Genomic DNA, 72,089 nt, shown 5'->3' with positions numbered 1-72,089 from the left:
CACCGGTGTTGTGTGCGCTCACCGACAAGCTCACACAAGCCGACTGTCTAATTTCCGCAGACGCATGGGAACAGCTGCACGACTCGGGCAAGACGGACAGTGAGGGTCTCGTGCAGGCGGTGGGAACTTAGTCGCCGCCGGCTGAAGACAGACCAGATAGATCAGGGCCAGACGGGGGCACCGAGCCCGTCCTGGCGTTCGCAGACGAAACCCTGCCCCAGCAGACAGTTGACAGTAATGAGGTCGAGCCATCACAGGCGGGCGGCACGGCTGAGCTTAGCGGGGCACAGAAGTTTCGCGCGGAGCCGCATGAGGATGAGACTCTGCGTCAGGCCTGGCAGAACACCAAGCAAGGAAAGGCGGGCATGTCTATCGTAGACGGAGTTTTGTATCATAAAGACCAGGTGCTAGGCCAAGGAGTACAGCAGTTAGTACTGCCAAGATTACGGCGCGAGGCCGCACTCAGGCTAGCACACGAGTCCTAAGGCGGGGGGGGGGGGGGGGCGGGGACACCTGGGATTTCGCAAGAATAAAGCTCGCTTAAAGTACAGTTTCTACTGGCCGGGCATGGAGTCGGATATTCGCAAACACTGTGACAGCTGCCATAGCTGTCAAGTGCGTTCAGACCACCGGCGAACCGATAGGATACCGATAACGCCTCTCACTCGCCCCAAGTTTCCCTTTCAGAAAGTGAACGTGGATATCATAGGTCCGATTGAGCCATCGTCTGGCAGAGGACATCGGTACGCACTTTGCATAATAGATCTGTGCACGCGTTGGCCAGAAGTAGTCTGCCTAAGGTCTTTGTCCGCCAGGGCAACCTGCGACGCGCTGCTTTCGGTGTTTAGCCGGAGTGGGGTTCCCGAGGTGGTGGGCTCAGACTGCGGCACCAATTTCACAGCCGCACTTACGAAGGAGTTCCTCGAAAGACTCGGCTGTACCCCGCGCTTTTCCGCTGCCAATCATCCGGAGAGCAATGGGGCGGTGGAGATGTGGAACAGAGTCTTTAAGACCATGCTCTCACACGTAATCGAAAATGAACCGAAAGACTGGGACAAGTTCATTCTCTTTCTTCTTTGGGCCTATCGGGAGGTGCCACACGACACCACTGGCGTGTCACCCTTCCGAATGCTTTACGGCCGAGGCCCAGTAGGACCACTCGGTATCCTGAAGCAAAGCTGGGCAGGAGACATTGAGGTACCCGGGGAGGTAGCGAGTGCTCCCGCTGAGTATTTGAAAAATCTGAAAGCACAGCTCGAGATCGCGGCCGACATTGCGGAACTAACGACTAGAAAACAGCCAGAGGCGTACTCGTCGCACTACAACAAGCACGCAATGGTAAAAACCTTTCGCGAAAGTGAGGTGGTCCTCGTCTTTGATGACAAGAGGCCAGGGAAAATGTACCCGAAGTGGCTAGGGCCGGCGGTTGTGAAAAAAAAGGTACCGCGAGCACTCGTACTATGTGCAGATGAGTGACGGTCGCCGCATGCTAGTACATGCAAATAAGCTACGCCCTTACGTCGGGAAGGTAGGTTCGGTGAGCGTCATATTTGATGACGACTGCGATTTCGGAGAAATCGAATATACCCCGCGCGCAAGCAACGTCCCGAAGGACCGGGTAATGCCTACGCCGGATAAAACAAGCCACTTAGACAGGGATGCAGCGGAGCTGGTGCACGCCACGTTCGAGCAGCACCAGGCATTATTTGCGAACGAATCGTCGATAGCACGCGTGGGCGAGCACAGCATAAAGCTCGCGGGGGGGGGTGGGGGCAGCTCCAAGGCGAGGCCACCCTTATAGGATCCCAGAGGCTTTAAAAGACGAAGTAACGAGGCAAATTGATGAGCTTCTTGCGCAAGGCCTCATCTACCCATGTAAAATCCCTTTTGCACACCCGATCGTGTCCGTTCCCAAAAAAAGCCGGGTCGGTACGCCTTTGCATAGACTACCGAGCGCTGAACGCGGTGACCGAGACGGGCGCATTTCCTATGGTTTGCCCCCAGGAGCTGATCATGCGAGTCGGAGCCGCGAGGTTCACAACACTTCTGGACCTCAGGCGCGGCTATTGGCAGGTGCCGCTCGCTCAGGATTCTCAGCTTCCGACAGCATTCATCTCGCACCTAGGTCAATTTGCCTGGCGGGTGATGCCTTTCGGTCTTATGAACGCAGCGCCAACCTTCCAAAGGAACATGAACCAGTTGCTAGCCGGGCAGGAAGAATACGCTTGCGCCTATCTAGACGATATTGCTGTATTCAGCCAATCTCTAGAAGCGCATATCCATCGTTTAAAGCGGGATTTTTGCACTCTGGAGGAGGTGGGCCTTCAGAGAAATCATTAGAGCGGTGATCGGCCTGGTAAAACAAAACCACCTTGTGATTGTAGGAGATTTCAATGCTCCGCACAAAGAGTGGGGCTACAAGATGAATACAAAGAAAGGAAAAACCATCCTAGATGGAGTGGACACGCACGGGCTGGAAATCGTTACCGATAGCAGATACCCTACTAGGGTCGGAAACAGCGTTTCAAGAGACACTAGCCCTGATTTGACCATCATAGGAAATATCCTAGACTACGAATGGTCTAACACCGGGGAGCAGTTCGGAAGCGACCACTACGTAATTCAAACGCAAATTAAACTTACAAGGTTCAGCACAATCCAGAGGAAGACAAAAATCACAGATTGGAAAAAATTCCGACAACAGTTGGAGAATGAAGGCGGAAGAAATGCGATAACGGACATCGAAAAGTGGACCAAACGACTACGGGAGGTCCACAGAGACAATACTTTGACGCTAGAGGTTACCGATGAATTTCCACGTGCGGATAAACGATTGCTACATCTTTGGGAGGCTCGTAGGGGGCTGACGAAAAGATGGAAGAAACAAAAACATAACAGAAAATTGAGACTCAGAATAGCTCAAATCAATAAGGAGATAGAAGACCACACCGCAAACTTACTTAGAGATAATTGGCACCAAATTTGCGATGAACTAAACGGCAACTTGGGTAGCGCTAAAACATGGGCGCTGCTCAGGCACCTCATAGACCCGACAAAATCGAAGAGAGAAAACAGCAAAACGATAGAACGTATCACGCACAATTTTCAGGGCACGGACGCCCAGATTCCGTTACTCACTAAATCGCTTCACCTGCAAGTCATATCATCGAGAAGCCTTCAAGCAGTGCATCCAGTTTCTGGAGATCACCGGACCAACACCACCGGCAAACTTTTACTCAGGTGCTCTAGTGTTTCCACCGCACTATGACACATTGTAAAGCCATTTTCTGAACGTGACATTAAGCACAAAATGTCATTTCATCATCAATTCTAACTTCACAAAAAAAACATCGCTGAATTCTCAATAAATTTAAGATAATTCTTAAAAATGTCATGTTCCAAAATGCTCAGCATGCTTCCACTCTTTCGAGGGTTGTGTGTTTGAGTGGTTTTTAAAGGGAGGTAGGTGAAGGAAAGTGTGTGAATGCGTGTTCGTGCTTTATGGTGCATTCTGTTTTTCTTTTTTTTTGTAGCTGAATGCGTCGTCAAGGGCAGGTGTTTTCGTCGTGGAGAGAACCTGTACATTTTGTTTATTTACAACATAACTTTAGGTGCTCTGCTTCCCCCTTTTCTAAAAAAAGGGGGGCAGAGTGGGTTACAATTGGAACAAAAAATAACTATTACGTGACACGTTACGTTACCGAAAAATTTAACGTAAGTACATTACCCGTTACAATTCCGAAATGGTAACGAGTATGTTACAAAGTTACCAAACTAAGTAACGTGTTACCGGTAACGCCGTAATTTGTAACGTGTTGCCGCCAACACTGGCTGAGTGCGACACAACACTATGCTTGCACAGATAAGTGTACCGGGTCTTTTATGGAGATATGAAATATGATCGGCGGTGTAGCCCTGTGCTGTTTACTATGCGCAAATGCTCGCTGAAGCAGCCAGTGGCTGGCTGGTTTGAAAATGCGCCAATGGAGAGCTGCCTGGCAAAGCGCACACTCCGCTGGGCGTCGGTGGTATACATTCTACTTCCGGCCATCGAGTGTGACGGACGCAGGATCATGAGACCCGGCGGAGCGGCGACAGCGGCCCTTGCTGGCCGCGGAAACAGGATCGAGGTAAACGAAGATACGGATTATCTGGTGATCTTGCCACAGCTGCCTACCGTACGTGTGGTTTCAAACACTTTTTCTGCACGGTGATGTTCGTGTTAGGCCCTTTCGGGTCGAGGATTTTCGTGATGCGCTGGCTCAGGCTGGTACGCTCCCTGACGTTTTGGCTTTGGGGGCGTGCCAAATCAACCACGTTTGGGCTGTAACTTTCAAGACAGCTGAAGGAGCCAAGAGGCTTCTCGCCTTCAAGGAACTGAAAGTGAAAGGACGGCGATGTCTTATCATCGATCCTGAAGACAAACAAGTCAAGCTACGGCTCCACTGGATGCTGGAACGCGTGGCCGACGACGACATCCGGACGGCTTTTACTGCGTTCGGGAAGGTAACCGAAGTTACCCGGGAACGGTGGCGCGTCCAAGGCGTCCACGACAAGGGATCTACAACACGAACTGTGCTCCTAAAACTGAAACCTGGTTTGAAGGTCGACGATCTGCCTCACCAGGTACGTGTCGGCGGGGAGTTTGTCCTTGTTGTGGCGCCTGGGCGACCGATGCAGTGCTTACGCTGTCATGGCACGGGCCACGTTCGGCGAGTATGTGAAGTGCCCTGGTGTTCGAAATGCAGGCGTTACGGCCACGCCGACAGCGACTGCGTCCGCACATACGCAGTGGCTACCGGGCTGGCGATGGGAGTCGACATGACGGAGCACATCATGGACGTCGCTGAGACAGAAGAAGTGGCAAAGGGAACCGACGTGACGACGAAACCGGCGGTGACGACGGAGTCTTCTGGGCACTCGAGCGGCGACGGAAACACGGCCAGCGGCGGTGTGAAGGAACCGGGGACGGTAATTCCTGCTGGGACGAATGAAGGGTCGTCCAGCGACGGGACCAGACATCCGGCTAAAAATGTCGACCAGCCACCGACCAGCGAGGAACAGATGGACCAGAGCAGCGACCGTGTGACGACCGTTGCCGCCCCAGCCAAGTGACCTCACGACCTGACCGACAACTAAGGGGACAAGCCCGCAGCTGGCGGCGTTGAGGATCCGCCAGAAAAAATAGCCCAGTCCAGGTGATCAACACTCAGGCCAACGCCCAACCTTTCGGCAGGCAAGCGGGTCGCCGAGAAGGCGCCTCCACTGCCTCCGCAGCAAAACCACGCATCCACTCCTGACGGCTCCTGTGGTGGCAACGGCGTCTAGCTTCGTGCTAGACGGGAAAGGTGAGCACGATGCTCTCGGCATCTTCACACGTTTTAAATATGGCTTCTGCAACCTACTTGACTTTTGCAGCGCTCAATGTCAGAGGTTTAGCCGCTAAGAGGAAGCACAGCCAAGTGCACCGCATTTTAACAGATCATAATATCGATCTGCTTGCCATTCAGGAAACGAAAGTGGAAGGGGAACAAGACACCGAGAGCATCGTGCAACGTTTTACGTCAAGATTCTATGCGGTCGTGAGCCATGCCGTCGGCACATCTGCCGGATGCATTGTGTTTATAAAAAAGCTGCCTTGCCTCGAGGTGCAGGCGTACACATCGTGCCCTTCGGGTCGTTGTGTAGTACTGGATTTTGCTTTTGTCTGCTCTGAATGGCGACTAATTTGCGTCTACGCACCTAACGTGGGCGAGGATAGGGTAGCTTTATTGAGAGCATTCAGCGTTTCTTAAGCACAGAAAAACACCTGATATTGTTGGGAGATTTTAATTGTGTCTTGGAGCGCGGCTGAAAAAACCAGCACGCGGTCCCACCGTGGTGTAAGCACCGAACTTCTCCGTCGCTTGATCGATAAGTATACATTGAAGGACGTGACTGAATGCGTAGTATACAAGCGTGACATGATGTTTACGCACTTCCAACGAAGCAGCCATGCCCGCCTTGATAAAATATATGTATCGGTCTACCTGTCGCCAAAGTGTCACAGCTACGATGTTGTTTCTGCAACTTTCTCAGACCACTGCTTGGTGAAATGTAGTATAGGCGCGGTAAAACGTAAAAACTCCAGTGGGACCTCTGGAAATTCAACAATAAGCTTCTGAAAGACGAAATTTTCACTGGGTTTGCAGCACAGGAAATTAATAAATAACCGTTATTGGCAATCGGCAGCTGGAGAAGAATAGGAAAGTTGCAAGCAGCAGACAACAGTGTATGCAATAGAAAGGGCCAGCTGCATACGTTTTCAAGAAAGATTATGCGAGGCACATTTGAAGTACTTAGTGGACAAGTTGTTAGCTCAGGAATGCAAGGCGCCGGGTGTCTTCAGTGAAGACGTCAGAAAAACCAAACAAAAGCTAGGAACGATGGAGGAAGAGCAATATCGCGGTGCACTTGTGCGCGCGAGAGCTGAGCAATTCGCCGCGAGCGAAACACCCACAAAACGGGCGTTAGGAATGGAAAGGGCGCACGCTCGGCGAAACCATGTCGAGGAAATTCAATGGGGCGGCTCCACTGCATCTGACGATGAGAGTATAGCAAAGGCTTTTTTTGATTACTATCAAGCACCTTTCGCTTCGAGGCATGGTGATATGGGAAGATTTAAGGATATATTTTTAGGGGCCATGCAACATATTGATGACGCAGACAGAATAAGGTTAGAGCAGCCAATTAGCGAACAAGAAGTGGAACAGGCTATTGATAAATTAATCTCAGGAATGTCGCCGGGGCCTGGCGGCCTGAGCACGGCTTTTTATAAAGCTTTCAAGAAGGAACTAGCACCGCTCCTCTCTGTGGTATTTAATGAAGCGTATGAGTTTCATGCTCTGCCTACATCATATGCATCCTCGCATACTGTGCTCATACCAAAAACCGATCAAACAGAAAAACTCAGACAGGTAACATCGTACAGGCCCATAGCCCTCGCAAATGTAGACTACAAAATTTATATGAAGGTTCTTGCAGGCAGGCTACAGACCGTAATGCATAAAATAGTCGGACCTCATCAAATGTGTGGGATTAAGGGGCTTTCCTTTGTTGAGAATATTCACAAGGCTAGGTGCGTGCTTGAGTGTTGTAACGCAATATATGCTCGGGTCGCTGTTCTTCAGATTGACCTTGAGAAGGCGTTTGACTGTGTGGCGCACGAATTGCTGCTTTGCATTCTACATTACATTAACGTTGATTCTGTTATCCAAGAGGGTGTGATCATGGCTTACCATAACTGCCCTACGAGGTTAATAGTAAACAAGACCTTGGGTTCCCATTAGTGTGCATAGATCGGTACGCCAGGGCTGTCCCCTCAGCCCCCTGCTGTTTTGTATTTATATAGAAACCCTCTGCCTAAACAATATAGGAAATGAGGGTATTCATGGTTTTCGTGTACAAGCATCAGAAGTGAATCTCTTGGCATACGCAGATGACGTTGCTGTTTTCAGCGTTAACCAAGATAGCATAAGCAAGACAATCGTAGCAGTAAAGGGTTTCAGTGAGGTCACCGGAAGTTTGGTTAATTGGGGCAAGTGCCTGGGAATCTGGCACAGAGAATGGCCGTCAACTCCAGCTGTTTTCTCCAGCGTTTCTTGGGTGACAACACCCGTGAAATACCTAGGTGTTTCACTCGAATTTTACAGTGACACTGAGCCTTTTTGGAAAACACAGGTTGAAGAAACGCGTGAGAAAGCCGAAAAATGGAAAAGTGCTCAATTGTCTGTATTTGCAATAGCAATTGTGTGCAATTTGTTTTTGATAAGCAAGCTCTGGTACGTGATGCAAGTACTCCACTGCTCACGGTTAATTGTGCAAAAGCTTGACCGTATTTTCACTATCTTTATATGGGCCTCAAAATGGGAGAGGTGCAGCCGGACAAATTTGTTCAGCAGCATCAACGTAGGGGGACTTGGTCTGGGGCACTTGTTCATACGGCAGATAGTAAAAAAAATTTGTTTCTCCGAGACGTTAAAGATTTCTTTCTACGTACCGTATGCCAAGTCAGGTTCGGGCGTGCTGTGAGAGATTTCATTGTTGGAACGGAGAATATGACTGGAGGTATTTTTGGTTTTCTTAAAGAGGTAGTGTTGAGCGTCAGGTTTTTGACGGCGATATTTTCAAAAAATTATTTAAGTGGCGTTCAGCGGAGAACATTGTACGAGGATGTATATGACGTTTTATTTCCGGAACCAATGTACAGGGCAATATGCTCCGGAGGCCCAGGCAGTGATGTCCTGAAACGGGTGAAAAAAATGCAGGTACCACCGGGAACAAAAAAATTTCCTCTTCAAGCTTCACACCGGGACTCTGTCTGTAAAATCTTTTCCAAGAAAAAAAGGTGTTTTACCTACCTTGGGGATCCCACTGCCTTACATGTAAACAACCAGAAACAATCGACCTCGTTTTCTTGCATTGTTGGGAAGGGGTATATTTTTGGGACGTCCTTCAAAGGACCATCCAAAAAGAATTACCATTGGATCCGTATGGAATACGATTCCTGCCTACAGCAAAAGAAGATGGCATGCCGTTTGATTTAGTAATGCTCGTGGGCCTCCATTACATATGGCGCTCCCGAATGGCAGGCTTTCATTGTGACCCGGATGCGCGGCCTGCGCGATTGTATTTCCGTGAGACAATGAACAAGTTCATCGAGGTGCTGAAAGCAAGCATCTCCCCCTCAGTGGCTTTCAACGCTCGAAACGGTGACAGAACTCAGGGAATTTTGAACTAACAAGCTCTGCCCCTCTGGGGGCTGTAGGTTACCTTTTAGGAGTTTCGGTGTCTACCCGTGTATGTTTTTGTTGTATTCTGTCGAAGCCCGGCAATAAATAAAAAAGGGGTCATCGGTGGTATAGTGGTTAGCATAGCTGCCTTCCAAGCAGTTGACCCGGGTTCAATTCCCGGCCGACGCATTGGTTTTACTTTTTTTTCTACCCCGCAGGGGGGCGCCTGCAGCTTGCAGGCGTCGCGACGGTGAGTGGCGACACCGCGGGTTCCCGAGCATCCGCAGGGACATCCCCGCAAGGGGATGATGGTGAACTGTGCATCACCACGGACCCGAGCACCCTCGCTTCGCCGTGCGTGGCATCGCCGTGTCCGGGGAAAAGGGGATCCTGGTGGTTGAGCCGATGCCGAGCGTTTGGACCCTTAAGGCCCCTTGGCGGAGGCAACACACCACTTTGGCCCCAGCTTCCTGCAGACGGCACCTCCGGCCTGACCCGACCGGGGGGAATCGGCAGTCGCCTTTTCCTATCCTCCCCTCCATCTTTTACTTTCCTATCTTCTTTCTCACAACTCTCCTATCCCCTACTCACTTCTTGGTTTCTCCTTTTTCCTGGCGGCGAGGGTTAACCTTGTGTGACGAACTACCCTGAGTTGCGTCATATTCGGTTATAGTTGCGGTGTACAGCTGACGCGGGCAGGCCTTGCTTGCAACCGTCTGTCCCGTCCCCATGTTGGGCTCCGTGGTGGGTGGCTGCCACCGCAGCCGAAAAACAACTTTTTTTTATGGATCCCTTTCCTTCAACAAATGATCGCCCTCATAAACGAGGGCGGACCGATGCCACTACGCAGTTCCTGCAAAAAACAAAAGAAGTTTTCCCTAGGTACCATGTCGTACATAGTGAAAATCTAGATCAACCAGCTAGGAAAATGTCCCCATTCATTGTTTCTAAATCTCTTACCGACGCCCTGGGCCTTGGCTACAAGGTGACGAAGCTACCCAGTGGCGACCTACTGCTCCAAATCCGAGACAAAGTGCAATTTTCCAAACTCCCATCCATAGTGTCCTTTGGAGACATTCCTGTATCCATTACTGCACATCGATCACTAAACACAGTGAAAGGAGTAATATCTGAACACGATTTCCTGAACCTTTCTGAAGAAGAGATGTTGGAGGGTCTGAAAGACCAGAGCGTCACCGAAGTACATCGTATTAAAATCCGAAAAGATGACAAGGAAATAGCAACAAAACACATAGTCCTGACCTTTGCCTCCAGCCAACTTCCCGAAACCATAGAAGTAGGATATCTCAAAATAAATGTAAGACCGTACATCGCAAACCCCAGACGCTGCTTCAAATGTCAAAGATTTGGCCATGGCTCACAGAGCTGTCGTGGCCGCCAAACATGCGCCAAATGTTCGTCAAAAAATCATGAATCTGTGGACTGCAGTGCTTCACCACTGTGCGCGAACTGCGAAGGGGATCACCCCGCGTACTCGAGGTCATGTCCTACCTGGAAGAGAGAGAAGGAAATAATAACAATAAAGACAAAGGAAAACATAACATACCAAGAAGCTCGGAAAAGACTCCCATCAGCTTTCCAGTTCACGGCAAAAACAAATTTCGCCGATGTGGTGCGCAGGGGCGGCACACCACACCAGGCTTCGGCCACTGCCCAGGAAATGCCTGAGGCAGGGCCACCCCCGCCCCCGGCAGATGCAGCGAAGGCTGCCCTGCCACCTCTGAGCAAGGGCCCGCCGGCCCCTCAGTCGGCCGCCCGAAAGGCTTCCCCCAGTCGGGAGAAGCCCACAAACCGTACACCTGCGGGTTCACCGCGGAAGTCCAGAGCCTCTAATGAGGCGATGGATACAACTCAGAATTCGCCTTTGCTGCAGCAGAGGCACAGCTCCCTGGAGCGAAAAAGAAAAAAGACCCCGGTATTGGCACCCCCAAAACCGGTACCCTAAGTTTTAACTACACTAGTGAAATATGGCGTTCCTTATACAGTGGAACTGCCGAGGACTAATAAATAACTACTCTGACATAAAAGAGCTTTTAAACACAATGTCCCCGGTGGCTTTGTGCTTACAGGAAACCAACTTAGGTCAAAAAAAAAAATATTTTAAACAAGTACAATATCTTTCGGTGTGACCGAGAGCAAGCAAGCAAACTGTCTGGAGGTGTTGCCATTGTCATCCAGAATGGTGTGGCAACCCGCGAGATTAAACTTAAAACCAAATACGAAGCCGTCGCAGTCACCATTCTTCATTTTAAAACACTCACAATATGCACCATATATCTTGAACCACACCTAACAGTAACACTTCATAATTTAGAATCCCTTTTAGAACAGCTACCGGAGCCATATCTGCTAGTTGGTGATTTTAATGCCCACTCCGGTTTTTGGGGCAGTGCACACACTGATGCAAGAGGTCGTATTTTAGAAGATTTTATTCTAAGTAATAATGTTTGCCTTCTTAACACCGGCAAAGATACATACTGCTCTCCGAGCACGGGAAAAATGAGTTGCATAGATTTGTCTTTTACTTCACCTTCTATCTTTTGTGATTTTAAATGGGATGTCATTGATAACCCATACGGCAGCGATCACCTCCCTGTATCAATAAGCCTAACATCCCCACCACTAGTCACCCCAACGAAACCACGACGGTGGAAGGTACAATTAGCCGACTGGGAACTTTTTAGAGAAAGGGCCAGCTTAGATAAAATATTTTCAGATGATCTCAGCATAGACCAACTGAATGAAGCTATCACGAACTGCATTTTAACAGCTGCACGCCTAGCAATTCCTCGGTCATCTGGAGTAGTAAAGCAGAATCACAAAATTTGGTTTACACAGGAATGCAGAGATGCAAAAAAGAAACAAAACAAAGCTTGGGGAATTTTTCGTAGGTACCCAACGCACGAGAACTTAATAAGCTTTAAAAAGGCAAGAGCAAAAGCTCGATATATTCGCCGTAATGCAGAAAAAACTTCATGGCAAGGTTACGTGTCCTCAATAAACAGCTCAATTACGTCAAAACAAATGTGGGAGATGCTAAAAAAGATGAATGGCAGCTACTCCCCATTCACAGTTCCGTTTCTATCAACCCCTGGCATACAGACAAATTTAGAAGAGCAGGCAGATATTTTGGGTGAATATTTTTCTGAAGTTTCCAGTTCATCTCACTACAGAGAATCATTCCTGAAATACAAAAACGCAGCTGAAAAACAAAGACTGCCGACAAGTGGCAGTTCAAATGAGCCCTATAATAACGTACTTACAATCCAAGAAATTAATAGAGTACTGTCCGCTGGTAAGCAAACTGCACCTGGCCCAGATGAAATACATTATCAAATGCTGGCTCATCTCTCTGAACCGGCTGTGGAGGCGCTTTTAAATTTTTTTAACAAAGTTTGGGTATCGGGGAAACTTCCTGAAGCCTGGAAGATGGCCGTTATTATTCCTCTATTAAAACCCGGAAAGCCCTCTACCCTTCCTAGCAGCTATAGGCCCATAGCTCTGACTAGCTGCCTAGCGAAATCTTTTGAAAGTGTATTGAACATCAGACTATCATTCGTGTTAGAAGACCGGGAGCTTCTGGATGTCCATCAATGCGGTTTTAAAAAGGCTTGCTCCACCACCGACCACCTGGTTCGTCTTGAAAACACTGTTCGTGAGGCTTTTGTACACAGACAGCATTGTCTCGCTGTCTTCTTCGATTTAGAGAAGGCGTATGACACAACGTGGAGATTTGGGATTATTCAGGACCTGGCTGAACTGGGCATCCGCGGCAGGATGTTGAACTGCCTTAAAGACTTTTTGTCTAACCGTACATTTCACGTCCGCCTAGGCTCAACCCTTTCAAAGAAGTTTATACAAGAAAACGGAGTACCTCAAGGATGTATTTTGAGCACAACACTCTTTATTGTAAAAATGAATTCTATCAGGAAAATAATCCCGAGGTCCGTAATGTATTCTGTCTATGTAGATGATCTCCAGATAGCCTACACATCCTCGAATACATCAACATGTGAACGACAGATACAGCTAACAATAAATAAACTGGCAATATGGGCAGACCAAAATGGCTTCCGTTTTTCTCCACAGAAATCGGTGGCCATTCTTTTTTCACTCAGACGAGGCATGCAGATAGATCCCACCCTACACCTGAACGAAATAGACTTAGCCGTGAAAAAAGAACATAAATTTCTAGGTGTAACATTCGACAGAAAGCTCACCTTTATGCCTCACATAAATGCGCTGAAAAAGAAGGCTTCTCGATCCCTGAACATACTCAAAGTACTGTCGAGAAAACACTGGGGAGCCGATAGGACATGTCTGTTACAAATATACCGCTCTGTAGTACGCTCTACCCTGGATTACGGATGTGTAGTGTATGGATCAGCGAGACCATCGTACCTCAAACGGCTAGATCCGGTACATAATTTAGGTTTACGTCTCTCCACTGGTGCATATAGGACATCACCCATAAACAGTCTCCATGTAGAGACCAATGAACCATCGCTTACAGATAGAAGAGCCATACTCACATGCTCATACATTCTAAAAATCCGTTCACTGCATAAACATCTATGTTACCCTATCGCCACAAAGTGCCTTTCTAGAACACTCTTCAACAGCAAGCCGCAAGCTACTCGGCCTCTCCTCTTGCGATTTGAAGACATGTGCCGGAACCTTAGCATATTAGACGTATTGCCAAACATTGCCCGAAGGCGAGGTCCACTGCCGCCATGGCACAATTTCCCTGAAATCTGTGATTTCACTCTAACACAGTTCCCTAAGAAACAAATTCCGCAACAACATATAATACAAGAATTCCTCACACTCGAGGAAAAGTATACTACTTTCACAGCATTTTATACCGACGGTTCCAAAACAGATGCATACGTTGGAAGTGCAGTTGTACAGGGAAATTGGAATAAAATATTAAGACTTCCACAGTGCGCTTCCATCTTCACTGCGGAATGTTACGCCATTTGTGTAGCCATAGAAAAAATACTAAACGAGAACCTACCCAACAGTATTATTTACACAGACTCACTAAGTGTGCTCACAGCCCTTCATCCTAGAAATGCAATAACCCCGCTGCTTGGCGACCTCATACACAACATTACAACAGCCATAGCCCAAGGACAAAACATAAGACTCTGCTGGGTACCAAGTCATGTTGGCATAAAGGGCAATGAAAGAGCAGATTTGTGCGCTGCTCAAGCTTGTGAAAAGCAAATTAAAAACATAAATGTGCCCTATAGAGATTGCATGAACTTAATACATATTAATGCAAGGAAAAAATGGCAGTCCACCTGGAACAACGAACTAAATAACAAACTACGGTTAATAAAACCAGTCCTAGGTGAATGGAAGTCATGTGTGCACCAGAAACGTTTCAAAGATGTCATTATCTGCCGACTCCGGATAGGTCACACACACTTCACACACAACTTTCTGCTAAGGAAAGAAGACATACCAGTTTGTACATGCGGAGAAGAACTTACAGTGACTCACATTTTAATTTCATGCTCTAAACTGGAAAGGCTACGGAAAATGTGTTTTTCTCCGTTTTATAACCAGTGCATCCCTTTTCATCCAGCACTGCTCTTGAGTGATAACGCAATTGTGGACATGTCCTGTGTTTTTAGATTTTTAACAGAAGCTGGTTTTCTTAAAAATATTTAAATCATGACCCAGTACTTCGCCTGACACACCTCGGCCATTCCTCATTCCTGAGAAAAAGGGTGAGGTCTGTATTTGATTGGTTGGAAGCCTCGAGATCCTTACCCTGGTAAGGATGGCTGCTGAGGTGACCCGACCCCCTTTAAACGTTTTTAATAGTACCAATTTCTAGCATCTTTTTCCTTCATCATCATGAGGTAATTTTAACTATTTAAGCACTCTGCACCAGCGACGATTTTCACATTTCCATAAAATCATCCAGAGATTTCTCCTATACCTCCAGCTTGGCGCATGATGGCCTTAGTTGCCTATGCGCCATAAAACCCAACACAACACAACACTTTTTTTTCTATGGGTATGTTGACTGCGACACAACACTCTGCTTACACAGAGAAGTGTAGCGTTTCTTTTATGGGCAGATCAAATATGACCGGCGCAGTAGCGCTGTGCTGTTTTCTGTTCGCAAATGCTCGCTGAAGCAGGCAATGGCTCGCTGGCTTGAAAATGCGCCAATGGAGAGATGCCATGCAAAGTGCACACTCCGCTCGGCGTCGGTGGTATAGTGGTCACCATAGCTGCCTTCCAAGCAGTTGACCCGCGATCGATTCGCGGGCGACGCATTGGTTTTACTTTTTTTCTATAGGCATGTTGAGTGGGAAATACGATCAGCGTAGTAGACCTGTGCTGCTTTCTGTGCGCAAATTCACGCTGCAGCTGCCGATGGACGGCTGGTTCGAAAGTGCGAGACTAGAGTGCTGCCAGGCAAAGTGCGCTCTCCGCTGGGCGTCAGTCGTATAGTGGGTAATGCGGTTGAAGGGGTAAGGCAGTTCAGTAATGTGACGGGCAGCAGGGTTAACTGGAGAAAATGTGTGGGGTTCTAGCATGAGGAGTGGCCAGAGACCCCTCATACATTCGCTAATGTGACATGGTATACGACCCCTCTGAAATACTGTTGTATATTTGAGTGCCGCTGCAATATTACAGAGAAAGCGAACCTTTTTGTAATGGACTGCCAAAATAAACACGAGACAAAGCAGAATAGTAGAAAGGGTTATAGATCGATATTTACTGCAGCCACTGTGTGTAATGTTTTTTCTTCAGTAAGCTTTAGTACATGATGCAAGTGATGCATTGCTCGCGACTTAATGTACAAACGTTGCACTGCCCTTTCGCCGTGCTTGTGTAGGCCTCTCCTTGGGACACGTGCATGCGTACCAACTTGTGCAGACGAGTGAAGAATGGAGGTTTGGGATGGGACATTTATTTGTGAGGCCACTTGTCAGTAGATTCTTGTTTTTCCATGACGTACAAGATCCCTTTCTGCGCAGAGTGTAAGAGTAGGGGTTTGGCGGGCCTTGCCAGACTTTGTGATTTCCACAGAGTGCATACCCGGTGGCATGTTCGGGTTTTTGAAGAAGATAGTCTCCAGCGTCAGGTTTTTAAATGCTAAATTTTCAAAAGAATATTTCAGTGCTGTGACTAGAAGCAGTTTATACAAGAACCTGTGTGACAACACTTTTCCTGCGCCTATGTACAGGGCTTTGTAATGTGGAGGCCCGGGTCGCAACGTTTTAAAAAAGTTGAAGAAAATGATGGTGCCGCCGGGAGTCAAGATTTTCTTTAATCTACGCAAGGGACTTTATCTGTGAAAATGTTTGTGGAGACAAATCAGCTGTTTCTTCCTTGTGGGTCAGATTGTCTCATTTGCAAACAATCGGAGACCATAGACCACGTCTTGTTCCACTGTTGGGAAGGAGTGTACATTTGGGACGTGTTCCAGGGGACAATAAAAAAAAATCAATTTCCCCAAGACACGTACGGAATTCGGTTTTTGCCAACAGAAAATGTGCATTGGGTGCCATTTGACCTAATCACATGGTGGGCCTCCACAGTATTTTTGCGCTCCCGTATGGCTGGATTTTGTGAACCCGACGCACGAACAGCGCGCATATAATTTCGAGAATATGTACACAAGTTTGTGGAAATGGAAAAGCTAAAGGGTGACAATAAGAAAGAATAGCGCAGCACGGTGAACACGTCCGTCCGGTGACATTTTTGCACTCCTGGAATCTATTTGACTGCTTAATGCAGTGACTGGTGGTTCAACCTTACTAAATATTTTTTTCACACCACTGCGCATGTCGGCGAGCCTATATAGCTGTTATCTTCTTTATTGTTCTATTTGATGAAAACTTTGAACAGCTTGCCACCGTCCAGGAAGAGGAATGTGCATCGCCTTCGCGGATATTATCCCCGAGCATTTTTGATGTTATCTGATTTGCGGCACTTCCTGCGCCATCGGTAGTCTGAAGTTGGCGCATTTTGGCGGTTATTACCTTCGGTTACGCGTCGCTGCCGATCGACAGGCTTATTGTTTTAAAGCGAAAAGCTTCACCACGCCTGCTTTTCGGCCGTCAGCGGGGTCGAAACTTTCACCTTGAATGTACCTAGAGGTCAAACCATGAGTATAACTGGTGGTAGTCAGGTTCGACACATGATCGAAATCACCTGCTGCAGCGACACCAGTGGCTGTTACGCCAAATATTTCGAATTTGACCTTTGGTCTTGCCACTTTGACGACCTTCGGTCAAGCGCAAAAGCGTATGCCGGCATCGCGTGCCCAGGTCTTGAAAGTGGGTTCTCCATACAACGCGTTCTGCATAAAACGCCGGACCCGCCGCGGTGGCTCAGTGGATAGGGCACTCGGCTACTGGTCCCGAGATCCCGAGTTCGAACCCGACCGCATCGGCTGCCTTTAGAAAGAGGCGAAACGCTAAGGCGCCCGTGTGCTGTGTGTTGTCAGTACACGTTAAAGATCCCCAGGGCATCGAAATTCTTCCGCAGCCCTCCAATACGGCACCTCATTCTTCCTTTCTTCTATCACTCCTACCTTTATTCCTTGCCTTACGCCGAGATTCAGGGGTTCGCCGATGTATGTGAGACAGATACTGCGCCATTTCATTTCCCCAAAAACGAATTTTAATTTCATTTTCTTCGAAACGCCGGTGCACTTTGACGCTTTCTGCGGAACGCTAGGTGTGATCAATTCGGCGCCTGCAGGCTGTTCGGAGATTGGCCCTCCAATCCCCACCCTTCCCTATCCTTCATCTCCTACCCTTCTAGGGAGTCCTGAGGGGCGGTGCTGCACAGCTGCCATACCCTACTCGTCGCCAGGGCGCGAGCGGCGCCAGACGCCATTGGCTCTCCGGAATAGGAGCTCCACCTAGATTTGTGAAAACCTGGGCCATAGGGCCTGGGCCCAAACACTTCCGTGTACATAATAAATGTTTACCACCACCACCTGCCGTGGAGAGCGGCAGGTATGCGCTCCATCACAGCGTTGCGGAGGGCAGGAAAATAGGCATCCCATGTGTGCGGCCTACTCCCTCAGTGACGTCACACACCTTGTCCGAGCGGAGAGAGAAAGCGTCTGCTGAAATCGCATGCGTAGGGCATCAAAGTAAGTTCTGCAGAAAACGCCGGCGCACTTTGATGCGTACAGCGTAAAGCTATGTGTGTTCGATGCGACGACTGCCGTGGAGAGCGCCAGTCGCTAGACCACAAACGTAGGCAGGGAGGTGCAGCTTTTCGCATTCGACCAGGGTTAACGAGAGCTAAACCACCAGCAATATTTTTTTTCTTTTGGCGTTGTGTGCTGGTAGTCTTGTCCGAGTTGGAGGCCCACCATTAGAACTCATTTTGCTTTTTCGCAGTGTACTTGAGGGAACCAAAGTGACACAGAGCACTGCAAAAAACTTGCGAAGCTCGAGCTCGAGAGCAAGCACACACATGTGAAACACGTCGGCGGTATCTCGTAGCTTGCGTGCCGCTTCGATCGAATAGTGTGAGGCAGTATAAGAAAAAATTTCTGGTACGCACATAGAATTTAGCATTGACAATAATACGTCGCGAATGTGCGTAGAGAAAAAAAATTTTACGCCAGTATATCGACATTACCCGTGGACAGTGCAATGACATTAATTTTTGTTTTGGTTGTTCAGTTTCACGATTGGATTGCACAACATTTATTTCGTGAGAAAATGCAAATGCAGATTATCCGTGCTAGGTGGCTATCAGCCCATGGCTGACCGACCTAAGTAGCCCGTCCAATGGCTCGGATATGAACGCCCAGCTCTGAGCTGGCCAACACGACCTATCAATTTGCTCGAAAGTAGGAACTTGTTTTAGAGATTCCGGTGGCGCTCCTCCTTACAGTTCTACAATAAGTGATCTTGTATAAGTGGATATTTCACCAGGTAATGTATATTCCGGGTCGTAATCACCGGGATGAAATTTTGTTATCAAGTAAGGAGCGATGAAGGATCGCGTCTGCAGTCGCCTTCGGGTGGTCTCCTGCTCCTTATCTAAGGTTTTTTTCTGAAGGGCAGAAGATCGTCCTTCCTAGTTTAAAATTATTCGTAATGTCGTGAAATGACGCTAGCCGTGCATTCCAGAAACTCCCGTAAACACCCCGGCTCCTGCTCGGCTGACGAATACTCGAGCTCCGTTGTGAGCCGCATCGTTACCAGCTTTCTCCGAGTGAGCCGGGGACCATATCAACTGAATATTTCTAAGTTTGTGTTTGACCGAATATGGTCTTTTACGCTTGAGAAATACTGCCCCTCACATATTTGCCTTTGGTGAATATAGAATCACTTAGTATATTATCAGCGTTGCTTTTAATGACGGCAAGGACCTCTTGTGCCGTTCTGAGGATCTCGTTTTAGTTGTGCCGGAGGCTATCAGGCTGCCTTGCGTCTCAACCAGCACTAGTGCGAACGCTTATTTCTGTTGGTATTTTCCAGGATCTACATATACCGCTTGTTAATGTTCGCTGTACATTCTGTCTAGAGCTTTTGGCCTAGCTTTCTTTCTTACATTGCGGTCAGCGGGTTGCATATTCTTAGGTAGTGGCGTGACTATTATTGCCTGAGCGATGCGTGTAAGTATATTTGCTTTGGTATCTAGTGGTGGCAGCTCGATGCATAGTCCTAGGCGATCAAGTGCGGCCCTTCCTGCCTTGGTGCGGGAAAGCCGGCCACGTGGCATTGTTAAGTGTTCTTCCTTAGTTCATATCTCCCACTGTTCCGTGTCATCTGATGCATAATCTTCAGACGGCGCTCCGATGTGCCTTTTTTCTTTCATGCAGAATTTTGTGAACAATTTGACTGCAGCCGTGGCCTAGTCGTTTGAGCATCCGCCTCACTTGCGGCAGGTGCGGGGTTCGATCCCCAGTGCGGCCGGGTACCAACCGGTGATACAACGGGTAAATGCTTTACCCTGCCTGGTGGGCGGCTTCTTTAGGATGAAATGCTTGAAAATGGGTCTTTGACCCTGCCCTGAGTATAAGAAAAAAAACCTTGTACCACGGAGCTCTTTGGCCACAGATTCCCTCGCGCCATAAAAATCTGTCATCATCATAATCATTATCAATGTTGTGCAGAAACGCATCTGTCATGAAGAATCGCGCGCTCGGGGGTTTTAACAGGAAGTTCTTCAGGGAATCTGAAAGGCCGCAGTGGTACCGAGCGCGGCTTTTGAAAACGCTTGGTGTGCTTGAGACCTTCCACAAATTCGGCACTTGAATTAGAGCGAAAAATAGCCGGTAGGATAGCCTTGGGGACATATGGAAAGACTATAATGAAGCAGATCGAGGTGATACGGGGTGTTCAACACCCAGAGCGCGCGAGGTAAACAGTAAGCCGCAGCATGAAGAAAGGTTGACGAATATGGATGAGGAAAATTAGGTGGCAGACTTTTCTTAGATAATTAACCGATGCAGTGCCAATACTATTTGGTGGCGAGTAACTAGACCACTAGCTAACAAATACAAATGTAAAAGTGAAACATAAACGGAAGTAAGACAACCTTGAAACAGAAAGTACGATCCTCAAAAATAATGACGGCAGAAGAAAATGCTTGATAAGTCGACGTTGGAGTTTATAGGGCGGTTAAATGTCAGATTAAAAGGGAACGCTCATTTGACGATTCCAAAACCGTGAGAGCTAGATGAGGAAGTGTTACCAGCAAAAATATGACACCCTGGTTCACGTTTGCTGTTGCTGCATGCAAGGCAGGTCATCATCATCATCATCATCATCATCATCATCAGTCTGACTACACCCACTGCAGCGCAAAGTCCTCTCCGGTTTCCATCCAATTAACTCTGTTATTCGCCAGCTGCGCCCACCCTACGCCTGCAAACTTCCTAATCTCATCTGCCCACCTAACCTTCTGCCGCTTCCTGCTACGCTTGCCTTCTCTTGGACTCCGTCACCTTTAAGGACCAGCGGTTATCTTGCCTTCGCATTACATGCCCTGCACCAGCCGACTTCTTCCTCTTGATTTCGAATAGCATATATTTAAGACGCGTTTCTTTCCTCATCCACTCTTCCCCCCTTCGGGTCTCTAAACGTTACACCTATCAATTTTCTTTGCATCGCTCGGTGAGTTGTTCTTAAGCTGAACCCTTTTCGTTAGGTTCTAAGTAGCTGCCCCGTAGTTGAGTACCGGTAAGATAGAGCTGTTGTACACAAGACAGGTAAACGGTAGAAAACATTCTTATCGAGCGTAAGACCCTCAAACCCTCAATCCACGATGCCGCCGCAGCAATCCGCGAAGTACAAGACAAGGGTTTCGGAATAACCAGGACATGCTCAAACTAAGAGAGAGAGAGAAAGGGAGGGTAAGAATTGTCTTTTTTCTTTCACTCAACCACCCAGGCGTTAGAGCTTGGGCTGGCACGTGCAAGTGCTCGGGTTCCGTTGCTTTTATACCTCTCTCATTTAACTCGATCTCCATTGAGAGATTTTCGAGCATGCTCGAAACATCCGGTGCTACACGGGCATTTTTAATGCTCATTGAGAAGTTTCCCTTATGTGTATTGGGTGGTGCCAAATGTTCCGCCGACAGCCATAACATTGTGATGTCAGGCAACACTGTGCAGTCAGGGGCAGTGCCAGTCAAATCCGTAGCCGAACAGGTATATCTGCCTATCTGCGTCAAGTTTCTGCTGTGCGATGGAACCCGAGGGTCCGCAACGCCTCCGCTATTTCTGCATAGACTGCATCGTTTCTCTTGTGGCGCCGCAAAAAATTTAGTCTTGCCAGCAGTCGATGAGAGTGGCTGTCTCGCGCTCGCTCCACAGTTTGCGCACCGACGAGCAGGAAGACGCCATATTTGTTTACATTGACGGCGAAGTTTGGAGCGTGGTGTAGAGATTATTTTCAAATACGTTTGCATATAAGCAGGTATAGTACCTGAAAACAGTCTGTCTTGCATTTTAATCAATTAAAATAACAATTGGGGTTTTGTTTCGTTAACAAGTGTTTATTTCTGTAGCTTCATGAGAGCGAGTGCTCTCGATTGTGCTTGTAACCTCAAGCACTCTTAAGGAGTCGGCATCGAGTCAAGCAGGATCGTGCTCGATTGCGCTTGAAAATGGCCGTGTGAGAACCGTCGACCTGCATCGGTTCGATGAGCATTGATTCAATGAGGATCGAAAATGCCCGTGCGACAGGAGTATTAGACTGACTTGCGCACGGATGACGGGTGATGAAGACTGCAACAATAGCACAGCGCAGAGTTTAGGAGTAGGAGGAGGAATTTGAGGCCAGCACTAAGGCCCAGTGAACAGCGCCTGTTCCGCCAAGGCCCTCTGATGACCTGCCAAGCCCGTGTGAGGCCAAGCGCTCCAGGATGGAGGGGGAGGGCCAGAAAAACTAGAGCGGGAGCGTTGTAAAACTGCCTCTCGCTCTCTGACAGACTAAGTTCAGGTCTGAGTACTTCTTCAATTGTCCGTTTACGGACGAAATTTGGTCAGAAATAAGATCGCAGTGGCATTTCCAGTCTTTTTTCTCTCGTTTAAATCTTGAGAGCACCGCAAACTTGAAACAGGCTGAAGGCGAGGAAGCCGCATGCATGAATGCACCCAACGTCGACAGCACAACAAGCAGAAAGGAAGCTTCGCTAGTTTGTAATACAAAAAAAGCGCTGTAGAGCACCCATGTGTGCACAGTAATCGAAACACCAGTAGGGACAGGAACATTTGTAAATCGACCGCTAACAAATCTTTCAAATGCTTTTATCCCGTCGATAGTTCTCCTGCGTCCTCCAGATATGCCGAAATGAAGAATTTCGCCGCTTTTGGCTTTTGCAGCACTACATTCAGGATTTCATGCATTTACAAAAGAATCAGCTGCGGGTTTCTGTTCCAGAAGTGAAGCCGCAGCTTTCCAATATTCACGGTTTTGGAGCCCAACTGTTGATTATAGCTTGCGACTTTCCATGTATAGGCCTTCAAGTTAACGCATTGATAACTGAGTAGTAAGGTTCACACGGCTGAGGCTGAGAATTATAGAACGTAAATGCAACAAGTGAATAGCAGCAAAAGCGGCCGGTTCAGTCAACTAGGTAGGGCATCGGAGCACTGTACGCAGTAAAAAAACACAACGTCTGTATTGGTTTCAAAGCAGCAAAGCAAAAAGGGATTACAAGCACGAATTAACATCATTGACTCATAAAGACTACTGAAGTTACTTAGGATTTTCAGTCGCTGGTTATCAAAGTGCCCACAAGCTATTAACGAACGTATTTTAAATATGAGAGCGTAACACACTAGAACAATCACATCAGCAACAGAATGGGCAATGGCTGTTGAACAGTAACTACAGCGAATGTTGCTGAAAACAACTGTAAATACCACAATTCCACACTGATCGTTGTTTTCCAAAGCAAAAACAGGGGAAAGAGCATAACCTGCATTTCGATGACTACTTTCCTCATAACAGAACTGAACGGCGGTGTTTAAAACTATTGTGACGGTGCTCACGCAAACACTGGTAAATGAGAGGTACTGTACTCCAGTGCCAGAATGCATCATATAATTAAATAAATATTCGCAAAATGCAGAAAATGGGATGGTCAGTGGAAATATAAAACAGCCAGCATAGTACCAAATTTTCTAGTTTACAGCGCCTACACAACAGAGGGCCAGTGATGAATAAAAAATAATCGGCACTCTGGTGTCGGTGTGATCGGTCGCTTAATAGAGCCATTACATATGCTGGCAACTTTGAAAATTGCCCTCGTCTTATCACCCTAAGTGGGTAGAAAATGAAGTGTCGTGAAACACTAAATGCTGGGTTCCGCTGTCACAAGTGTGTGGCATATTTATCAATGCTCAGAAAAAAGAATATATCAAGTATGCAATCGTTTCACCAAAATATCGGCAATAATTGACGTCACAGCTAATTCTAGGCATGCGAACTCGGCCGTGTTGCGCCTCCTAGAATTACACAAATGCCTTGTAACAGCTCGCAATAAGGAGATAGTCACAAATGAAACAACGCAAAAGTCAGAAACACAATGGCACCAATCCCGGAGTGGTCCTCATGAACACGACAGTAAAAATATAAAGTGAAGTTTGCAAGTGCCCAGTTGAGGTAGGTCTATGTACGTGATCCATGGGATTGACCACGTGTCGAAAACATTGAAAAACAGCTAAGGTGCTGAGGTGGAATTTTTCCCGATATCAGGCCAGGTGAAGTCGGCGGAAAGGCGATGTTGTGGGCCGCACTTGAACGCTCGCCGGAAACGCAGCACCGCTGGAAGAGCGACGTTGCAGATGGCAACCTGGGAGAAGGACAGGCGAGAGAAAATCAGAAGTATGCGTCATACAAATCTCCTCTAACCAAGTATAACTTTCGCAACAACATTAACACCTAGGGAGTCGACAAACGCAGTGACTAAGACTTTCTGCTGCCAATTTTCTTAGCGCCATAAGGCGGCCCCCCGCACTAATTAACCACGGCCTTTCAACGCTTCACATACCGCGGGACAGCGCAATGACTGAATTGTTGTAGCCTGCTTTATGAATGATCGCGCTTCAGAAGGTATTATTGGAATGTAGCCACGATTTCGACATTTGAAATCAAATTCCAGGCGTCGTCCTCTGCCTTTACAATTGAGAGCAGTACAATATGAATTTTCATTTTTTATACCTAGCATCTGTGTTAAAAGCAGAATCGCAATGTACTTACAAAGTCTTTAGAGGTTAGCAAAGAGGAATCTAAGGACAATGAATAGCCACAACTGTAGAGCTGCCTTTTTCCGATAAACGAAATTGTTTCTTGGTAATTTCCTGACGACGTAAGCCCCCGGGACCAGATGAGAAAGTTCCCGCTCGGCTGCAGAATTACAAAATGGCAGCCTGACGGCGATAATCGTGTCCTTTATTTTGCTGAATTTATTTATACGCTTAATAATGAAGAAATACGCAGAAACCTGAATTAAGCCGAAGGACGGAAAAGCGGGAAAAAAGAGTACAACAAATGCAACCAAATAAAAAATACCGGCTTCTTGCTTCACCTTGCAGATAGCCACGACAGCCTATGCAGTGCACGCTCTGCAGCGCATGCACTGGAGCCGCAGTGACCGAACTCACACTCCAGGTCTATGCAAAGTTCATTAATGCTTCTAGTCGGTGCACGTGTGAACTGACCACTCCAACGCATCTACATACGTAATCAATGTCCCCCCCCCCCCTCAAAAAGACAAAGATCCCCTTTTTTAAATTGAACGTGGATCCCTTCCAATATATCTAATCGAACACAGTTATGAATGTACATACTAAGCTCGGTATTGCTACGTCAGCTGCGAAAAGAAAGTGCGCCATTCTGATTTCTGTCGTCTGGTGCGGCGTTTGCGTACTGGCGATAAACACACCTGATGAATTCGTAGCCACGGCGGACGCGTTTTTTGAGGCGAAAGGAAAAAGACGCCCGTCTGCTTTGGAATGTCAGTGCAATACAAAAGACCTGAAGTGGTCATGATTATTAGCACCCCTTTACTACAGTGCTCATTTATATTTCCACTCCCTGTTTCAGTTATTGCTCGGTTGCTCAGCCAAAGGACAACGAAAAAATTCTGGTCGCCTTTCGACTAAGTGAAAGCGCGGAAGGCATTCCCGAGCAGTGCACAGTGCGTGTTATAGAACGCAAGGTGGTCGAAATTATTCTGCTGCTCTCCCCTGCGGTGCAGCCTTCCTTTCCTTTTCCTCCCTCCTCCTTTTTTAACGCTATAACAGTTCGGCGGTCATCTTGCACCTTCTGGTTTCTCCGTAGCGAAAACACTTCAATGATCCTTCTCGGTCATGAGATCTAAATGACGTCATCAAAGTTACGAGACGTAAATCGACCAGTCAGACAACAGTGCTTAATTTGAAAATCCCTGATAGCTCAATTGAGAGATGACTTCATCATGCAGGGTCATATGAACTCAGGAAAAGAAAGTACTGCCAAATTTCAATTTCTGAATGATTGATACAGCTCGCGGCGCCTTCTCAACATGGCCACTGTGGCACCTGGTAACCTGCCTACCGGATTCTGCCCTACCTGCCCCCTGTGAGTTGTGCATATGAAATTAATTAAAATACGTTAAGTGCAGTTGCCACCTGCCGACCCTGGCTATGCCATGAGCCTCACCGGAGCTCGCAAAGAAAAAGAGAAGCTTAGTGACACAAGCCCTGCCGGTGTCTGTGTTTCAAACAGCTGCCATGAAAGTGGAGCAGCTTTCAATCGCTGCACCACTGCGCCAGCAGTGGTATGATGAATGCTCGTATCTGTAAATGCGGTTGAAATTGTCGTGGCGTCGTCAACACCACGTTACCACCAGTAGGAGAAAAATAGGGCGTCGAGAGGTCTAAAATCTGAGGACTGCCAGAATTTGGAAGCTAGCCCACCCCCGGGAATTCCAAAGAACCGTCAGCATTTTAGAAAAAGACCAACCGCCAAAATGGATTAAGCTGAATTAGTTGGGATTAGTTGTTGGATTAAGGTGCACTTGAGCGTCCGATTGGGGTAATCCCGGACGGTAATCCATGAAAAGTATTCTTCAACGTTCGGAGAAAGTAAAGGATCATGCAAAGCATATAAGGACTCTGATACCGGTTTGAACCGGAGTTTAGGCGGGGAAGTCATATGAATATTAGACACTCATTACACACACTATAGCAGCAACATAAATGCTATGGCATTTTCTTTAAAAGAATGTGGTTAGGAGGCCTCACTTCCCTCGCGGCGCTGATCATGTCTCCATCGAGAAATGTGAGTTTTTTCGCCTTTTCGCTCCTCACAACCTTGTGTTTATTTTTCTGCCATCACGACGCAATTGGAGTGTTAACCAAAAGTGAGATATTTGTTGCGTCTTTCCTTATAGCGAGTTTTCGTAGCCCTCACTCTTCAGGCCTCTGTTCTTATATCCCGGATGTTGTCACGCGAACACCCATGCGCCCGTTTGGTTTTCACGCTGATAAAAACGCTTTTGAAAGTCATCAAGAATAAGCATGGAAGGGCACGCTGAACAAACGGACGATGAAGCCACTAGGTTCTTACAGCCACGCTTCCCTTAGGTCTTTGCTGCCCTCTCCATTCAATATGGCAATGACGAGCCCAGTCTCACTTTCGAAAAGCTTTGCACCGTCTGCGCCCCAAGAGCTCTCACTCCCAGAGCCATGGCAGGATGGACATCTGCACAGGTTACATGCAGAACTCAGATCGCATGCTCTTCGAACTTCCAAACAGACTGAAAGCTCGCGCTTTAGACCACTTCTGTGTTAGCGTCACGTCACTACAGAGTGTCCACTGACGAACAATGCGTCGCTCGGTGAAAGCTTTTCCGACATGTATATAAAAGGGCAATAACAAAGGATCTAAAAACTCTGGGGCCAGTGGCGTAACTTTTGTTGTGTCGAGCTGAGTACATAAGTACACGGAGAACACGCTGCTCTGCCGCTGCCAAAACTTCCAGCGCACCATTCTAGAAATTCGACCTCTTGTGGCTTACCGATTGATCTGCACGCGGTAATTGCAAGGCGAGTTACTGGACTCACTCAGCGGCTACAAGGAACAAAATACGAAGTGGCGAACGCGTTGGAAGCAGCACCAGAAAGAAAACCCCAGCAGGTCGCTGTAGCCATCAGAAAAAAACATCTTTCAGAGCCGTCCACCGAAAGACGCGAAGATGTTCACTTAGATTATTTGAAAGCGGGCACACCGTTTTTAATGGGATAAATTAGGATAGTTGTTGTTTGAGATACGTTAACTACCATAGATTGCAGCATACTTAGAGGTAACGTTTTAAACAATGGTTCAGATTGCTACGCAGCTCTACAAGCGGCTTGCATGTCACATAGAAGAGGTTAATTCTGTAAGAATGTCGGGGATCCTGCAAAGATATTCGTCGAGGAGAAAAAGTAAATGAGCTAAAAATTATTTACTACGGTAACCTACGCACAGTATAATTATCATTATCAGATTGAGAAAATAGCAATAAATAAAGGCAGCAGGCAGGCAGTCACAGTACCTCTGGAATAATGCAATAGATATCGAGACTTACGTTACCGTGACATAAGTTATGCGCAGGAATTATACCGCAAATCCTCAGGAGCCTTGGCATATTAGTAACTTTGGCGACAGACAGGAGCAGTTGTTTACGGTGTCGAAGTTTAGCGGGAGGCATAAAAATACTAGTCATGAAGAAAATCATATTTACAAGCTTAGTGTTGAGTCAGCGGTTTACGAGGCAGACTAAGGCACTGGAAGAGTTTACAGAGGGGACACCACTTAATTGCACGGCGTGAAGGATTGTCAAGGTCATAGATCAAAATTGCAGATAAAATATCACACTTATCGACGGCACGCCTACGGCAAGGCAGCTATGATATGTGTTAGTGATGTTTATCCCATGCAGATTTACACGCACAACTATTGTTTTAGAAAACACTAAGGTCCCTTAGTGCAGCCGACCACTGTGAAGTTCTGGGTGCAAACCTTTTTCTGAAGCTCGCGGCCTGCCGCTCCACAGTGAGAGAAGCACTGCAGGTAGAAGAACAGCTGCTCGAGGGGGAAGCCCCAGAACAACTGCTGCCGTTCCCTCGACAGCCCAGTGTCGCCACCAACGGCGGTGTTTGTCTGGAGGTCAGGCACGTTGCTGGCGCTCAGCGCCGCGTAGCTGGCCAGGTACACCTCGTGCGACTCCTGGCGACTGGCGTCCGGCAACAGGCCGCTGGCGTTCAGCGCTGCGTTTAAGCGCAGTGTGTCCTCATAGAGACGCATCACTCCTGGGTCGATGGTTTGCGGCGGGTATGCCTGCACGCGTAGCGGAAAAGATATTTCGGGCAACGCTAGCCACATTGGCCCCAAAGGGAGCGGATTCATTCATTCATTCGCCTCATATGCGCTTCCAACAGTAGAGTGAGGCTTTGTTTTTGAGGGCATTTTGTGAGAGCTGAGAGGCGCGAAAACGATATCAGGTAGCGTCTTCATTATCGTGGTTCGTGATGTGCCGGAAAAGTAGTGCAAAAGCATACTATGAACAAAGCATGTACAAGGAGGCATAGTAATTACCTTTATGATCAGGTGACCATAGTATTTTTTAAAAACTGTTTGGTTTAAACATCAATCTCAAATTTTAATATCATTGTTAAGATTTAAATATCAATAATATATCGCTTGGAACGCCTCCATCATTGAGCTTTTGGAGGTTCATTCAAAATTCCCTCCTTTGTATGGAAACACTTGCATAATAGCATAGGATCTTTCGGAAATGCTTGCATTATGTTCTCCTATACAACTGAAGAAATTACGCTGTCCTGCGCCCAAAGGTTTGCGTGCTCGCCTAGCAACATGGAGGGTCTCGGTTATATTGCCCGCACGGATACGGAAGAAATTGATTTATGAAAAAAAAACATTGTATGCAGCAAACGAAGGAAAGCCAGTCGCAGGAAGTTGTGCGAAAAATGCGTTCACAGGTAGTGCTCACTTTTTGAGGACGTTAGCTGTTACTCATCACGTTTCGAGATTTTGTGGGGTTTGCTACCACCATGAGATCACAGCGCCATCATTCCCAGCAAACCAGGGAACAGCACATCTCGCATTTAGACTTGCAGCGCCATCTACAATAGCAGTGTAGAAACAACCACCTGTGGCATGGCAGTGATGACGTCACGGTCCAATATGGTGGATAGGAGTGCAACTATGTGAGTATGACTTCAGCGGACGAAATGGCAGCATAGTTTCGGTTTCTGGAATCCAAGAAGGCGGCTAATAAATTTGCGCCCTCCGCCCCAATCCGAGAACGCCGGGCGGCCGAAAGTTCCCTTTAATCTTATTCATCTCCATTCTAGTAATCTAATCAGCTAGCGTCATTACTTTAACTGGCGGCCTTTTTTCTTATGAACAACCGACTAGCCCACACCAAGATTTTGATAGTGATGCTCGTTGCGGCTGGTACAAGGCTTGGTAGTAGGAAAAGAGCTGGAAGTGTGAGGGGAGCTCATCTTCGTTTTAGCGCAGCTGGAGCCACAGGATGTTCGCCTAACTGACAGCGTTTGTTTCATGAGTCCTGGGTATTCGTTGCTCCACTTCATTATTCTCTTCGCACTGAATCTCGTGTTGTCTCAGCGTCCCGGCGTTAGCTTTTCTGTCTGCGCTGCAGTTTCTCGGCTGGGCATTCTGCGTGGGTACCTGTGCCGTGCTTCCAGAGCCCGACCAGTCGCTTGGCGCCCTGTTTGCAAGCTGCAGTGTTTGGAATTTTTTTGTTTGGGTGCTCTTTGGGTTTCAGCGCTTTTTGTTTGGGGGCTGCTATTGCTCTAAGGCTCAGCCGTGCGGGTCACAGCTTCGACTAGCGAACAAAGGTGGGAGCCTTCATTGGAGTCTAACATGAGTCTAGACAAACACCAGCACTGCGCATCACCAGCAGTGTAGAATTGAAAACGAGTCGTTTATTCCCAGACAAACAACCCCTTTGCAAACAAGACGCTATGCGCTCGTGCGCTGGAAGCGCAGAATTAGTAACCCACGCAGAAGCTCCAGCCGACGAGAAACCGCATCGCAGATGGGCTAACGAACACCGGGACGGTGAGAAAACAAAAAATCCGCGCCAAGCGAATATTGAATTCAAGCAGTGCACTATCCAACACTCACAAAACAAACACTGTCAACTGGGCGAACCTGCAATCCACACGGATACAATGGCTTCGCGCTCGCTTCTTATCACCAAAAGCTCCCTGTCATGCACGAAAGGCCTATTTCGCATATACGGGCTTGTAGGCAAAGCTAGGCGACAGAGGAGTAATTGCGCGGAAGGGATCTCTGAGAATATCGCATTCTCTTCAGTGTAGGTTAAAAGTAATGTGGTGGTGAAAGGAAGAATAGTGGCCATGTCTGCGATGTCATACGCCCAGAGGACCCTAGGACGCTCTAGGGACCAAATAAGGCCATAGCGTCGTATCCTAAAGGAGGAGGTTAAGTGTTCCTGCAAATTCATTTATGGTAATTCGAACAAAACACAATATTGAGTAATGCTTATAATCAACCATTGCACAGTAATACTTCATATCATTACGTATAAATATATTAGAATGATGTTTTGAGAACAAAGATATCGAATTGAACTCAGTGCTTCCTTTACATGTAGGTGAAACATTTGAAGCTGGGAACTAACAAAATCAATATGCGGTCAATCGAGCTAAACATTACTTTCGCGGTTCATCACCCCCCCCCCCCTCCAAGGTAACTGCAGGAAAAATGAAAAAGCATTAATCTCGATCTCATGGACACCACCTTACGAATCGCTTCAGAACCAAAGAAGGCGGTGGTCACCACATAAGGTGGTTGGTGCAGTGGTGGGAACAGACCGCGGCTTGTGCGGGCAGGTGGCAGTGTGAGCAGACGTGTCTACCGGACATGACACCTCGGGTGCAGTACACTACTGCTGCTACCACTTTGTCCAGATATATAATCGTGCTGCCGCTTATGCAGCGGCTCCTCGTCACCACGTTGCCTTTTGCAGTGCCGTGGCGTGCAGTGCCACCCAATTTGTGCTGACCTGCCTCCTTGCATTATGTGTCCTAATAGCCCAGGCTGTATCTCCATCCTGGTTTTCCGTCCTCATCGGTCACTTTCTTACGCCGACAGCCACTTCAAGGTAAAGGCCTCTCCCATGTCTTTCCATTGAACCCTGTCCTTTGCCAGCTGCACCCAGCCTATGCGTGCAAACTTCTTAATCTCATTCGCCCACCTAATCTTTTGCCGCCCCCTGTTACGCTTGCCTTCTCTTGGAATTCGCTCCGTTAGCCTTAGTGACCAGCGGTTATTTTGCCTTCGCAATGCATGCCCTGCCCAAGCCTATTTCTTCATTATGATTTCGAATAGAATGTCATTAACCAGCGTTTTCTCCCTCACCCGCTCTGCCCGCTTCCGGTCTCTTAACGTTACATCTATTATTTTTCTTTCCATTGCTCGCTTTGTTGTCGGTAACTTAAGCTGAATGCTTTCCCTTAGCCTCCACGCTTAAGTTCTGTATTTATTTCTCGGAGCATAGAATTTTTTGTTGTATTACATCGTGGCTCTGTCCCAATACTAAAACTGAAGAAAACCGACCAGCAATGAACGTGCAATTACGCCCCATTTTGCCTCGGTCCGTGAAGGTGCTTTGTTTTCCTTCGGAAAACTTACAATGTTTTGTAGCAACTTTAGAGAGTGCAGCAGTCTTTAAGATAATTACGTTTGAATTTAAAGAAGCCAGATAAGAAAAGGCGTACTGAAAAATGGAAGATAATGTAAACCAGATTGTCACAGCTCGACTTTTGGATAGATGAACAGATAAATGTTTAACCAGCCCGATAAAAAACACTGACAATGAAGAGTATGAAACGTTAGTATTAGAGGACTGCAACCAGTTGCTCTTCGCGGAAAGCATTATTGAAATTAGAGGGTCGTATCGAATGGTTTTGCTAACTTAATTGACACACCAACCAGGTTTACACCTGAAGGCCAGTCCACTCTGGATTTATTTATTACCAATTCCTCGGGGCCGAATGTTAAATCTGGAGTTTTGTCATGTTCTATCAGCGATCATTTGCCAGTATTCTTGTGTGTAGAATCAAGCAGGTCAATAAGAAAAAAATCCCCACCAATAATGTACCAACTAATAACAGACACAACACTGAATTCCTTTCGTGACGCCCTGATGTCAGTGGAACGGGACACGATCGGTCATCTCACAAATGCCAGTGAAGCGTACGATAAGTTTATGGATATACTGACCCAACTATACCACAAGAGGTTCCCGTCAAGAACACGCAAAAAAAGTAAAAGAACACGCAAACCATGGCTTACACCTGAATTACGGAGTGAAATGAAAACGAGGGACAAGCTATATCAACATTTCCTTCATACGCGATCAGCAGATGATCTTGTCCAATTTAAAAAGCATCGTAATAAGCTAACAAAGAAGTTGCGAAATGCACGATCAGCATATTATTCATCTTTGTTGGATATTGAGTGCCGTCAAAACAGTATGTTATGGTCGAGGTTGAACACCATCCTTAATCGTGGTCACTCGCATAAGCCTTCATTGAAATTACAAGTTGCCGGAAAAGAATTATCCGGTGCAGAACTAGCTGATGCTTTTAACAATTTTTTCTCTAGTATCGCTTCTGCTCCCTCTATATCCTCTCATGCTAGCAAATACGCTTCCACTTATATTAACAACACAGTGTACCTTCAACCCGTAACAGTGGATGAAATCATGTCCGTTATACAAGCCTTAAAGAACTCTAGCAGTTGTGACATCGATGGTCTTCAAGTACGCCCAATCAAACATGTAATTGATATTATTGCTCCCATCCTCACCCACATTTTTAATATGTGTTTAAAATCAGCAACGTTCCCAGCGAGAATGCAGTGCGCAAAAGTTACTGTTCTGTACAAAAAAGGAGATTGTAATGAGCTGGGAAATTACAGGCCGGTATCTATTTTACCGATCTTTTCAAAGCTGTTTGAAAAAGTCTTGTATTCGAGGATGGAAAATTTCATTGAAAAACATAATCTTTTAACACCACACCAGTTCGTAAAAACAAATCAGTTGAATTAGCGTTGCTAGAGCAGAAAGAATATATATTAACGGCGTTTGAAAACAAAGCAATAGTTGTTGGCATTTTTGTGCACTTTTCTAAAGCCTTCGATTTAGTTAACCATAACATTTTGCTGGAAAAATTAAGTAAGTATGGAATACGAGGACAGGCACTAGCTCTTAAGAAATCCTACCTATCCAATAGAACTCAAGTTGTGAAAATAGGTGCCTTTACATCGAAAGCTAAAGCTGTTAGTTGTGGAGTGCCGCAGGGAAGTATTTTAGGACCTTTACTTTTTAATCTTTATCTGAATGATATCGTCACTATTAACCCTAAAGCAAAATTTATTATTAATGCAGATGACACTAGTATTTTTTTTTGCTGGGAATGATATTAATCTTCTTGTTGAACAATGTAACAGTGCAATGAAATCCTTAGAGGAATGGTCGAGAGTAAATGCAATGAAGGTAAATGAAAGCAAAACAAAAGCGATTATATTCAGGCCGAAAAACAAGCACATACCTCAGCATCAAGATATTATAATAAACTCACGATGCATCGCCTTAGCCGAGAATTTCAAATGTCCGGGTGTCACCTTTTCCGCAAATATGTCCTGGGATAATCACGTCAAGCATGTTCTAAGCAAAATAAGTCAAATAACTGGTGTAATAGGTCGTTTAAGGTATATCCTTTCCACACGCATCAAACGTTTGCTTTATCATTCACTCTTTCAGTCACACTTGAACTATTGTCAATTAGTATGGGGAAACACAACATCCACTAATATAGAACACATCCACCTGTTACAGAAAAAGTATCTCCGACACACATATAATGCTTCTTATACTGCTTCCACCTCAACTTTTTTTAGCAACTCTGGTGTAATTCCAGCTCACAATCTCTGTAGATATCGCTTAAGCCATGTATATAAACAAGAAATCCACAGGAATATCAACAATATACGTAACCTATCCCAATTAAAAGACAGAACTCCAAGTTACCTTACAAGACACTTCGAGGATTGGTCAGTACCAATGTTACGTTCAAGTTACGGGAAACAGTGCCTTAAGTACACAATACCAACGCTTTTGAAATATTATAAATCTGTCTGTTTTGACCTCTTCACGGCAACCTACAAGGACCTCCGGCAGATGTATTTGGTTTCTATGTAATGTTATCTAGCCTTGCTGTTGCTTTCGTCTGGATTTGAAGAAGTGAGTTCCGCTGTTGTTTTCTGTTCCTTTTGTTTTCTGTTGTTTTCGTTTACGAGTACTAAGTCTGTATCATGTTAAATATGTATGTATGATCTTCATCAAGCTGTTCACGATTCCATAATAATCGATGCCATATTTATTGACTTCAAGAAAGCATTCGATGAAGTTCCCCATTCTCGCTTAATGACGAAACTTAGCCGGCTTAACATACATGAAAAAATTGTTATTTGGATCTCAAGTTTTTTAACCGATCGCTACCAATTTCTTTCCGTAAATGATCACTTTTCCGCTTTAGCACAAGTTAAATCTGGCGTTCCCCAGGGATCCGTACTTGGCCCAATCTTACTCTTAATTTACATTAATGACATCAGTAACAACCTGACCTCAACAGTGCGATTGTTTGCAGATGACTGCGTGCTTTACAGACAAATTATCACCTCTGAAGACGCTAATATTTTACAGGCCGACCTAAACAAAATTTCACTTTGGTGCGAGCAATGGCAAATGGAAATTAATGTTTCTAAAACAAAAACTATGACATTTACCAGAGCCAGTAACGTTCACTTAAGTTCATATTTTATGAACAGCATATGCATAGAGAATGTGTATACATTAAAATATTTGGGAGTCCATTTAACTTCTAACCTTACATGGAATGATCACATTGATGAAATAATCTCGAAAGCAAATAAAACACTTGGTTTCATTAGGCGAAATTTATATTTACCAAATCAGTCAACTAAATTATTAGCATACACAGCTCTAGTTCGCTCAAAGATTGAATACGCTTCCATAATATGGAATCCAAATCAGACTTACCTAATAAACAAGCTGGAATCTTTACAAAATAAAGCAGCACGCTTTATCACTAAAACATACTCTAGAACATCCAGCATCACGGCTATCAAAAAGTCCCTCCAATTACCGTCTCTAGAAACACGACGACTGTTAGCACTACTTTCCCACTTCCACAGATTGTATCATGCCCCGTCATCCTTTACAGCATCCCATATCAAACCCCCACAAAAAATTTTCCCCCGCCTCGACCATCCCTTCAAAGTGCGTCCCATGTTTGCGCGTACGAATCTCCTGCGACAATCACCGCTCTTTCTAGCTATTCATCACTGTAATAAGCTGCCAAAAGAAATTGCTTCTATACGTTATCATGACTCATTTGTAAGTAATTTGAAACGCAGTTTTACGCATGTTGGGTAAAAGCAGAATTTTATGCCTTTGACGCATTGTAAGTGTATCTACATGCTTTGTACGGAGTGTTGTTGTTGTTCCCCCCCCCCCATGTTTTTCATCATGTATGCAATTCTCTCTCCTTTTTTTCTTTTTATATTTTCTTGTTGTATTCGGTGATCTTTACCGCGATGTTCTATATTGCCTTTCCCCCCCCCCTCATTGTGTTTGAAATATCCTGTTGTTAACCCCCCCCCCCCCCCCCCTATGTAATGCCCATAAGGGCCTTTAGGGTATCTGAATAAAAAATATGTTTGCATATCAAGAATATGTTACATGTTGCCGCCACTCTGCCAAAATAAGGGATTGTGGACCCGTCAAGTTGTCCAAGGATAGCTTTTTTCTACAATCCCCCCATCTGTATTTGATGGCAAATAAAGATTTTTCAAGTGAAGTTCTTACCTTTTTTGCCTAGTAAATAACAAGATGAGAAATTTTTTCATAAAAATTCTTCTAGAAATATATTTTATACCTTCAAAATGTCTGATACAATAATAATGGAGGAGATTCAGCCATGTCACACTATTCTCTACTGTTAGCAGGAAGTAAGCGCTTCTCGAAAGATACATCAACAATGTGAACCGTAATTTATGAATGAAATGAGCTGATGGCCTTACATGTGTAATACATCAACTGTCACCGGTGTCGCTACCGGCACGCGCCGACACTACGCTGCGTCTGAAGACGAAGTTGCCCCGCTTTACTGATGCTGACTACGCTTGAATACGCTGCAAGATCCGACAGAGCATCTCCGAGGGAACACAATAAACGTGTCCCTACAGTTGGCGCAGGTGCTAGCTTTATCCCCTACCAACCTGGAACTCCGGAGCCGTACGCTGCCCCCTGCGTCAACCATGCCAGACGAGAGCGCCTCAACACCGCCGGCCATTTCTACCACGGTCTTTGTTCTGGACTCATCCGGCAGATGACTCTTCGCTCTTCAGTGGCACAGCCGACCATGATGTTGACGACTGGCTGTGTTCGTACGAACGAGCCACAAGCTACAGCAAGTGGGATGACTTCATCAAGCCGAAAAACATAATCTTTTACCGGCGGACATCGCGAACATCTGCTTTCGCAACCATGAGGCGGACTTACCAACTAATCTTGTATTTAAGAAGAGCTTTGCGGAAGTGCTCGGCCGCCCTGCAGTGCTCAAGCTCTGTGCCAAACAATGTTTACGTGACCGTGCTCAACACACCTAAGAAACTTTCACTAGTTACATTGAATACATTTTTAATCTCTGCAAACTTGTCAACACCGCCATGCCCGCAGCGGACAAGATTCATCCTATCTTCAAAAGCGTTGCTAACGACGCATTTCAGATGCTCCTCGCGAAGAATTCTACCACCGTCGGTGAAGTCATTAAGCTTTTCCAGCGCTACGACAAGCTCCGTAAGCAGCGCGCTGCTACGTAGCGCTCCAGAGTCTGCCACGAAGCCTTCTCTTCACTGGCCTTGGGCGGTTCTACTCATGAGGAATCATATCTGCTCCACCAAATCGAAGCCTTTGTTCGTGAAGAGGGCGCCGACCAGCTTTCCCTCATTTCACATTTTCAAGACCACCCTAGCCTTTGTTCCTGACTGCGCCACGTCTCTGGCTCCTACCATAAGCCGTGCTTCTGCAGGACCAGTCGCTGATGTGCTGCCGTCTAGCCCAGTGCTCCCGCCTGTGACAGCACCCCTGACGTACGCCCAAGAGGTGGCCAGGCCTCGACTTCAGCCACCACCCGATTCCTACCAGGCAGTTCCTTCTTTCCGCCCTCCGCCGCCGTCTGAGTCCCCATCTCATGCTCCGTTGTCAAAAACCCGCCCACAACCAAGGAACGCTTGGCGTATGGCAGACAAACGGCCGATCTGCTATACCTGTGGTCTGGCCGGTCGTGTCGCACGGCTTTGCCGCCAGCGCCTTCCGCCCTCTCGACCTGGCTTGCGCTCCTACCCGTACGATGCCGATTAATCCTCGCACTGAAGGCCACCCGGGCATCCCTTTGTGTCCCCAGATCGCTAAATTTACGCCACTCGCCGATCGCCTTCCCCTCGTCGCCGTTCCCTTCTCCGATGCTGCGACGTTCTAAGTCCGCCCTTGACAGAAACTAACAGTCGCAGCTTCGGAGGCAATAACTGCGCTTCTTTCGAACTGAAGTCCTCCGTGCCGTCCCGCTAAAGTAATCGCAGGGTTCGTGGAAGGCGCCGAAGTTCTCGTTCTCCCTGACACAGGTGCTGCAGTATCCGTCTTCAGTGAAGCTCTCTGCCGTCGACGCCGCAAAGTTACCGCCACGCTTTGACTTTTTGCTCCGTAGCACATCCTAACAGCGCATTCCTCCCTCAGCCGCGTGTGGGGCCCGTGTCCTCATTCAAGATGTTTTGCATACCATTGAGTTTATTGTTCTGTCACACTGCTCACACGACATCATCCTGGGATGACTTCCTTTCGACTTATTGTGCCATAATTGACTGCGCCCGAACGGAAGTTGGCTTTTCGCCGCTGTGCGAGTCCCCCGTGTGCGACGTGCCTACACAGTCTGCCAAACATCTTGTCGCCGCTGATACCGACATTCCTCCGTTTTCCGCTGGACTCTTACCACTCTTCTGTGCGGGATTCGCTCATTCAAATGTTTCTTCATGCCTACCGCAGCCACTTATCACCACCCCTGCCTCCTGTTTCCCTTTGCTGTTTTCACGATCAACAACGGATAAAGTGCAATTAAAGCATCGAACCTTTCTTAGTTCCCGTTAGCCGTGCTTCGAGGTGGATGCCTCGGGCGCGTATTGAAGAACTTGATTCCTGCTTGCCTACCCTATTCTTCATACCCCGCTTCCTCTGGCGTCGACGAGCTCACCTCTTATGACGTTGTAACCGATCCGCCACCACACGACGTTTTCAAACGTGCCATTATGGCCGACCTACCGCCCATACTACGTGATCAACTCGTCGCTCTCATACAGAGCTTCAGTTCTTCCTTCAGTCTTTCTTAGACTGCCTTGGTACGCAAATCTGTCTTTGCTCGCACCGTCGACACCGGTACACACGCCTCCATGCGGCGGCGCCTCTGTCTTGTGTCGGCCTCTGAGCGTCGTCATTTCTAGTCACGTGGACGACATGTTTCGTCGGGGCGTCATACTGCCCACCCATAGTCCCTGGGTATTTCCGGTTGTGTTGGTCAGAAATCAAGATGGGTCCATCAGGTTCTGTCTAAATTACCGCCGGCTCAACAGCATCACGTGCAAGTACGTGTATCTTCTGCCATACATTGACAACGCCCTGGATTGCTTGCAAGGAGCCGAGTATTTCTCCTCGCTGGATTTGCGCTCTGGCTACTGGCGGGTGCCGATGGCTGACGCTCATCGCTCAAAAACTGCCTTCATAACATCTGATGGCTTATAAGAGTTCGATGTCATGCCGTTTAGCCTTTGCAACGCCCTGGCAACTTTAGAACGCCTGATGACACTATCCTCAGTGGTCTCAAGTGGGAGACTTGTCTTTGCTCTTCCGATGACATCGTCTTCTTTTCTGCGGACTTTCCTTCTCATCCCTTCCACGTGAAGCGCGTCCTCAATTGTCTGACTGTCGCTGGGCTTCATTGAATTTGAAAAAGTGCTGCGTTGCTGCCCGACAACTCGCAATTTTAGGACACGTCGTTTCTATGGACGGTATTCTTCCGGACCCCGTGAAACTTCGTGCAGTTGCCGAATTTTCGAAGCCAACTTCACTGAAGCAGCTCCGTAGCTTCGTTGGCCTCTGCTCGTACTTTAGCCACTTCATCCTTAGTTAATCCTCGATCATCGTCCCTCTGACCAAACTCCTCACCGGCAGCTCCAACTTCTCCGCTTGGACGCCTGCTTGCGATGATTCCTACGACACTCGGCGCCGCCTATTGGTTTCGCCTCCTATACTGCGCCACTGTTGACCCCACTGCGCCAACTGAAATTCACATTGACGCCAGCTACATAAAGTAGGCGCCATTCTGACCCATTTCGAACCTGGCTTCAATGACTAGGTACTTGCCTATGCCAGTCGGACCTGGAGCAAAGCAGAGGCCAACTTTTCTTTTTTAGAAATAGGATGTTAGGCTATTATTTTGGCCATTGCCATATTTCGTTCCTACACCTACGGCCGTTCGTTCTCTATCGTCACCGAGCACCATGCCCTCTGTTGGCTGGGCTCTCTGAAAAACCCGTAAGGCTGCCTCGCTCGCTGGGCTCTTCGATTGCAGGTGTATGACATTCACGTCATTTAACGCTCTGGCCTCAAGCATAGTGACACGGACGCTCTCTCCCGCTCACCGCTACCTAGTGCTATATCATCTGACCCCGCGTCTGCCTACCGGTGATAGAATGTGTACAAGCTTTCCTCTGGCCTGGTGCTTGGCTTATGAGGGGTGACAGGCTTGGGAAATGGATCTTGTAACAGAAAAATACCTTTTGCCATGGCGCGCTTTTAACATATATGCCCTTGAGCTATAAAAATTTATAATCACCTTCACCGGTGTCTGCATCGGACTTGTCGCCACTTGCCTCGACAGGCATGTCCACAGAGCAGCGAAACGACCCTTGGATTGCCGCTCTTCTAGACGTTCTTTCTAGTCCCACTACAGATCATTCAACCTATCCAATTTTCTGTTAAGCAGCGATGGCGTAGAGGTAGAACATCCGCGTCGCGTGCAAGAGGACCGGGGTTCAAATCCTGGTGCCGCGCAATTCTCCACCAGGTTTAAAAAAAAAATCCGCGTGTCGATGGAATTGCATAACCAGGCCTGGAGTGCGGCCTGATCTCGGTGACCAGAACCGACAACGCACGCTCTCACCAGAGCAGGATTTGGCCACCCTGGTGTAGTACTTCGCCGCAACCTTCTATGATCAAACCAATTAACCCTCGGCCCTCAGTCCCCAGCGGCTGCAGAGCAACTGACCATGGCGGCGGTCAGACCTGTGAAGCAGCGGAGGGTGCTAAGAATCTGAACCTGGCAACGTTCAACGCTAGAACTTTAGCTAGTGAGGCTAGCCTAGCAGTGCTGTTTGAGGAAGTAGCGGGAATTAAATGGGATGTGATAGGGCTTAGTGAAGTTAGGAGGACAGGTGAGGCATATACAGCACTAAAGGACGGACACATACTGTGCTATCGCGGGTTTGAGGATAGAAGAGAACTAGGTGTGGGATTCCTGATTAATAAGGATATAGCTGGCAACGTAGAGGAGCTCTACAGTATTAACGAGAGGGTAGCAGCTATAGTAATTAGGCTGAATGGGAGGTACAAGCTGAAAGTGGTGCAGGCCTACGCACCCACATCCAGCCATGATGACCAGACCGTTGAAAGCTTCTATGAGGACGTAGAATCAGCAATGAATAGAGTAAAATCGCAGTACACTGTACTGATGGGCGACTTCAATGCGAAGGTGGGCAAGAAGCAGGCTGACGACCACGCGGTAGGTGACTATGGGATAGGCTCTAGAAATAGCAGGGGAGAGTTATTAGTCGAATTCGCGGATAGAAATAATTTACGGATCATGAATACCTTCTTCCGCAAATGAGAAAACAGGAAGTGGACCTGGAGGAGCCCCAATGGTGAGATTAAAAATGAAATAGACTTCCTACTATGCGCTAAACCTGGCATCATTCAGGATGTGGCCGTCCTCGGAAGGGTGCGTTGTAGCGACCACAGAATGGTAAGGTCTAGAATTAGCTTAGACTTGAAGAGGGAACGAAAGAAGCTAGTGAAGAAGAAGACCATTAACGAGTTAGCCGTAAGAGGGAAAGCACAGGAGTTTAGGATAGCGCTGCAAAACAGATATTCGGCTTTAACTGAGGAAGATGATCTTGATGTTCATTCAATGCACGATAATCTGACATCAATAATTACGGAGTGCGCAGTAGAAGTAGACGGTAGGACAGTTCGAAAAGATACCGGGAAGCTATCTCAGGTGACGAAAGATCTGATTAAGAAGCGCCAAAACATGAGGGCATCTAACCCTACCGATAGAACTAACGGAGTTATCAAAGTTAATAAATACGCGCAAGGTAGCCGACATAAGGAAGTTTAATATAGAGAGAATCGAGCATGCTATAAAGAACGGAGGTAGCCTAAAAACAGTGAAGAGGAAACTAGGCATAGGTAAAAACCAAATGTATGCATTAAGAGAAGAGCAGGGCAATGTCATTAGCAATATGGATAAGATAGTTAACGTAGCCGAAGAGTTCTACACAGACCTGTACAGTAGCCAATGTAATCAGAGCGTTAATGAGAAAGACAGCAGTGTACAGCAATGCGTCATCCCGCCAGGAGCGAAAGATGAAGTAAAGAAAGCCTTAGAAGCAATGAAAAGGGGAAAAGCAGCTGGGGAGGATCAGGTAACAGCAGATCTGTTGAAGGATGGAGGGGACATCGTGCTAGAAAAACTAGCCACCCTGTATACGCAATGCCTTTTGACCTCGACTGTACCAGAAGCTTGGAAGAATGCAAACATTATCTTAATTCATAAGAGGGGAGACGCCAAGGACGTAAAAAATTACAGGCCGATCAGCTTACTATCCGTTGCCTACAAAGTATTTACTAAGGTCATCGCTAATAGAGTCAGAACAACGTTAGACTTTAATCAACCAAATGATCAGGCAGGCTTTCGTAAAGGATATTCCACAATCGATCATAATCACACTATCAATAAGGTGATAGAAAAATGCGCAGAATATAACCAACCTCTATATATAGCTTTCATTGATTACGAGAAAGCATTCGACTCAGTGGAAACCTCACCAGTCATACAGGCATTGCGTAATCAGGGGGTAGAAGAGCCTTATGTCAAAATACTGGAAGATATATATAGCAACAGCACAGCTACTATAGTCCTCCATAAAGTCAGCAATAAAATTCCAATATGGAAGGGCGTCAGGGAAGGAGACACGATCTCGCCAATGCTGTTCACCGCATGTTTACAGGAGGTATTTCCAGGCCTGAATTGGGAACAGTTGGAAATAAGAATAAATGGAGAATACCTAAATAATCTGCGATTTGCTGACGACATTGCCTTGCTGAGTCACTCAGGTTGTGAACTGCAAATCATGATCAATGAGTTAGACAGACAGAGCAGATCGATGGGTCTAAAAATTAACATGCAGAAAACCAAGGTAATGTTCAACAGCCTAGCAAGGAAACAACATTTCACAATTGGCAGCGAGAGCCTAGAAGCGGTGACGGAATACGTCTACTTAGGGCAGGTAGTGACAGCTGATCCGGATCATGAGAGGGAGATAACTAGAAGGATAAGAATGGCGTGGAGTGCATATGGCAAATTCTCGCAGATCATGAGTGGCAGTTTACCAATTTCCCTCAAGAGGAAAGTGTACAACAGCATAATCTTACCGGTACTCACCTACGGGGCAGAAACGTGGAGGCTAACGAAAAGAGTTCAGCTTAAGTTAAGGACAACGCAGCGAGCCATGGAAAGAAAAATGATAGGTGTAGCGTTAAGAGATCGAAAGCGGGCAGAGTGGGTGAGGGAACAAACACGGGATAATGACATCCTAGTCGAAATCAAGAGAAAGAAATGGGCTTTGGCAGGGCATGTAATGCGAAGGCAAGACAACCGCTGGTCCTTAAGGGTAACGGAGTGGATTCCAAGAGAAAATAAGCGTAGCAGGGGGCGGCAGAAGGTTAGGTGGGCGGATGAGATTAAGAAGTTTGCAGCCAAAGGGTGGATGCAGCTGGCAACGGATAGGGTTAATTGGAGAGACTTGGGAGAGGCCTTTGCCCTGCAGTGGGTGTAGTAAGGCTGATGATGATGATGATGATCCAATTTTCTGTTAAGAACGTCACTTTTCTATAAGGGACGGCATGCTATATCATCGCAATTACCAGTCCGACGGACGCAAATGGCTCCTAGTCGTTCCCCGCCATCCGCGCGCAGAGATTTGCGCTGCTTTCCGTGCGGACCTCACTGTGCACACGGCGGCGTTATGAAAACCTACACACGTCCCTGTCTTCGGTTCTACTGATCTTGTATGTACCGCTTTGTTCACCACTTTGTGCGGTCTTGTCCGTCCTGTCAACGGCGTAAAACCCCTGCCCACAACCCGCTTGCTTCATTGCACCCGTTACATGTCCTGGCAGCTCGTTTGATCACGTTGGCATAGACCTCTACGGCACCCATCCTCCCACTCCCGTTAGTCACTGTTGGATTGTCGTGACCGTCTATCATCTCTTTCATGATACTGAAACGTCACCATTGCCGTCTGCGTCTGTCCGTTACGTCGCTTCTTTTCTTCTCAAGATCTGATTCTTCGTCATTGTGCTCCTCAAGAACTGCTCAGCGACGTGGACACGTATTCCTGTCTGACACGCTAGAGGCCCTCTTCAAAGAATGCCGCATTATCCACCGAACCACTTCGTCTTACCTAGACCATCGGCTTGAGAGAGCGTTTCAACCGAACCCTCAGTGAATGCTGGACATGCACGTCAACGCCGGCCACTCCAACTGGGATCAGGTTCTTCTCTTTGTCACCCACGCGTGTAACACTGCAACGCAAACCACCCCTGGATTCTTTCGCTTTTTTCTGCGATACGGCCTCGAGCCCTCCTGCACAATGGACACTCTTCTTCGCTACCGCCCCGACATTACATGAAATCTACCCTCTGTCTGTTCTTTTATTGATATAGTTGTCGTAAGGCATGTGGCATGTAACACATGGGTATTTCAATTTTTGGCAGCGGAATAACTTTTCAGGCATATACACACAAAAGACTCTGTTTCAAAGGTCATTATCAAAACCTCTGTCACTTCGCTGCAAGTAATTATAATATATTTTCATTAAGTATCGGACCACATACCTTGAACTGGTAGTCGTAGAAGAGTGTTAGCCGGAGCAATACGTTGATTTGGGCGACCGCAGAAGTCCCAGCAAGAGCTGAAATTACGGCCAATGGATGCCAAGGCTCGTACAGTGGCGCTGAGGTCAGGAAGTGGTAGAGAGACACTTCCCGCGCAATCACCAGCCGATACGTGCGGACTGAGGCGATGCCAGGCACGTGGTAGATGCTGTGTCCCGGCCGATGGATCGACTGCTTGAAGAAGGTTACAGTAGCCTGCGCAGCTCTTCGATACAACTTAAAGAAGGGCGCCGCTGTGTCGTTGGGAAGGTATGCGAAGGCGTCGTCCAGCATATTCCACGAGCTCGTCATATTGAAGGCATTGACTCCTACGAGCCCTAAAATTGACCTTACTTGCTGCGCCAAGGACTCACTGTAAGAGCGCGCGAAGGCCTCAATGGACAGCTTGGACAAGTGCACGATATTCCACGTGGGCTCCAGGTTCTTTTGAAGATCCCTGTGCATCTGCCACTTCACCATTGGCATCAACATTTCCAAAGCCTCCATACACTTGAAGAAATTGTAGTCGTGCAGGCTCCGTTCACGGCCCATATCCACAAGCATGCTGTTCGTCAGATAGCTAGAGACCATTGGCGTCAGCGCCCATACCACGTACGCACCCAAAAACAATTTGAAACGCTCCTGAGACTCGCTGCTTCGGTTCAACAGCTCCGAATCAACCTGAGCGTACAGTTCAGGGTGGAGGTTCACCATTTCATCCACGGGCCATAATTGTGAGTCGTCTGGCAGATGGCCATTGACAGCTCGTCGGAGTTCTGGTTCGCTCAGATTGTGAAGCTGTGGTACAGTGTCTTCTCCCCAAAAACGGCGCACAATCTCGACCACTTCATTGTGAGTGTTCAGCACATGTCGGATCATTGTCGAGTAGGACTGACCTGTACCACCGACAATCTCGGCAGATCGCCTAAGGTAGTCGTCTGCGTTGCCCCTCACAGACAATGCCTCGATGTCGCGGATCCACTGTATGCAGCGGGGGTCTAGCGTCATGTATATGGTGTTCTCAGCGGGCAGGAATGGGTGTCTACCCACGTAGAAGCCCCAGAACATTGGCATGCCATACTGCAATGAAGACCGAACCAGGGTGTTGAGAAGCTGATATCGATTTGCGGGAGACTTGCTTGGCCACGGGAGTCCGAGTTCCTGGAGGAAGGCGGTGAACACTGAGTTGTTTCGGTCCTCTACCTGCAAGTGGCACCCAACGCATTGGTATTGCGTAGCTGTTCGTGTGGCTTGCGCAATTTTTTATTTATGATAGAAACGCGTAGGAACCGAAGGTTTATGTGGTAGACAGAGTTGAACCTTTTAAACGGCCAGTGAGCCACGAGAGACGCTGCCATGAATGGCTCATGATAAGGTTTCACCATTTTAAGTTATTTAAAGTGCATGAGCACCGCAGATAACACGAGCGTTTTTCATTTTAGCTCGATCGCACTTAGGCCACCTCTTCCGGGATTAGATCACGCGTCTTGGGCGTGGAGTTAAAACATAAAAATTGAGTAACACTTGCTGTTGGGGTAGCTGGTCTTCGAAGATCTTGGATGAACGAGCGCAAATATATCAAGCCTGTTTTCTACCCACATCGCTTTACACTTATCATCAGATGACCGCCGCTCAGCAATTGCGGGATTTTTCTTCCTTCAGGTTTCGCCTAAAGGCCCTCACAAGGAAGAGGGGGTGGGAAGCGAGGCATTACATACGGAAGGTAGAGAATACAGTGTAAGTATTAACATATATAACTAATTATACTCTGATAGAAAACAAAGCAACCAATAAATAAAAAATGACAGGTCACGCTGCGCAAGAGGTATGAACACGCTACCAAGCAGCTGACCACACTAACTACTTCTTGACTCTAAACTACTGCTGAGCCACTCCAACCACCGTTTTGTCCACACCACGTCATTCTTATTGTTTTGTTGCTTTTATATACTTTTCACCTTTTTCGCTGCAGATGTATTTCCGCACAGACTACATTCACCTGTATCCAAAACCCTTGTAGTCCACGATGTGAGTCCCATCATGCGGGTCCCATGTGGTCATTTTATGCTAGGGCAACCCCTCTAATCTCTTTGTCGGCCCCAGCGGGACCGATGAATCAACAGGCAAACCCAAATTTATTTTACCTGCCTAATTCCCACAGGAGGCTGACGAAGGTGTTACAGTGGCTTGCCCATGTTGATTCCACATAGGTATTATATCGTATTTGCAAGAGATAACTAAGCCATAACTCTCATATCCAGCAAACATGGATCACATGTGGGGCACTGAAGGGCCGAGGGAACTCAAATGTGGGCTTCATTCAGGAACATCTGGTCTAGCCGAAACAGGGCTCCCCGTTAAAAAGTGCTAAAGGACTCGGATGGGCCGTGGTGGGTCTAGAAAGCGGGCGTGTCCGCATGATGCCCACATATGTCCGTTGTGGGATATTTAAAGGCAGATGCAACAAAATTGTGGGCTTTATGCAGCGAGTACGTGCGGTAGTCCAAATGAGGCTGCCTGAAATAGACAGCCGTAGGTCCCTCATAAGCAGCGGTGAGGCTGAAGAGCGGTCGTGCCCACAGGGTTCACATTTGGGATCCTTGAGGCAAGACGCCACGCAACTGCTGAGCTTCAGGCAGGAAAAACTTTAGTCGGGGCTTTGTGCACAAAACTCCATTAAGTCCCAAAAGCGGCCATGGTGAGCTAGAAAACGGGCGTGCCCGGTTTATGCCCTCATTGGTCTTTCCTGGGACACGTCAGGGAAGTTCTAACACAAGTCTGACCTCATGCAGAAAATTGGCGGCTGGCCCTTGTGGGTCTCCCAGGAGAAAATTACTGTAGTTCTACATCGGCTGCGGCGGAGCTGGAAAACGGACTTTCCCGCATGCTGCCCACATCTACCCCTTTTGGCTACTTGAGGGGAATAAATCCATGCTCTATGAGAAATAAGCGCGGACAGTCCGAATGGTGCTGCCGATGCAATGCCACCGTGGGTCCAGAATAGGCCGTAGCGGGGCCGAGCACACCGGCTTGTCTTTCCTATTGCATTCACGCAGTACTTTTATCAAATGATTAAATATATGCCCATAAGTTTTTGCCAAATATTTTCAAGATTTTAAGAACCTTTATGCAATTAATAAAGGTTACATGCTTATTACTCTCCAACGCGCTAAGAACGGTTCAAATGACGGGACAATACGCGCGAATAACTGTGCCACCTTATCGGAAATATCCTTTACTACCTGCCACTCTGTATAGTATTGTGGCAATAAACGTACTCCATGCACAATTGCGGGGGAAATATTTGTAAGCGTAATACACACTGGTCGTGAGCAGCCCATATGCGTCAAGCGGTACAAAAAGTGGTAGGGTTGTAATGTAGTTAAACCTAGTAGACGCGCTAAAGCACGCTTTCACCTTTTTGGCTCATAGTTTTGCATTATGAGTCGTCCGCGCGTCTGACGACGATAATACACTAAGGTTAAGCTCTGATAGAGTTTAAGCTGATCAGATCCATTCCCGCAGAAGATGAAAGTTGAGATGAAGAAGACTATTTGCAACGCACAGCACGAGTATGCGTTGCAGCTTAACACGAGGCGTGGTCGGCTGCAGCGATAGCATAGTGTTCACGGGCAGTGACTGGCGAAGATTGTCTGTTCGCACCGCCGCGGATTCGAAATCCAGTAGGGACAATATTTATTTTGTTTCTGCACCCTCACGGTCAGGGACGCTACAAGGTTATATGCTCGCATTGAACCCGTGGTGTAATGCTTTCGCAATTCGCAATAAAAGGTTTTAGCGAAGTGCTTTGGCTGGAGTGTCGTGCGAATAATTTGTGCACGAGCCTCAAAAATACGCACATCGTCCCCCAGTAGGGAACATGTGAGCAAGCCAAGATTGGGCTTGTCTCTGCGGAACCCGCACTGGCCTGATTAGGCAATGCGACTAGCCCCAAAAATACCGACCTCGGCCACCCTGTAGAATATTTGCGCAAGGCATAGCGGTGCTTGGCCCTGCAGAACCGGCATCGGTCCCCTATCAGTATTTGAGGGGCTCTCGGCAGTCCGGGTTGAATGTGAGCAACCTAAATGCTGCCGTCTATATGGGTCCGAAATGGGCCTGATCTATGTCATGTTTGAGCAGCCCACAAGGAGCCCATCTGGGTAGCAATTGATGAGCCCGAATGTTCCCCACATTCCCACATGGGCCGAGTCGGGCTCCGCACTCCACAGCCCAATTGGCCTTGCTTGGGAAGCAACACAGAGCTCATCGTGACTATGCTTGTAAGTGTAATCGACCTATGGCCGGATGAGGTTTTAAGATTCGCGGGGCTGACATTCCTCGGCATGATCACTGTGTCCGCCCTGCCAAAAGAAAAAAGGCAGAGAACCAACCAAGAAAGATCCGGCGAGTAAACTATACAGAAGGGTTGTTACGTCACCTTTAAAAGCTTTATAAAGCTCAGCATTAAGCCCATCCGGCGCAGATGATTTGCCCACTCTTATTTTTTGACAGAATATTGCACAAAGCAAAAACGGGCCACAAAATAATTTACAAAGTACTGCCATGGCTGACGAGGCAAGAGGCGTTCAGAGAACGCCTGACGAGGCCTCGTCTCCGAATGCACTGCACTACTAGTTACGCAATCTACCGACCGCGTGGTTAAGAAAAGAAATGCCATAAAAGTAATAATTTCCTCTATACACACAAACAGCATCAGCAGTTTACATCGATACCTGCGTTGTACAACATATATACAGCAACAGAAATACAGACAGATCATATATACCACAACAAAAATAGACAACAGAGGTCACAGTACGAGTTAAGTAGCCGCTTGCGCTAGCGCAATTATTCTCTGTTCTTTAGAATGTTGTTTCTTTAAAATACAAAAAGAGACCGCATACAGGGTAACGCAGCATGCATCTGAGTGAGGTAGATATGTTTCCTTCAACAAGAATTGTTTAACTTGCCATTTATAGGTACCTTTAGAGTTCGCGTTACAAGGAATTTCAATTAACTCCAGAAATGGGTTTAATAATGTTGGAATTTTATAGTTAACTGACTGCGTCCCATAAGCCGTTCTAACCGCTTATGTAGCAAATGGTACTGTTCTCAGATTGTAGCCGCAATGAGGACGCTCAAATGTAGCGAGAAAGCCAGCTCATCACATTTGATTTCTCGAAATATTCGCAATGCTAAGTGTTGGCGAAATATGTTACAAATGTCATCACTTTTTTTGATAGAAAAGCCCTTGGGTATGTTCATGAACTGATAGGTTTTCGATGAAGTGGATAGCTTTCTTCTGCATATATGATTTTGAAATTTTATTTGTTTATTACATACTTTAGACCCTTGTCAGGGTTCAAGCAGGATCATCATCATCATCATCATCATCATCAGCCCTACTACACCCACTGCAGGGCAAAGGCCTCTCCCATGTCTCTCCAATTAACCCTATCCTGTGCCAGCTGCATCCACCCTTTGCCTGCAAACTTCTTAATCTCATCCGCCCATCTAACCTTCTGCCGCCCCCTGCTACGCTTACTTTCTCTTGGAACCCACTCCGTTACCCTTAAAGACCAGCGGTTATCTTGCCTTCGCATTACATATGCCCTGCCCAAGCCCATTTCTTTCTCTTGATTTCGACTAGGATGTCATTAACCCGTGTTTGTTCCCTCACCCACTCTGCCCGCTTCCGATCTCTTAACGTTACACCTATCATTTTTCTTTCCATGGCTCGCTGCGTTGTCCTTAACTTAAGCTGAACTCTTTTCGTTAGCCTCCACGTTTCTGCCCCGTAGGTAACAAAATCAAGAGAAATATGCATAAGGAAAAAGTAACGAGTATTACCAAACTAAAACAACGCCATAACATGATCGCAATCGGATGTTGTCCACGAAAAAAAAAACAATAAATAAAAGAGTCAGTTATCGCAAAATACGGTGCTAGTGATTGTGAGGATGCCGAGTATGTTCGTATGATAACGAGGATAAGTACTGAGCAGAGTTCAAAGCTGACTTCTGGTTAAGCAAAGAATAAAGAAGTCAAGTCGCGGTTTCTTCGCGTTTCAACTGATTCGCTAATAGTAGCCGCTATTAATTGCGTGGGGGAGTTGGTGATTTTAAACTTCGAATAAATAAACTGAACAGCTTTTCTCTAAAGGCTCTCTATTTTGTTCATGTTAAGTTTAGAAATTGCACCCCATACAATTGAAGCATATTCGAGCTTTGGCCTGATGTATGCGTTATATGTCAATAGTTTTACGTTAGGAAGAGAATTTCTACGTTTATACCTCAGGAAACATAGATTTGTAAACGCGGAACAACATAAGTGCTTTATGTGCGAATTCGAGGAAAGATTGTTTTTGTTACACCTACTTATTTTTAGCGGTAACCTGCTTTAGTGGCGATCGAAGAGTGATACATGTGGTTTAGTGGATTCTTTTTATTTGTAGTTCGGGACGAAACTTTTTTCAGTGTTAACCAGGGCACAGGGTAAGCCCTATACTTCCCATGCATTTTAGGCCATGTTGAGGTACATGTTTCTCACTAACTACTAACAGTAGCCTAATAATACATATATCATTGTTTGCCAAATTTTGTGCTCTTTTTACTGAACTAGAATATTTGAAATGTGTTGAAAATTCGATTTTTATTAAAATTTTTTCCGGTAGTACACAAATCTGGCCTTTCTTTGCGCATTTCAAAATTCATAACAGAATAACTGCTCAGTGAAATTGCTTAATTCTAGTTCAGTAGTTGGCAACACTTATGTAGATGATTTCAAAAAAAAATCAGCCGTCTGTCTTGAAAGGCATTGGAAATAATGGTACCTTTGTAAGAAACAAATACTGTTTTGAGATAATAGAGCGTAAAGAGAAAAAAGATGTGAAAAACCATTTTTTATTCGCAGAAACGCCTCCATAGTAATTGGTTTAATAGCCCCCTGCTTCGTAGTCACTGTCGCCGTCATTTTTTGCTTTTCGGCTTGTCGTTTTGACTGTCGGGCCTCTTTTGTAAGCTGTCGTGTTGCTCGGTCCGCAAAGTACATGCGCTTATGGTCAGCTTCCCTCAGCCACTTGATGGTGTTGCTCCCTGGGTTCAATCCATACGCCTTCAAAACGTTGGCCCGTGCGATGCTACCATCATTAAATGAAAGAACAGCATCCAGTGTTGCCATCCGTAGGGTCCGAAGCCTAACAAACACATTCTTTGGCGCGCGTTCCCAAACAACATGGTTGAACGACTCATTTGCATTTTGAGTTCGCCCATGCAGGCACTTCTCTAGGAGCTCAGCCTTCGATAGCTCCCTATAAAGGGGTTTGATAGCCTCCAAGACAGATGCAGGCAAACTCTCCTTGTGGAAAAATGGCTTGCCCTCTGACTGACTTCTGTTGAAGGCACACCACGTATCAGGTCCCTTTGGGCAAAGTCCATGGCATGGGTCATCGTCTGTGGCCGATAAGTGGAAGGAGGTTGCCCTAACGGCCTTTCGCATTTCATCCAGGTTTCCTACATTTCTTCTGATGGCCAAACCATAGTACGTCTGGAGCTTGTCAATTACTGCATCAGTCAGTCGGCCTCGGCCCGAGAGGCTCTTTCCATCAGAGAGTTTTCCTGCTTTGTTTCCTTTTTTTAGCCTTCGTAACCTTGTGCCCATCCTTTTTAGCACGTGCCCTATGCACTCAACCTTGGATATTTCAACGGACTCACCATATGGCATTTGTGTCTTCACAGCCATAAAAGCCTTGCTGTCACCATCCCCAAGGTATTTGACGTATCGAACGCCGTGAAGCTCCTCACTCCTGCCGAAAATTTTCAGTGCTCCTGCGACTTCCATTCCACCGCTGGTGCCTTGGTAGTTGCTTTGGCACACCTCTCTATGAAGGGGGTCACTGTTTGTACCCTTGATGCTGCACTTTGGACAACGTTTAGACAAAACCTCCACATCGAGCACTTTCCCAGAGTCTACACTGGTCGCAGAGACTATGCCGTTATTGGAAGTATGGCCTCGCTTCTGCCAGCTTTCATCAAGAGCAACTGCGATGTCTTTATCCCCCTCATTCAGCTGCACAGCTTCGTCAGCTGCCCTTTTCATCGACTCCTGAGCAGCAGCTTCGATGTGACCTAGAAGCTCTTGATTGTATTTCGCAAACTTTGTCGGCGGCTTAGGAAGGTTTAGCATAGCACAGAGTATATTTCCTGCAGCCATTCCCTTACCAATGGACCTCAAGGCATACACTAACCTGAGGTTGGCTTCATAGAGGCCAGAAGTAGTTTTCTTCAACGTCTCAAATCGTTGTGCGGCACTACACTCTTCACAGTTCAAACTGTAAACGCTTGCAACACCTACCCGTTTTGTCACAATTTCGATGAGCTCAACACTTCCACCGCACTCTCTGCACACACAAATCTGTGTAATTGCGGCACAAATGCCGCCCATGTCCATTAAGGCATATTGGCTGCTGCTCTGTAGCACATCCTCTTCCTGGAAGCACAGCGGAAATCTTGAAAGCTTCGATGTCGAGGAGCTGGCGCGTTCGGCGTTCGGGATCTCATTCGGTCGTGGACATCCTTTTGCTTTTTCACGATGAGCGTAGCGGTTGCCGTGAAATTCACGCCTGCCGAAGGCCTTCTTTGCCCTGGGCATCTCAACTTAGCAGCAACCAACACCGGCACAATTTACAATACTGATCGAAAGGGATAGCACTCGAACGCATCTGCATGAAGGTTGCAGAAACGTGGAAAAAACGTGCAAAGCGTCTCAGGATTGTCTTGGCTAAAAAAGAGGTGCTGTACAATAGTTGCAAAACATTTTTTTATATGTAGTTGATTTTAGACAAGTTTTGAAATCAGGTGGTGGACTTTTTGGTTGAAACAATTGACGTTAATCCTGAAAGGCTGCGTGGCCGCTCACTACTTGGTTTCGGAAAAAGCGTTTTTCAGCCGTAAATATGGCTTTCTGAGGAAAGTGCGATCATGGAACATGTGTAGAAAGAATTGAACTTCTAAAATTCCAAAAGAAAAAAAACGATTTTTTTTTCTAATTTTACCTTACCCTGTGCCCTTAACCATGCCAAACTCACTGCAGCTATCACGTGCACTTTTTTCGACTCAGATCAAGGTCAATTTGATTCGAAGTACAGAAAATTTGACGAAATACCACACAATCATCAGCAAACGAGCGTATATGTGTTCCTGAAATTACCAAATTAACAATAACATTTACGTATAGTTGAAAAAGCAAAGGCCCCAACACACTTCCTTGGTTGCACATCACAGGTGACTGGGAGACAACTGGAGCTGCACCCATCGCCTGAAGAAAACTGCACTGTAATATTAAGATAGCCTGCAATTCATGATATTAAAATGTGTGGTAGATCCACGTTTTTTTAGTTTTTGAATGCGTTTTCCGTACTGAACTATATCAAATGCATTTCTAAAATTCATAAGATAACGTCTATCTCACGACTGACGTGTAATGTTTTAGAAAAAGTATATACTTTTGTAACACAATGTTGTTTTGTTTATAGGGTTTAACGTCGAAAAGCGACTCCGGCTATGAGAAACGCCGTAGTAGAGGTCTCCGGAAATTATTACTACTAGGGGGGTCTTTAACAGTACACGGGCCTTCAGAATTTTGCCTCCATCGTAATCCCACCACCGCGAACAGGATCGAGCCCATGCCTCACGGGTCAGCAGCCGGGCGCCATAACCACTGAGCCACCGCGGCGGCTTGTAACTGTGTCACTGTGGAATAGCCCTTTATAATTCCGTGCTGAAAATTGCTTAATACAGTGTGTTCTTAAGAAAAATAATTGTTTTGCATTAATGTGTTCAGACAGCTTACAGCATGCAGATGTCAAAGAAATCGGACGGTAATTTTGTATTAAAGAGCAGTTGCCTTTCTTAAAGATGGGAACAACTAAAGCTGTTTTGCATTTAATCGGAAGTTTTTTATGAGAGCAGTCATTTTCTAAAAGCACGAAAAGGAACTTCGAAACAATGTCAGCATTCCACCGTAAAAAAACACATTCGGTAAATTATTAGGGCCGGGAGCTGTTCTAGATTCCAATTCTAAAAGCAAATGAAAGAGGCCAGGGAGACTAACAAAGTCTACTTCTGACACTGGGAAGTATGACGCGTTACGCACACATTGTAAACCTGTTTTGAAGAATACGCTGTGAAAAGAAGGATTAAAATTCTGCGCAATGGCAATCGAATCCGACATAGTGTCTCCGTTCATTGTTATTTTTTTTAATAATCTGCTTACTATCACTCAGATAATTTGAACTTTTACGGGGGTCATTTTTAACAAAACTAAATAACGTTGTGATAAATTACAGATCCTTTCTTTCACGAAACGCGCAATCAAGATAATTTTTACCGTATGAATACTTGTGGACCGTCCTTTTTCTTGGCTCGTTTTAGGTTTCGAGCAAGTTGAATAATCTTACGCAACATCCAAGGTGTGTTTGTCCAGTTTTTTTCACTTAATTTTGCACGAAGCCAGTTACAGAGCGTTGACAAATTTGAGCAAATCGCTCGCATAGCTTACAGATGCCATCACTTTCACCAAAACCGGATAAACAAGATTCAATGTGTTCAATCACTGCGGCATCATCAGCCCTTGAATAATGCTTGAAAGAGATTACGGGACTCACTTTTTTTGTTAAAGGAACAGCACTTGACTAACTAGAATATGACTCTTACCAGGTGAACTGAAAGGGCTGTTTCAACGAACGCAGTGCGCATGGTATAGTAGCGGGTAAGGAAAAACTAGGTTTGATTTAGCGGGGCCTGCCGGCCCAAAGCGACTCAGGCTATGAGGGGTGCCGTAGTGAAGGACTCCGGAAATTTCGACCATTTTTGCCTTCATCGAAATTCGACCGCCAAAGCCACCACGGCGGCTAAAACAAACTAGGTCGAGTATAGAAGAGGATGAACCGACTAGGTCCATTTACACCACTAGGTCCATTTAGAATTTCATCCAAATCAAGAGTAACCATGATATCAAGCATAATATCTGCACTACTCCCAGATGTATCGCACTCTTTGATGCGGTCCCAGAAACACCTGGCAGATTATGGTCACTCATTAACACCATTTTTTTTGAAAATGAGACATATGATCTTGTATGTTCATAAGGTGGTAGGGAGGAGCATCCGGCGGTCTGTAGCCTGCATACAGGATAAAACAATGACCACAGCAAGATCTGTCCTTTTAGGCGGGAGCTGAATGAATCGTGATAGGCTGCTCGCGAATAGCAACTGGATCGCAACCCAAGTTCCACCGATGGCAGCAACTACCATAACAGGGCACTGGCGCAGCGTTAGCGCTTCACCACTGCGCCAGAACTGGTAGGACGACTGACAGGGATGGATGAATGTAGAGAATGGCCGATTCCGAATATATGAACATTAACTCACTGTCACTATCCGAACAACTGGCATCTGTGGACACTGAAAGCGAACGCCAGAACAGAAGAGAAACCGAACTGCTAGCGTACCTAATTTTGATTTGGCATAACTGCGAAAAGCGACCAATTTTTTTTGCATTTCCACTGCCACTGCCTTGCCGCACAGACTCATATTCACTTCTATCCATTGCAGGCCGCCCGGCACACGAGTGGTTATCAATTAAGCCTCGGACGTAGCCTGCAGATGTGGCTTATGCACAGAAACGCCGGAGGGGGGCGGAAACCTTGTTTTATAAACGCAGGCATCAACAAGCGGGGGAGCTTTTTGCTTCGGCGAAGGACCGGCTTAAGACGGCCAACTAGGATTACGAATGACTGAAGTGCTTGAACAGGCGCTTGCGCCCAGGTTCTTTATGCTTTTCCGGATTACTGCATATCGCCGTGCTTATGGTTTGCCTTTGGAAACCTCGCGTAGGCGAGGGTTTTTTTTTTTTGGCTTCGCTTGCGGCAATAAATGCCCCGCTCTCGCCATATTAGCTTGTGTTGCTTGTTGGGTGAGCGGCGGTTCACGCACCCTTTTAAGCGGAAGGCATGACTTTCATTTAAGTCTCATGATCTACCGACTGAGCTAGCCGTAATCACATTCCCGATGGAGAACTCTATTTTGCAGAAGGCTACAGCAGCAGGTCGGAGCTTGACGCAGTAGGCACAGGGCCTCCGCAGCCGTCTGAAGGCCAACCTGATGGAGGGAAGGGAACACCTAGACATCGCTAGAACGAAACAACGCCAGCAGTCGGAAGAGGGCAGACGACCAGTGGAGCCTGCCGTTGGTGATAGGGTTCTCCAGCAGATTCACCCACTGCTTCTTTGGCAGACTGACAGGACGAGCCCTATGAGGTGAAGAAACTCATATCGCCAGTATCCTAGGATCTGCGTACTCCAGCTGGCGGCCGTGAAACAGAACCAGCGAACAACAGTCAGCTTATGCCATACTTCTGTTGGACATACATTCAGTTGCTGCAGAATCGATTCACAAGGCGGCTTGAACCGGGCGTGCTTCAGCGAGGTTAATTACAACGGACACAAGCGGCGTGTACAGAAGAACGGAGCCAGGTCGTAAAGAATAACTACTCCCCAGAATCTACTTTGCAGTTATGAGGAGTGCCTGAGTCTCTTGTTGGACACGGAACGATAGCTGCCTGACAGCCGGTGTGATTTAGAAGACAAATGATTTCCAAAACGGATCAGAGGAGCCGCGTGATTCACCAAAGCCCGGATTTTCGGAGCCCTTCACCGCGGCGCCTCTCATAGCCTGAGTCACTTTGGGAGGTTAAACGCGCATAAACCATAACCTATATGGGCGCAAAAAGGACTAAGTTGGCCTTTCTGGCATAGCGTTTTTAGGGATTGGTATTGTGACCAAGTGCAGGTGTAGTTTACGGGCACTGAAAAAACAAAAGAAAAACGAGCTGCTGTCCCATACGTAGCGGGAATTAGCGAAGCGCTTGCACGTATTTTCCGCAAGGATGGCGTCAACATCACGCACGTCCCCGCTGGCATGGTGCGAACAGAACTGGTGAATGTGAAGGACAAGCTCCCTCGTGAAAGATTTCCAGCCGTTGTGTATGAAATTTACTGCGCCGATTGCTCATCAATATATATCGGCGAAACAAAGGACTTCAGGAGACGCTTGAGAGAGCACCAGAACGACGTCCGAAACCAGAAAGCAGCATCTAACGCCATCGCCTAGCACGTGCAAGGATCTGGCCACGAGATTAACTGGGATGAAGTAAAGATATTGACAACAAAAAAGAACACATCAGCACGGCAGAATCTTGAGTCTTTTATCATACAGACATCCTCTAACACATTAACAGGAACGACGGAACTCTACATCCTATCTATACTAAATCATTAAAAACGCTACTGGGTGCTACAAAAGAACGGATCCGTGCGCCGATTGCTTCATAGTGAACAAGGGAGGCGTAGTGACACGAAACGTCTCTTCATCTTTTGACTTCGGCCATTGACCAGCAATCTGCATCACCATGATTCCTGACCAGACGGTATGCCGTCAAACCCTCCACTGCAACAATAGTGGTGTGGTTTAAGTACACTTAATTATTATCCCCCTCCCCACTCTCTAATATGCAGCAGATTTCTACAGCATTCCGCTGCGCATCATTTGAGAGTTGTTCCACTTTTCAATCTCCTTACAAAAGAAGAAAAATCAGTATACAGGCGTGCGCGCCTTAAAATGATGTTTAATCCTGTCGAAGTTTCTTCATTCCCAGCGCTTTGCAGCCTTTCAGACATCATCATTAACTTCTCGTCAACTATGTTCATTGAAGGAAAAACACCTGAAATTTTGTCATCCAGTGAACCCTACTTGTGTACCATCTGCTGCTAGCGTGCCACCGTCCACTTCGTAGTTTCACTACAGTTTAATCAAGGAAGAAGCTTAATCGTCACCATCTTTATGATATTTGCCCCTGAAGAGCAGGGACTGAAACATGATTAACCCTTCCGGAGCTTGTAGTGACATTTGACACCAAAACGCCAAATTTTCCGCTCGCGACTCAGTAATTGACGAAAATGCCATTTTTAATACAATATTTACTTTAGGATCCATGATGCTATCAGTATCGCTGCTCAAGCATTTTCATTGGGCTATGTTCGGCTACTTTGTCTTGAGATCGCGTGTTTAGTGTGTTCATGAAGAACTTCCGCTTGCCCCGCGGCTGAGAGATATCCGTGCCGCATAAGCCTATGGATGAGGACAATTTGTTGTCGCCTGTACAGAACAGCATTTGATCAAGATACAGGCACGAAAGATTATCTCTCACTATAAGAGTTTTTCTACAGCAAACAGGTGGTTTTAAAACAGGCACAAGAGAGATGCATTGTGCCTCGGGCATTCTGAGAACTTAGAAGTGCTGGGCTCCGCGCTTAGTGTTACTGAAGCGCTTCATGAAGTTCAATAGATAAGGACGTTACTGATTTAGGGAAATTCCTAAACACGTTTACAATCGCCTTCCAGGAAGGCTAGCAATTTCTGAACGTGTATTGTTGATGTGACTACTATTAGCGGGAACCCACGTCTATCCGGGACAAGATCAAGGAGAAATGGTACAAAACGCATTGTTAACGTGAGACAGCCGCGTCATTTGTGGTATCTGGAAGATCCATGTATCTCTTACACACTAAAAAAAGGTGCATTAGAGTTCTCCAGAGTGCAAAATAAATTTTTTTGTTCTCTTCTTTATTGTCAATTGCGGTAACCAATAAGATCTATTCGGCGTTTTAAATTCACTGAACGCTGGTGTCTTATTTAACACCATACCTTTGAATCAATACTCAAAGCGTGATCTTCAAATCTTTAGCGCATGGTAATGCGCCTTAGATATTGTAAAAACACAGTGCAGAAAATTTGCGACGGAGCTAAAAATCCAGGGCCGAAAGGGTTAAAGCAGCAAAGTGTATCATCGCTCATATGACATGATAATTAGACTGCCCATTAATTCAGCTGCAAATCATGCACCAAAGCTCATTCGCAAATACACCTTGCTCTCGTCTAACTTATTGATCGCGAATTCCAGTAATTTTTTAATCGCAGTCACCCGCGATGCTCACCTTGCTGAGACAGCGGAACAAGAAACCTGCAGCCTTTCCCCTCGATCTGATGGAGTGGTCAGGTATCTTCTGGAGGAGGATTTCTCGGACGAGGCGCCGGCTGAAAGCTGCCCTGTACTTCTCCAAAGGGTCAAGGTAGAGGTTGTCGCTGCTGTCCCAACCTTTGCACACGTGCCTGCGGATTGAAAATTACGTGGTTTGACGGCAAATATTTCGACGATCTCGTGTCGTACGGGCGCATTCTTTCTTCGCGTTGAGTAATGAACGGCGTCCGCTTTAGCAGTCTGCTGCTGGCAGCGTTGACATGCGTTGTACGCGCCAGTTGGGATATGGCGTCTGGAGTTTTAGTCGCAAGGGTGCATATGGGCTCTTACAAACGAGGCGGTGGGGGATACTGGATTAACTTCCGCCAACTGGGGTTCTTTAGTATGCACTGACATCATACAGGAAAAGGGGTTTCTTGAATTTCACGTCATCGAAATTCTTCAGCAGCACCCAAGACTTGAAAAAGAGAGAAATACCGTCGTCACACATTGTATTCTCCAAAATCGAAGTGACCGAATTACACTGTACTAGTCCTGTCCGCAAGCCTCACGTCTAGAAAACGCCAGGAGATTTGCTCTTCTGGCGTCTGCTGACCAGCTTCGACGGGTACCTCTAGTAGTGAAAAAGATGGCCTAGAAAACCACATTATGTGGTAGGATTTAGGTAATGTTATCGGAAGATTATATAGTTTATATCATCTTGCGCCCAGTTGGCGAAGTTTTCTTGGAAAGCCGAAGACACATACTTTACCAGATAGCCCGTAAAATTAAGCCACTACGTCCGAATATTTTAAAAGACACGGCCTATAAGGAAATGTTTTGAAGTGACAACCACCGGTTGCACTGTTATTATGTCATTTCCGTGTTGTGTATCGGTGAAAGAAACGTGAGCTGAAATCGCGCTGCTTTTAAACTGGTACGTGGTATTAAGGTGCTCAACTAAGCTCATGCTTTGATGATAGGCTTCCAGCTGTTTGCTTCTATTGCGGTACACTACGAATACGAAGGGACAGTGAGCCGCGGAGGAAATAGGTACAAAGAAGGCGCCACATCCAGGGTCCTGCGAGCTTAGAGGGACGCTAAGACAACTCCAGTGTTAATTAGTGAAAGTGCATTTTAAGGCTTCCTCTAGCTATGTTGACATTTGTTCGGTGGTAAAATATGTTCTGATTTTGTCTCTTTTCAGAAATTTAAATTTAAAAGTGCAACACATTTGTAGCCACCCCTCGATTCATACTGGCGACGTCAAGAATGAAAAGGACACTGTAATCACGGTTTGAAAGCGAATGGTGCCGCAGCTGAGCTAGGAGATCCGTGGCTTAAATTTGTTTGCTTAATCATACTGTTAACCCTCTAGTCAGGTTGTAGCGACCATCATCGCAGCGCTGCGCCTCCTGCGCTGGCGACAGCGAGCTTGGAGCGCTTAGCTTTGGCGTGCGCGAGCATTGAATGCTGGAGAGCTCTCGAGGTCGGCGAGCATGCTTCGCTCCTCAGCTGGCTAGGCCTCGCCTTGATGGTGCCAATCTGAGAGGCACAACGGAATGTCGGAAGGAAGACTCCATGCAAAATGCCCACAACCTTCACAAATTTCTTGACAACACTGGCCTCTCCCTCAACCTCCTGTTTTGTCCTGTTATGGCAACAAAGCTGGCCACCGTATTTTTAAACTAACTCCATTTTCAATCACTATTGACAACGCACCACTTCCTCATGTGGAACATACAAATGTTTCGGGCATTCAGGTTCACGCTTCAGGCAAAGGCACGGCTTGGTTTTTAGCTATGCGCAACCGTGTTCTGAACACATTTGGCCTCATTCGCAGAATAGCCAATGGATCTGGATGTGCCCGCTTCGATACAGTTGGGCAACTTGTTCGGGCTGTCTTTTAACTTCAGCTCCTATACCAGGCTCATTTCCAACATTTAACGAAATGACAATGGCTCACACTTGAGGCACTCGACCACGAAGCCATGCGAGTCCTTACTGGCATACCTCGAGTAACTCCTATTTGTCTGCTGCAGGAGTGTGCGCAGCTCAACACACTGGCCCAAACCAACAGAGTGCGGAAAGGTTCCCTTCGTCCCACGTTCGGGCCTCAACCGCTTCCACGGGAGTACTGTCCCATTTCTACCAGTCATGAGTTCTCTTTGCCGTTACCTCCAGCCCTTTGTGCGAAACTTGAAGGCGGTATCCTTTATATAGATGTCGCCATAAATCATTCGGTGGGGCCAACTGTTTTTATAATTCCAGCAAACCCTCACCTCTACAGCCCCAAAAGCTACTGTACTGACACTTCATGTCCTCTGGACTTAAACTACGAGAAACTGTAAATTCTATAACAGCTTTACATTCCAAACCTCCCTGTAACCAGGTGCACATATTTACTCATTATCAAGAAGCTCAGAAGCATCTAGAGAGAATCCGTGGCACTTTTCGGGTTTCTCATGGCATATAAGATTCTTGTCAATCCTAACAGGTGCCAATAATCATCACCTGGCTTTAGCTTGCGCAGATCTCCATAACATCGCAGCTGACGTGCTTTAACCGACTTACCACAAATTCCCCTTACCTCTTTGCCACCAGATCCATTTCTGACACGTTTAACATATTCATCCTTCCTAAGGCACAGTACACGTGCTCTTCTCTTGTGCACCTACTTCCTTCCCCATAACCTATCATGGGTGAAGATCTTTGTGAGGCGGCTCTGAGTCGGGGTGGCCCTCATACCACCAGTTCGCCACCAGTGCCAAGTGAGAAGATTCCTGCGCCGTAAAAATGCCCTCAATGCGAAGCACTCGCTTACGACACTACTGTACACCACCTGCTGTGGACATGCTCAGGAACTTCGCTGTTGCGCGCTCGTGTTCTTCAAGATGCAGGCCTGTCTTCCAATAATGACACAAAGTTCCACTTGTGGTTGACGAAAATTGCGCTCGAAAGTTACGTGACTTTTTACATATAACCAAACTTCATGCTTTTTTAACGTTTCATACCATTCGTTACTGACATGTTTTATGCCGTGTGGTAACTTTAGCGCCACAAATAATAAAATATTATAACTATGTCATTTTGTCCATTTACTGCGATTCCCATTTGAAAAATCTTAAGGGAACACTTAAGCTCCTGCAGACGGGTTATGACACAATAGCTCTAATGCGTCCCTTGGCCAGCTTGTGGCCCTATTGGTATCACTTCGCAAACGCGAGCAGTTTTTTCTGTATTTCATCGTCACTTAGCGATTAACCTGCTCTTAGGAATACAATGCTATAAGATTAAAAATCCCTCCCGCGTAACTACTCCTTCTCAGTTGCCTATGTATGTTTTCCCTACGCACGAATACGCGCCAAATTGGTCGTTCTCTACTTTACATTCATAGATTGCGGAGACTCCACATGCTACTACCGGCGCAGAAGTGAAGCAATGCGCCACCGCGGGGAAAGGCGGAAGCTTAATAACATGGCCACCGGTTGGGCTTCTGGGACCCTGGTTGCTCTTCCCGAAGAACCTCTTGCGACAAATCAATAGTTTTACTTGCATCTGCCACATTGAGCAGATTGCTCATAGTTGGATGGGAACGTTGTCAAAAAGTCACAAGGTCACGTCAGGTAGCTGCAAGGTGGGGCACCCGCTTTTTTGCTCACAACGCTGCCACCACCTGCGGCTACGGCACCGGATATTCTGAAGGACGTGAGCCTTAAAGCAATCGCGTTAACAAAGAGCGTGAACACTTACCCGTAGAAGTCGTCGCACGGGTGCACGCTGGTGTCCAGGGAGCGTCTGAGATCTTCGTCCAGGGTGAGGCAGCCGTCCCGACAGGTTTTAAGGCGGCCCAAAAGCACGACGGGCGTGACTACCAGCGTTGCCGATGTGGCCGCGGCCAGGCTGACCACGAACGAGGCGTAGCGTAGATAGCGACCCGCGTGCGACGCATCCTCTGGAGGCGAGGACTCGCGTTCGGCGTCCCCTCTGAGTGCCTCGTCCCGCGCCTGCTGGCGTCGCTCGGAGTACTCGATCTTGGGCCGCTCTCTTTGGGGCCAGCTGTCGGTCTCTTGCTCCGTGTAGAAGCGGTGTCGAGAGACCGGGAGGTCTATGGGCTCCATGGCAATCAATGAGAGTTGCTCTTCTTTGCACAATGGACGCAAGAAGCACAGCAGGAGAGCGTGAAGCGTTCTGCGACCAGGCACGATCTTCTTACTCTTCTTCTGCGCGTGCCAGCTCGTTGCAGGTGCCATGAGCGCGCGAGATTTCATTTGCATACAAAATGCACCGGTCGCCATGATAAACAAGAAAAATTATTACAGGTGTACAAAAAATGCGCAGAGAATTACACATGCGATAAAAGAAATTTACTCAAGCAGTACTGGTTGCACATTTACATTTTAGGTTGAACCCCCTCGATCGCGTCTTTGAAGATGATTTCGGCTCGACGTTTCCGTGCAACTGGAGCGTTATCGTGGATTTTAGTTGGTGGGCAGCCTTCAGAATGATGCAGGTGGGTTGCTGGCAGTGGCTGGAGGTTTACTGTAGAGTGAAGGTGGGCGGAGTTGCTTCTGGAGGGCTATAGTAGCGGTTGCGCGCGCACTTCCGGATGGGTGATCGGAGGAGTGCACAGGCTACAGGCCACAGGCCTAACACACATGGACAAGAAGAAACACATACACAAATACACTGTCAAATTTTATGGAAAGTTTGACTGTACTAGAAACGCAGTAAAAGTGTCATTGTGCCATAGTACACTTCAGTGTGGGCGCGCATCTTGCTCATGAGCTGAACAACAATAATTATCAACCCTGCAGTGACGAGAGGTTGAGGTTGTTGTAAACTGCAGGTGGGGCCCTGTATGGACGCTCCCAGCCCGGGTTGCAGTAATGGCGGTCGCGAGCTCCACCAAGTTTCCGAACCATATCTTGCAGGCCACCGCGCAGCCTGAAGCGGCCCTCTCGGGATGTTTGGGTGAGCGGGAGCAAGAATAAGAAGCAGAAATTCGGAAGTGTCCGTTAAGAGGATTTTTTTCTTTTCGCACAGACAAGCCCCTTGTATTAAACGAAAGCAAATCAAGAAATAGAATAATTACAGAGCGGAGTGAACTGGGCATGAAATGAAGAATATGTAAGGGGTTAAAGGTAGATATGTGAACCACTGGGTGCAAAAGAACGCACAAACTGAAATGGCAAGCCGCGTCTACCAACTCGGGTGTCGATGTGAAAAATTGTAAAACATTGCTCATCAATGATTCCTAACATAATGAGTATGTCAAAAAATAACGCTGACAATGTTCGAGTCTTCTCAGAGAACCAGTACTGTTATTATAAGCATTTAAGAAGTTCAATAGCAGACGACCCGTGCACGCGCCTGCTTACCGCGCAGTTAGGCAAATTACCGCACGTGACGTGGATAAGGGTCAATGCACGAATATCTTCCAGCACCACCCATTCGGAATGAATGGAGTACGGACGGCAGGAACTCAAAGGCTCGGTGGCGCATTAGGAATTGGAAGTCCTACTGCGGTACTGTCAGAAACTGGTGCGAAATTTAGGCCCGATTACGTCTCCGAAATGCTGCGCAGATATCTCTATCGCGATTGCGCAAACCGCGTATGAACGCTCACGTCGCATCTGCTTCCAACGCACCTCAAGTAGCGAACGTTTCGCGGTGTGTGACGATCTCTTCTCGGCCATGTGACATTCTTGAAGGGTTTTTGCCGGGTGTGGTAAAAATTAATCGAAATGACTGTCGTCGGGCGCACTTGCGGACGATATTGAAGATATTCGCAAACACTATATGAGCCGCCTTGTGCCTCCTCGGTGAGAGAAATGCAAACGCAGAAGCCCAGAAGCAAAACAAGTTACCCACTTGCGTGCGCTCGTTCTCTGTGCTTGAACAGTAGACGCTCTAAGTACACGCATGAATTAGTGCCGGGTCACTGCGGATTCTGCGGGGAGCAGTCAACCTCACCAGCGCCGCAACTACGGAGCTTAATGGTATATTTTTAAACCATTTCCTGCACTTAGCAAGGGGGACCCTTTTTGGAGTTTCGGTTTGAAAAACGACAATTTTTACCAGCGATTCCTGAGGCACTCTTGTATTCGCACAACTATCTCGTGTTTTTCGACACCCTGTTCGCATAGTAAAGTCGCGTGCCACAGGAACGGTAGATAGCAACGCTTGGCGTTGCGATTAAGAACATTCCGTTAGGAAAAGTGCCAGGCACGTTCGCGAAGCACTGTGTTGCGCCGTCTCACAGTGCAATTTTTGTCTCTCCAGTGACGTCATTGTGGTATTATTTTTTTGTCTCGACTGAGCAGGAAAAACGCCTTTTTACCAGGTCAAAATCTTCTTTGCAATTAGGCGTTGAGAACGATTTCGCAATGCATGACTAACAACGTATTGGCCACTGTTTTTATGGTCTTCGCTAAATCTTGTCTGTAGTGCCATTTGGTGTCCTTTTTTGACTGTGAAGGAGGCTCGGTGTGGAGCGCGAGAAAGCTCAACCAAATGAGAACATCACTGCGCCTCAGGTCTTAGAAGCTGCGGACACAAATGTGGCCACAGAACATTGTCAATGACGCCAGGAAGGTATATTATCTTATCAGATTTTTTGAAGTATGTTCCTCAGCAGTGTGGCTTTCCCGGCTTTGCACAACTCCGTGGTTACTACTGAACCACACTTGGCTTTAGTGAACGTCCGGATTTCCAGGAAACTTCATTCATTCAGCGATCATTACTGCGCGGGCCTTGTGGCCACGTCTTTACCAGTTCTTGCATCGTGGACAACCGCAAGAGGAAAGAGTGCGCTTGGACGTGGAAAGCATGCACTCTTTGTAGCAAGCCTCACCTAGTTGAATGTGTTCTTGGGTAGGGAAGAACGGATAAACATATTTAAGGAATTTATAGCCTGTATGCAGCAAGCGGATGCAGAACGACAATTATGTTATGTGGGCATTGTCAACCAGAGCGATCCTTGCTTAAGGAAACGAAGGAGCGGGCACAATTTGAGCCATGATAATTTGAAGAACAAGAAGCAGCACTTCTTTGAATTCCATTTGGCAGACACTTTGGAGACGGCACCGATAGTATTTCCAGGCAAACATGTCATCATTGGTAATGAAGGCAACCAGTTTAAAACTGAGACGATTGCACACCTGTTCAAAGTTCAAACAGATCTGATTCATCTGATTTGAACGCTTTAGCAAAGTTGCCTGTGTATTCATGCAGGTATTGTAAAGGTAGCATGCGACATTCTTCCCCTGCGGGCCCATTTCTTCGACTTGTTCTTGGTTCTTGGTTCATGGGTGTTTAACGTCCCAAAGCGACTCAGGCTATGAGAGACGCCGTAGTGAAGGGCTTCGAAAATTTCGACCACCTGGGGTTCTTTAACGTGCAAGGACATCACACTGTACGCGGGCCTCTAGAATTTCGCCTCCATCGAAATTCAACCGCACGCAGCCAGTATCGAAACCGCGTCTTTTGGACCAGCAGCCGAGCGCCATAACCACTCAGCCACCGCGGCGGGTTTTCATCTACTTGTGATGTATCACTAGACCGCCAACAGCCAAAGTTAATAAAGCAACACTGACCTACACCACTGAAAATGTGATTATGCTGTCGGCAAACGCTGCAAGGGCTCCCTGATGGGAATGGAAAACAGAATTGAAATGACGCGAAAGTAACCGCGATGCTTTGTTGCACCGGCAGCTTTTCATTTTTTTATACACCAAATTTATTTTACCGACGTTCGTGACCGCAGCAAAAAAGTGGTGAGGAGGGATAGGTGGCTCGGAGGCTTGAGAAAGGTACAGATAACGTCGGGTTGGATAGAGCTTCAGCTGCTCTGTCGACAAGCGCATTCGTGGGGCGTCAGTAAATATCGTGGCGTTCGCTCCTTCAATGACATCCACGCCTCTGGACACCCAGAATGCAAGTCGCTGTTTCAAGCCGTACAGTAGGATTCACGGCTGGCTGGAAGATCCGCCATTCACGACTGCCATTCTGCCCTAAAGGATTCGGTGATCATTTGAATAAAATGTAGTCATAAATTCACCAAACGACGAGAGAATGACCTATTCAAGAACTCCGAGTTGCTTGTAAACCATGTGGTTCAAAGACATCTGTGTCCGACTTCGAGGTCAAGGTGCTAAGAAACGTACGAGCAGCTGTCAAGGTCTACGCTTGTGCAACCTGCCGTCCCTCACCGCTCTTTATACTGTTTGAGATTGCTTCCGCCCCAGGTCAACTTCCTTCTACGCCGACACTAAAGTGATGGAGCTAAGTTTGGGTGCCTCTGTACACCTTTTCATACACTTCACAGCGCCTAATTCCAGGCTCCCTCCCTCCCCGCACAAAGTAGCTGATGGAATCCTACCATGACGCCACGCTACCTCTTTTCGGAAAAGTTTAAATTGACACTTCGTTTGACCAACTGTACGCAGTAATGCTATTGGACGAAGTCGCTATTGACGCTCGAAAGGTCAGGGTCATGCCGTGTGCTTCATAGGCTACAATCCTCCAATGATATGTGACTGTACCTACACTCTAAGCCATTAGACGGCTGGAGAATTACGGTTCTCAACTAATAATGCAAACTTCTTATTCTCATCCGCCCACACAAGTTTCTGCCGCTGCTGCTATGCTTTTCTTCTCCAGTCCCTTATACTTACCGTCCATTAGTCATCTGGCCTTTGCACTACATGACTTGCCCATGTATATTTCACGTTCTTGCTTTCAGGTAGGATGTCATATACTTTCTCTCATAATCCACTCTGCTCTCTTCCTGCCTCTAATTGCTTATCTAAGCTCGACCATCGCTGTCTTCTCCTAAATTTTACTCCAACCCTTTTCGTTATTCTCTACGTTCCCACCACTTAGGTGAGTACTGTAAACGAAGCATTTGTAGTGCGTTTTGGTCTTTAACGGTTCTGATGAACTTCCGTCACGATATGAGAGCAAGTTTTCAACGCGCTCCACCCGTCTTATTATTAGTCACTTAATTCTAATGGTCGCGATCCCCGATCACTACCGCCTGGCTACCTATTGCAAACTGCTGTTCCCTCCCAGACTATAGAACATTAGTTTTGTGCATGCTAACTTTAGACATGTACTTCTGCATTGTCTCTCAAAGGCACTAATCACGCCTCACCGGCGCACTTGCTCACAAAAAGAGGCTGGTAAATGAGTGATCTCGTGAGGCGGTTGTGAGAGGCTCGAACCCCGAACGAAGGCAAACTTTTCTTCAACCACGAATTTCCTGTAAAAGCTGCTTAGCCTGGCTTTGTAGCCGTTTGGATGCGTTTAGTCGGAAGCTAATGACAAATTTCTTTTTTACAAATATCTCCGCCTTGGTGGATTCCCCTAAAACACTGAATTAAGGAGAAAACGCGAACTGATAGTCGAGTTAGTTATGCATGATATACGTGAAACAGCGCAAGCCCACGGCCTAACAAGAGAGGAGACAGGACAATGCCTAAATGGTAGGCTAAGGCAGCACCGTAACAATGCTGATAATGCAGATTCCCGGAACCTTAGTATACATTGTCGTTATTGCAATTGCATCCCACGGTTCACAAAGTGCAGAGTTGTTGCTAGGAACAAAAATCAGCTGCGTCTTGAAATAATCGAGGCTACGAATATCAATAAGTACTGTGATTCCTCTATAAGTGCTCCATCGGTATCTTTACCACAAAAGAATTTCGCCTCTTGAATTGCATATTTTAGCTTGTGTTGTCTTGCAGGGATCAAGGCGCATGAATATGCTCGTTGCGGCGGTTTCTATCTTGGTGTCAAAATGTGTTTATAGGCACAGCGTGATAAATAAATCTCAGTTGTTAGTTAAGAGCGGTGTTGTTCGTGTCCTCCTTTCCGCTGCTTTCTTCTTAGGCCTGGGGGTTGCGCTGTTTCACTTATATCATAAAAACTGCTGATGGCCTAACTCTGTTAGGCCAGGACATATGAAGCGAAAGCGTGGCGACTTCTGCATCGGAAGAGTGCATGCACTAGTTGCGCCTGTATTCATGGTCGCCACTTGAGCCGTCGTGACGGAGTGGTAGCGTCTCCGCCTCTAACGCCAAAAGTCCTGGTTCGACTCCGAGCCTCGCCACAGGATTATTTTTATTCAGGCAGTGTGCGGGGGGTGTCAGTGGCTCCCACAGAAGCCGCCACGTTGGTAAGCGGTTAAGCGCAGGCTCTGTTAAGGTGCGTCCATGCTCCAGCGTAACGCGCACGCTGCACGGTGACGTCACATCGGCCAAAGCGAGACCCTTTATACTCCAACTGCGCTTTACCGTCGATGCGTTCGGCGGCTTCGGCACACTCTGAGCGCAGCGGCGGAGTGAATAAAACATCAGAAGATTGCAGATTACGAGGTTGCAACTTCACTGAAACGTCATTAGGACATGCATGCAAATAATGCAAGTCAACTGTGCTGAAAAGAAAAATGGGGCAATTTTTTCAGGAATCGAACTCCTGACCCTTAGCTTGGGTGTCAGAAACCCTAACGCTTCGCCACGCAGGAAGCTTCGTATGACATGATTAAAGTTATGCTTTCGTGTGGTCTTTCACCTAATGATTGTGATTGTGAAAGAGGGCACAGGGTTCATTTCAGAGTGCGAAGAGGAACCGCTGACGGCACCAATTAAAGCTCTCGGGTTATCCCCTGAATGAGGAACTTAAGTGTCTCTCAATTCTTTTCCGAAAAAAAAAACAAAGGGAAAGAAAATGTATACGGTAGTATAATGGAGCCGTAGTTCGAATTTGGCGGCACAGATTTTGCAACGCGTCACGAGAGTGTGAGTCTTTTGTGACGAGGTTTCTGCGCGACTCTGGTGCTCAATTTGTTTACGCAAAAAAAGCACCAAATATTCTGGCGCTTTAGAGCACCTTTTTTTTAGTTGCAGAGAATACTATATCATTATCTTCCCCAAGACTGCGAACTCGTCTTTGACAGTAACAACAAGACTTCGTGAACGCTTATTAATTTGATTTTCTATATAAATGAAATCAGCGTAAGGTGGAAGAATATTGCTGAATAGGTTTAGTGTCTATCTCAAGCACCTTGTGTTTAGGAATTTTCTAAAGCACTCGCTGAAATGTCTGGTATACAAGTCGATTGCGCATGATTTCGTTCACCGGAGCAGAAGAGATGCGCGTTAACAATCACAACTTATCTGGGTATCAAAGAGCAGATTCATTTTCGGGATGGCATAATAATGTTTAACGATTCAATATTTCACGCGCACATTTTACACTCAGTTCAGCGTAAGTAGCATTTCTACAAGTATCTATATTTTGCTTTTGGACACTAGCAGGCCAAGCCAACATAACAAGAGGGTCGGTCTGGTCTCTGGTTGCGTACGGCAGTAACGAAAACGAGGAGGCAATGAGAGCCTCGCGAGGGGAGACAAGTGGCGCCTCCCCACCGAGTGACCCTAGCACGAAGCCCGCCTCGAGTATGCCGACAAATATGCTGCCTCATCGCGCTCCCATAGTCTCTAGACCGCCGCTTGTCCTCAGCCAAGCTAGGAGTCCAGGAGCTGCGGCGGGCCAGCCCGGCCTGCAAGCTCTTGCCGCGCTTACTCTGCCGCGTTATCCCACCGCCAGAGAAGGTGGCGAAAGGCTGGCGGCACAGCCCCAACTGCGGCGAGCCAGTTCGACCGGATCTCCAGGAAGCAGCCGGAGGACGTCCGCAGCCAAATATGCGCTGTCGGCCAGTGTCCCATTCGCCCATCCAGCTGCTAGAATGTCGACGAGACCAATGTACGACCAAGTGGCATCGGGAGCAGTTGCTCCGATTCCACGTGCTGCGACAATGGCCTCGCCGGGAGGCATTAGTTACAGACCGCTATTGCCAGCAACTACTCCCCTCTTGCTGATGCCACCGCCACCAGGTGATTCGATGCCCGTCCCGATTGCCGTAGGGCGAAAGATCCTGAAACCAGCCACACAAGTAGCTGGAGCTCCGTTGGAGGCACCTGAGGGCGCTGACGCTGCGGCAACGGGGAAAACCCTTGCGCTTGCGCCAACGAAGCTGGACGAGACACGTGAGGGTAGTGGCGCAGCTGCGCCTGCTCGATCCAACTGGTGGAATACCTTTGCGGTAAGCTGTCAAGTACGAGAGTTCTCATACCGTGTGCAGCGCATTTGTTCGGGAGATCTAGACGAGTATGTACGCGCACCATGCTAAACGCAGTCGCGCACACCTGTGCTTAATGGTGGGTGAGCACTCGCAGTAACTCCCAAGCGGATTATAGGTGAAATGATTTGTGCATGTTTTTTACATGTTTTTAGTTTTGCGGAG

The 72,089-nt window shown here is 46.9% G+C and overlaps 1 protein-coding gene, 1 non-coding gene and 1 pseudogene across 2 annotated transcripts; 2 read left to right on the top strand and 1 right to left on the bottom strand.

Moving 5' to 3' along the window:
- The window catches only part of LOC144103393 (uncharacterized), a 1,157-nt pseudogene extending 1,026 nt beyond the window's left edge, over nucleotides 1–131 (top strand).
- Nucleotides 132–8,885: 8,754 nt separating this feature from the next.
- Nucleotides 8,886–8,960, top strand: TRNAG-UCC (transfer RNA glycine (anticodon UCC)). Its single transcript has one exon. It is a non-coding gene; the product is annotated as a tRNA-Gly (tRNA).
- A 19,289-nt stretch (nucleotides 8,961–28,249) lies between these two features.
- On the bottom strand, nucleotides 28,250–64,032 carry LOC144103391 (uncharacterized). The gene is made up of 4 exons (XM_077636123.1): nucleotides 63,533–64,032; nucleotides 59,757–59,931; nucleotides 44,664–45,905; nucleotides 28,250–28,615 (listed from the first exon to the last, which is right to left on the bottom strand). Exons 1-4 carry the CDS (start codon nucleotides 64,030–64,032, stop codon nucleotides 28,250–28,252), a joined length of 2,283 nt encoding a protein of 760 aa, XP_077492249.1.
- Nucleotides 64,033–72,089: the final 8,057 nt, after the last annotated feature.

This window comes from Amblyomma americanum, chromosome 9 (genome assembly GCF_052857255.1).
Source record: "Amblyomma americanum isolate KBUSLIRL-KWMA chromosome 9, ASM5285725v1, whole genome shotgun sequence".
In the NCBI taxonomy this organism is placed as follows: domain Eukaryota; kingdom Metazoa; phylum Arthropoda; class Arachnida; order Ixodida; family Ixodidae; genus Amblyomma; species Amblyomma americanum.
Note: the sequence above shows the minus strand (reverse complement) of the source record. Positions and strands in the feature narration are given on the sequence as shown.

What these genes read in the sequence shown, in the direction of transcription:
- LOC144103391 (XM_077636123.1), bottom strand. Translation starts at nt 64,032, where the DNA reads ATGGCACCTGCAACGAGCTGGCACGCGCAGAAGAAGAGTAAGAAGATC. An exon ending in CCGTGCGACGACTTCTACGG is followed by an intron (nt 59,932 to 63,532) that starts GTAAGTGTTCAC and finishes TTCAATCCGCAG; the next exon opens with GCACGTGTGCAAAGGTTGGG. An exon ending in TCTACGACTACCAGTTCAAG is followed by an intron (nt 28,616 to 44,663) that starts GTATGTGGTCCG and finishes CTACGCGTGCAG; the next exon opens with GCATACCCGCCGCAAACCAT.